At 45.1% G+C, this 72089-nt stretch overlaps 1 protein-coding gene across 3 annotated transcripts; it reads left to right on the top strand.

The window, feature by feature from the left end:
• Positions 1-16573: 16573 nt before the first annotated feature.
• On the top strand, positions 16574-51482 carry LOC147641603 (importin subunit beta-1-like). 3 transcript variants are annotated; one of them, XM_086793210.1, is made up of 3 exons: positions 16574-17204; positions 17660-20089; positions 50840-51482. In XM_086793210.1, the coding sequence occupies exons 2-3, from the start codon at positions 17661-17663 to the stop codon at positions 51036-51038; spliced, it is 2628 nt and encodes an 875-aa protein (XP_086649336.1). In that variant the 5' UTR covers positions 16574-17204; position 17660; the 3' UTR covers positions 51039-51482. The 3 variants fall into 3 exon arrangements, with proteins under 3 accessions (XP_086649336.1, XP_086649417.1, XP_086649468.1); XM_086793291.1 differs by lacking the exon at positions 16574-17204 and adding an exon at positions 17441-17521; XM_086793342.1 differs by lacking the exon at positions 16574-17204 and adding an exon at positions 17454-17514.
• Positions 51483-72089: the final 20607 nt, after the last annotated feature.

The raw sequence follows: 72089 nt of genomic DNA on the forward strand, positions 1-72089 counted from the left end.
ACCACTCATCCATCCTACTCTTACTATTCTCTTTGTAGCTACCCCACTCTATATTCTCTTCTATGTAACTAATCACTTTATATGAGGTTGGTAAAGACTCACAAGATTCTCCCATTAATAACACTTGTAAAGGTTGAACTAAACTAGCAAAATTCCTTACTAAAATATGCCAGTCTCCCAATTAGGCTTCAAAGTTTTATGTTAGGGATGGGGCTATCCATTAAAGAAAATACTTCAAAGATGAGAAACATGTTCTTCCCACAAAGTTTCTAAGTCTTCTAGCTCTTTCTTAACTTTTGGACAAAATACTACTTTCATACCAGTACACAAGATAAAATACTTTTTAAGGCCCTCGTAGCACACCTTGTATGACATGGCTATATGCCACCTATATCCTCTCTAATATCCACTACATGTGGAGAATTCAATGGTCTCCAACTCTATCTTGTTTATTAAGCCCAATGTGTGGCTGATTGGATGGCTAAATGACTAGGATCATAGTCATATTTGTACTCTAAATCATACACGTTTACACAAAGAGTTAATCCCTTCTCTTTGGCTCCTTCTTCACTAGTTTCCCCCTCATTCGTCACTCACCTCCTGGCTTAGCTCTTCTTCTTGGGTTTTCTCACTAAAGCTCTTCTTTTTATTTGGAAATAGATGCTATAGGTCTCTCTTATTAAGCTTGTCCCTATAGACTTCTTCACATTAATTGGAAGTTCAGCTACTTGTACTAGGTCTAAATCTTTGGTAACTAAAAATGACCTACAACTAATATGCTCATAAATAACTCTCCTTATGGGTTACGAACCAACCAAGTATTAGGTTATTATGCTAGAAAAGGGTAATTAAATAGTAACATGGTCTCACAGTTAACACTCAATGTAGTCCAATCACACTATATATTTTTCCTCTCTTCCTTAATTTACCTCCCAAGTTCCTATTTAGCCCCCAAATCATCAGTCATACTCAAATATACTACCATAAAAATAAACTCCAATGTCATCTCCATCACTGTAGACTCATAACCTTCAATTCCATCTATAATTAAGCCTCAAAGAATAAAGAGAATATATCTTATTAACCTTGCCGAATTCTAAGAGTGCTCAAGGTGATTCTACTCACAAAAATATCAACGTTATCTTCTTACACCACCCCTCAATTCTTTCTAGATCTTCACTTAAATGTTCCTCAAAAAATTTGTCATTTAAATTTTTTTGCAAAGGAACTATACTCAAATCAAGTCATCTAGGTATAAAATTTTATAAGCAAATTCTTAACTGAAAAAAGTTAATTTTTTCTTTTTATATTTCTAAATTCTTTACTAATTAAAAGATATTAAGTTTCTAAGAAAATTATAATAATTAATCAAAAATTAGATAAGTAGGTCTCTTATCATTTCCACATTTTGACCACTTTCAAAAAACTACCGCTAAATTTTAAAAATTAGTTAACATATTTCCCTAATTTTCTTTGATTATTCCTAATATTTGAGATACCCCTAAAAATACCTATAAAATTTTAATTTCACACAGATATCTTCCATAATAATATTTGCAAACTTTTCTATGAATAGAAAACACTTTCTCCCTTGCCTTGTAAGGAGAAATTTACTAATTAGTACATTTTCTTAAAAATAACTCTAAAAAATATAAGACTTTAAAATTTAATTTATAATTAATGAAACACCTTAAATAATTATCAAAAATTGAACTTAAGCTTCTTTTTATCTCTATTTACTCTATTTAGGCCACATTATACAAAACATTTTAAAGAAACCACTTCCTTTGTTAACCTTGATTCTATCCTAATTACGAAAAGTGTATAATTAAGCACTTAATCTTATTGAATTACGGATATTAAGCTTACATTAAGAAAATCATGATATCAAATAGCTCTAGTAATTCTCATGTAGTTAATTGACCATTTCATTCAATTTTTCATATTCCATTAAATTACATACCATATTCCATCTACATCTTTTCTACAACTTTATATTTTTCCTAGAATTTTCCTCACATATTGAAACTTGTCTTGATTTAATACCTCATCTAATTCCTTACAAAATTGCATTGGAAATTTTCTCAAACTTCATAATTTTCATTAAAAATAGATTTTCACATTTCGTTTCAACATTATCAATTCAAAAATTCATTGTGATGAAAACAAAATCAAATTCATATGTTCTTAAGACCTGGTTAATTAACTCATGATTTACTAATTATTACAACCAAAACAGGGCATTTTAATGCTCAAAAATAGGTTTTTTATTTATCAAAATTAGCAAACAGACTCCGATCAAGTTGAGGTAATTATCATAGGTTTTTGAAATCATGATACAACAGAAAAAATTATAAGATCAAGGTTTAGATGAATTTACTAATTATGAAAGCAATTTCAAGCATTTTTTTGAGTAAAAATTAGTAAAATTCTGACTTTTTTGGCTCAATCTCTCTCCTCGCTCATTTTTGCTTCTCCATGATTTCACTCCATCAGCATAAAAAATGGCAAAAGAGAATGCTAAGCAAGATTGCTATTGCATGCACCAAATTGCAAGAAATTAAGATTTTTCATTATTTTAATATTTTAATACTTAAACTTGCCTAAGTTCACTTCCCCTAAGGTTTTACACCTCTTACTCTTGCGAAGACCTTACAAACTTGCAAAGTCTCCACCAAATACCACCCACACTTGCAAATGGGCTTCCCCAAAACTAATTTCCCACCTAAAATAATTATTTTTACCTCAAAATCACATTAAAACACTGCTTTGATCCCAATTTTGTTAAAAACATAACCACTTTTTCTACTAGAAAATACTGCATTATCATATTGTAAATTCGAATATACAGTGTATGGCATTGCTTTGCAAGCTAGCACATTTCACGATCAACATCATCCTAGGTGACTGGGAGTTTTCTCTAGGACAAGAGTGTCATTATACAGGTGTTAGCCTTGCTAGATCAAGATGAGGACAGAGATTGTGTTTTCTATTCTATCCACCCAAAATGGAGATTGTTGAAATGTGACACGCTGGCACTGAATTCATCCTATGAGAGTAGTTAGTCGCTCACAAAAGCAATGGCATGTTGACCCTCTGCCTGATATTGTGGCCCATGGGTCTTGGTGCTTATGGTTATATGGTGGATGTTCTATAAAAAATCTTCATTGGTGAGTGGGAGTGGATTGATGCACCCAATTTTATGAAGAATAAGCCTGCTTTTAGCTACACTATTCGTAAACTTCTAGGCTTCTTTTACTTGGCAGATCCAGAGGAATCCTACTCTCAGGCCACACACTTGGAAAGTTATAACATCACCCCATTAATTCAAAAGATATTTTGGCTTAGACTTTGGCACTCATACAGAAGGAGCCATATCTCTTACCTCTTTTGGTTATTCTTACATGATGGCCTTCCCACTAATTAGTGGAGGGCTACTCATACAGGAGGAGTCAGATCTCCCAATTCTTTTGGTTATTCTACATGGTGGCCTTCCCAATAATTAGTGGAGGGCTATTTTTGGAGTAGACATTGCTTGCCCTAGATGCCAAGTAGCTTCTAAGATAGTGCAACATTGTATATGGGTATTTAGAGCTACTCAAAGGATTTAGGGCTCTATAGCTCAACTTATGTGTGGAGATTGAGGAGAAAGACCATTTATGTTACTTGGGGTGCTATTGCTTAGCTCACTCAATCTAGTCCATAAAATTTTTTTGAGGGAAGGGATCTAGACACTGCCATAATGATATGTAGAGGTGTGGCCCAAGGCTGCATGCTATAGGATATTCCTCATACACAATATAGACCAGCTCTGTAGAGGAATATCATGCACGCTACATGATATTCCTCATACACAGTGTAGATTACCTCTGTAGATGATTGATACTACTTTTGGGAGTGCTCATAGCCAGTCTCAGAGCTTATCAAATTTGGAGGGCCAGATGCACAAAGGCTATTATGACCACTCAGATATACAACACTCAATGCATTTGTACTATATGGGGAGATATTATTCACACTGTTATGGAGATGGGCTCATATACATGGACCATTTAGTTTTGTGAATGCAAAGTGAACTATTTTCATGAAGGAGTGGGATCAAGGGATTTTTTTCCCAACCACCATCCCACAAGGCTCTCTTGGCACCTTTGTGCCCCATATTTATTGAGATCACCCTACTTTTTGGGAGTATCCTTTTTTATAATTATAAGGAGGTTAAACTAATGCGAACACCATCAAATCTAGGCCAAATGAGAATTCCTTGGAGGGGGGAGTCAAAACAAGGTTTTAGAACACTTGGATCAAGTTAGGTTGGGAATGGGGTGTCGGTAATGCTAGGACAAAACGGCTGCCCCAATCAAGCAAGAAAAAGGAGATAGTTGAATGACTTTTTGGGTGCCCGCCTCCGTCAAGGATTAATGGGACTGGATTGAGTTGCATCTCTTAAGGAAAGCTAATGCAGTTGGTTGTGCATGTTAGAAGGAAGTTACCATTGGAGACTATAGGTATCATTCAAAGGTTGTACGTAAGGGTGGCGAAACCCAGTAAACTAATGTGGACAAGGGGTAAGGGATGTGTGGGGCAAGCAAGGGAGGAAATAGGTGCTATGGTGGGAAGGGATGATGCTTGTGTGTGTCAATACAACACTATATACAAGCACATACATATACATTCCTACATATGTATGTTTAAAGCTGTGTCCCATGAGATGCTGCTCTTAAGGGAGGAAATAGGTGCTAGGGTGGGAAGGGAGGGATTCATGCATGTGTCAATGCAACATTATATACAAGCACATACATATACACACCTATATATGTATATTGAAAGCTACATCTGTAATCCACTTCCTAAATTCTAGGGGGGGCTTGATTTTCACGTGTAAACTAGTTGTAAAATAGATTTCCTCGCTTCATAGTAGTCAGCCATTTATGTGCCTTCTAAATGCTAGGAAAACAGCAAACCACTTCCTAAATTGTAGGGGGCTTGATTTTCACGTGTAAACTAGTTGTAATAGATTTCCTCTTCTTCGCGTGAACTAGTTGTAATAGGTTTCCTCGCTTTATAGTCAGTCATTTTTGTCCCTTCTTTTTATATGGATGAAAAAACGTAATGGTTTTTTTTCCCCTTGGTAAAGATGTGGGCTAAGAAGTGTCGAGGAAGTGTTGGTTTGATGCCAATGTGAAGAACACAAGTTTCATGTGGGTGACCTAGTATTGATGTATAACATGAAGAAAGGGAAAAAAAAACTAAACTTTCATGGACTAGGACCCTACAAAGTGGCTAAATTCTCTAAGAGTGGTGCAGTGCACTAACAAACTTTAGAAGATGTCCAGATAGAGACTTTCATTAATGGTAGTAAGCTTTTCCATTACTATGGACCATTAACACAAGAATAACTCATGGCAATACATGAGGGAGAAAGTTAAGCAAAAGAAGGAGCTTCAAAGGGAAGCCTAAAAAGAGGCCAAAGAAAGATAAGAAAAACTCCCCATTCTTATTCTTCCTCAATTCCTACAAGCTGGAAACCGGATCCTCAAAATGTACTTTCGAAACCCTTGTAGACTCAAATGCAATGCCAAATCATGGGAGCAACATGAACCCTTACATCGATAGCAAGGGATGCGTACCCCCCTTTCACCTTGGAAGTTGGTGCGAGACCTAGCTCTTATACATACATAACATCTTTACTAGCCAATTAGGCTGGTAGAGATGTGGGTTAAATATAATACCAGATCCTCAAAATGTACTTCTAAAACCCTTGTAGCCTCAAATGCAGCAAGGGATGCGTACCCCCCTTTCACCTTGGAAGTTGGTGCGAGACCTAGCTCTTATACATACATAACATCTTTACTAGCCAATTAGGCTGGTAAAGATGTGGGTTAAATATAATACCAGATCCTCAAAATGTACTTCTAAAACCCTTGTAGCCTCAAATGCAACACCAAATTGTGGGACCAATGTGAACCCTTACATTGGCAGCAAGGAAAGCCTACCCCCTTTTCATCTTGGAAGTTAGTGCGAGACCTAACTCTTATACACTACACATTGTACACAACATTTGCGAATAGCTTATGCAGAACCTCTATTAAAAGAGGACTTGTTGGTGTGCAGTCCAAGTGCTAGCTTAGGTTGGATTATTAGCCTAGATACACACTACCCCTACCCACCAACTAGTTATGATATTTTTCTGATGTGGGGAAGAAGAGAGAGGCTTACAACAACCATCTTACATCCGCATGTGACCTTTACATATACATCAAAGAGATAAGATCTCATTTTTGGTCTACATGCCTTGTCCCTCCACATGCTACTTGCCATCATCCACATAAATGCTACATATGTCTTTTGCCCCACATTCATTGAACCCATACACATGGTTCTCACATACACCAAACGTTTTACATCCCTATAGCCACCACCATAGACAAAGAGGGCCAAGAGCTCTAGTCACCACCCAACCATGGAATAATGTGTATAAGTATCTACAATGCCAAGCTTGTATAGTGGCCTGCCTGCCCACACTAGCCCGACCGCCCACAGTCCTCCGACCCGAGCGCTTAACCCCTGAACCCTGGACACTCTCGCCACATGCGCTCCGGCATGTGGACTCCATGTCTAATCGAGCTTTGCCGTCACTACTACGGGCGACTTACGCATGCCGTTTACAGGCTGGATGGCATCCCCCCCCCCGGCAACAAAAACAAACTGGGGAAAGTTGCTGGTATAGTGTTCTTACTTGAGACCTTTTCTGACCTATCCTTCCAATTAACAACTGCATATTAGTACACATTACACCTCGTGTTCCGATCTTTGAACCTAAGAATTCCCCTTGGTTCATGTGGAAGTGCGGTAACTCCAAGGACTCAACTACAACTTCAAGACAAACTACGTTATCTTGGTGATACATTGTTTTCACATGCCACTGATATGAAAAACTAAGTGTACTCGAGAGCTCTCCGAAAACTCAAGTTTGTATTCTACGCTACCAACCATTTGTAGACTACGCTACTAAATATTTGCAGACTACGCTATCATGCTATGCTACCAACTTGTTGACTCTTATCCTTATATAGCTCTACGGCCATAGGAGATCTAAACTAGAGTCCATAAAACAATGTAAATGGATAAAATCTAGTCATGAACAATAAAAAACAAATTCCAAAGGAGAGAGGTACTCCTTCTCGACTAGACTATTAATATATGCATAAGCATATATTCTAGAACCCCGCGTTGGGTTTCTAGTTTGACCACCATCAATCTTCAGATGATTGACTTCACTCTTACTTAAAGTGATATTGAAGATTTTTCTTCAAGATGATTATCAAACTTTCTATCTCTACCCAACAATATATTTCGAGGGTAGACCATATAGTTTGTAGAGGTGTTTGATAAAGAGGCTAGCGAGCTTAGATGTTTTCACATCTTTCTAGTTGGAAGAAACTTTGTTAACCTATTTGCTCTTCCAAGAAGAGTTTTTGTCCGCGAAAATGGTTCAAAAAATCGTAAACAAGTATCTGTGTATAGACCATATGGTCATCTATGCCTATAACTTTCCTCAGTACTATGACAAGGAAAGCAAGACACACAGCACATATTTTCCTTAAGTACTATGGCTAAGGAATTATGCAACACGCGTGTTTCATATAGAACACCAAACCATAGTTGCCACTTGCAACTATAAAGGATGTCAATAAAACACAAATTGCTAATAAGGCATTGAATAACATCATGCCTTTAGTGTTGAGAGATGTAAGCGGTGTTGTGTGTATGTGGGAAAGCACCCTAAAGGTACAAGATATTGTGGTAAGGTAAGAATGCCACATGTAATATTGTATGGTGTGTCAGTGTTGACCAAAAGAGTGGAAAAGAAGTGCGACATGGATGATGATGTGTAAAGTGGGATAAGGCTAGAAGGCCTATATCATTGTATAGTTCATTGAGAATGCAATAAAGAACTTGTGTTGAGTGTGCAATCTCTCTCTCTCTCTCTCTCTCTCTCTCTAGTCATGGAGTTTTTAGTATGGTGTAACCCACCTTAGTCTTATTCTGCTTAATCTTGTGTCTATCACCATGATCAATCCCATATCAAGATTGTTAACATGGTATCAGAGCTTGGGTGGGCTCTTGGTCATGGTGTATATTATGTATAGTTCTTGGTTATGTGTTCATTCGATTAAGCATTATTTTTAGTTTATTATGAAAAAATTATGCACACTCATATTATCATTTATATTTGCATTTGTGAGGATTTGAGAGAGATTTGAGAGAGATTTTCATCAGAATATGGAGACTAGAAGCTACCAATTAAAGATTGCATCAAGGGAGATGCAAATGGAGCCACCATCGTCAAGATTGAAGTGAAGATTTGTATCATGGGGGATGCAAAATCAAGTTGTCATCAAGGAGAAGCTGCCAAGGAGATTTGTGAAGGTATTTTGATGATTTTGCCTCTAATTTGGTGTTTGAGCATGGAAGAATGCTCGTATTTGTGAAGGGTTGCTATTATGTGGTAGGACTTTGCTTTCCCTATGGCTCTTGCATTCAACAAAGAGAATAAGTAGGTGCAAGCTTATCCAAGCAAGGGATAAGAGGTTATGGGTTGAGGATGGAGCCCATCTTGAGCACACCAAAAGAAAGGGGTAGTACTGCAAATTTGCTCATGGAAGATGAGCCAACTAGTGTGGAAGTTATTGATGGCTTTCATGATGGCATGCACCTTTGGTTTCAAGAGAAACCGTGTTGAGAAGCACCCTTGAAGGTTGCATGTCAAGAGGAGGAACATGCGAGTTGGAGAGTGCTTCAATGGGAAGCACTATGCTGCTGCAAAATGTTGGTTGTTGTTTTTTGATGCTCATAAAAGGGTGAGCATATGGTGAATGCTTCGTAGAAGGAAGCATAAAGGAGTGTACAAAATGGGTGCATGTTAGATGCTTGGAAATCAAGCATGAAGAAGAGAGAATGCTCTTAATTTGAATAGCAAAATGAAGAAGCCATAAGATGGCTTTGAAGGCTTGTAAAGCCTTGTCCATGCAAGGACAAATGAGGATGCAACTAAGTAGATGCTCTTGAAGAGATGGTGCCATTGCATGAAAAGACAAAAGCAGCAAACACGAGTGCTGCATAATGAAGAGGTTGAAGAAAGTGCAGAGCACAGAAAAGCCGTACCTTGTGTCACAATAGATGCAAAGCAAGCTGCAGAAGTGGCAATGCGGGCTGGAATAGTAGTGTGAGCACGATAGTCTCTACTGCAGTGTAGACTAGCGGCACATCAAAGTCACTCCCAGGAGACAGTTCAAGAGCATGCGAAAAAGTTTGTGGGAGCTGTTGGGGAAGGAGATGGCAACCAACAGTGGGGTTGAGAGAAGATGTGCGCATGTAGAGCTTAAAGGAAGAAAGACCTACGAGGTAGACGGATACATTGTTTTTGAAGATGAGGATCAAGCCTCACAGCCAAGCTATAGAAAAATAGCAAGTATGGCGGACTACAAAAGCAGCAAGAAAGAGATAGGAGATCATAGTAGTAGTGAGCCCAGCTCATAACGGCAAGCAGGCAGTGTGACAGCACTGTGCAACATTGCGATATCTAGCAACAAAACTATATGCTAAAGACATAAGCCATAGTTGCAGAGCAACGAAGTTGTCAGTACTGAGCCACATGTCAACAGCAATAGTAGGAAACAAACAGCATCCTCAAAAAAGCGACAACAAGCGTTCACATCGTAGGCATGCAGAAGAGCCACGCCGAACATTTGTGGGGAGAAAAAATTGTGACTCCATGACCACAAAAAAGGAGGGATAAAGGGATAGGGTCAAAAACCTGTGTGGAGGACCATGTACACTCAACCTTTATTAAGCCCCCATTCACACACATATTTGAATAGATATGATATTGATATGTTTTTTAAAGGGTTTCATGGGCTCATTTAAAATTGTGATCACACACTTGGGTACCATACCCGACTATGGCCAAAAAGGTTTGTAAACTTATTTCCAGTGGTGTTTGATGATAGGCAATCGTGCCCGAGCCTACATGCTCAAAACGAGATGTGTATTCACCCATTGGTATGAGGGTTGCCCTGTCGGAGCTCACCGAGAAGCTCAAAATGGTTGTTGTGATGTGTACATGACAGATGCACGTGTGAGGTACATGCGCATGGGTTGGATCCCACCTGAACTTCTATGTTCAAATCGAACTCGGTGGTTCCACTGTGAGCGAGTGGGTACACACACACACACATTCATTGGATAACACTCCAATTTCACATTGAGGGGGAGTGTTGAGAGACGCGTTTCATTTGGCAATGCTACATTGGTGTTATGGGTGATGGGTGAGTTATGGAACACCTCGATTAAGAGGGGGTGTTGAGAGATGTAATCACGGTGTTGTGTGTATGTGGGAAAGCACCCTCCTACAGGTGCAAGATATTGTGGTAAGATAAGAATGCCACATGTAATATTGTATGGTGTGTGAGCGTTGGCCAAAAGAATGGAAAAGGGAGTGCCACATGGATGATGGTGTGTAAAGCGGGATAAGGCTAGAAGGCCTATATCATTGTATGGTTCATTGAGAATGCAATATAGAACTTGTGTTGAGTGTGCAATCTTGATGTCTCTCTCTCTCTCTCTCTCTCTCTCTCTCTCTCTCTCTCTCTCTCTCTCTCTCTCTCTCTCTAGTCATAGAGTTTTTAGTGTGGTATAACCCACCTTAATCTTATGCTTAATCTTGTGTCCCCCATATTAGGATTGTTAACATTTATTATATGCTAGAAGTTCTCAAATCCTGAAAAACTTCATAATGAATGTGCTCCGATATTCAAGGAATTCCTTTGCATGTTCTACAACATCAAGGATATTTCTCTCGTGGTTTAGAAACCACATGGACTTTAATTCAAAAAATTTGTGCAACTATTACAAGTTTTTAGCAAATTGTTCTATAACGTGGTAAAGTTCAATTGGTAAAGTTCAATTGAACTTATAGTTTAAGGATAGGTACACTTTCCTCTCTTTAAAAGTTCTCGTATTCTTCGAAGAACAGTTTACACATCTTGCAAACGAAGTTGATTTCGACATAGACTGCATCTATGTAATGTATAGTGTCTACGCACACTACTAGAAAATCAAGAGGCATGCACCAATGAGAGTACCACTCCCAGTCCATGAGTAGATACATGCCTATCCACATGTCTACTCCTGCAACCACTTTGGTTGCTTGGCAATACATTTCTATGTCTCTACGGCCAACCATATGTCTATGGACATGTTTATGGGCTATCTATGGTTACATCCAAAAGCTAATAGCACCATCCAAACACACCTCTATAAGTGTAGTCTCATTGGACACCTCTACTAGGTGAAACAATATCGTAAACCATTTCAATTATGAAAAATGATTTACTATAAAGCAATAAATGAGAAATTATTTATTGCTTACACAGTCTATAGATACATGTGTTACGATATGTCGATTAGGTATGCCTCCAACACACCTTACACTGATAGACAAAGAAAATCAATCTTTGTACTTTGAGATTTCTTTGACATGAATAACACAACATCCAATTTGTGTTCAATACTAATATGAAGTCTAGCGTATAACAAATCTTTGTTGCCTCCTCATTACAATGGCAATACACTACCTACTTGTGGGTGGCAATATACTACCCAATTATAATCAATGACGAACAAAGAATAACGGTCTTCATATGTACTTCATGAACATATTACAAAACACAAATATGTATAAGTTTGTTTTTCTTAGTGACATAAAGAGGAAAGACATCCACTTTACTTTGTCTATCAAAATTGAGTAACTCCGTACTTTTCAATTGAGTAACTATGTACCCATGAATATACTCTTCTCAAGTTGGAATATTTCAAGAGCCACCTCTTACAAGATGCTCGAGCCACTTAATACAAAGTACTCATCTACATTGACTTAAAACCTTTGGCACTACAGCACAAAGTTTAGGGCATTCTAGCACCAAATTATTGTTGATCCAACATATAACCAATATGTCAATCTCTAAACTCTATGGTTAGCATCTAACCATGAGTTCTACTAGGCCATGATAGTAGCCTTAGACTTCAACTTTCAGTGTTAATATAGACAACAAAGTCTCTAAATAAGTTGCTCAAAGCTTTGTGGTACCACCTCATGGTCATCTACAATGCCTGAGCATAGCGTGAAAACAATTTCACACATACTCAACCACACACTGAATGCTCTTACCAATTTGGTTTAGCAACAAATGGATAAGGTTAGGGTTTTATCTAGAATAACAAGCACCTAAGGTTTGTGACTTTCTATAAAATTTGAGCTCGTTGGAAGTCAACACCTATATCGGTTAAATGAATTTATCACTTTCTTCCAATAAATTTATCACCCCCATTTGACACAAGGTCAAGCGGGCATGAAGGGTCCACCCCTAAGCACTCTGTCTCAGTACATAACCCAAGAGATTCGTTTGATTGCTCTGGATCAGTGCACTCACTCTTCTTCTCATGGAAACCTCGACTAGCACACCTTTCTAACAAGGAAGGCGATGATTGTTGGAAAGTGCACGCATATATAACAATACCATGCCAAAGTATAAAAAACGATTAAGATAACTACTAGGCATTCCGTACTAGCATCAAAATCAAGATTTGTGTAATCAGTTCGGATTAACGCCAAATCTAGTGTGGTTTGCCTCTAATCTCTCCAAATTAGCTTCAAACCTTGAGTTTACTTCTGAACCACCACGTTCAGTTCTAAACTTAATAGACATGTTAGAATACTCCGCTAAGCTCTCCGGCGGCTTAGAATTCTTTCTACAAATACAATCATGGTTTATAAAACTATGTTGGATCCATTGACAATAAGAAACCATGATCGTTTGGAGTGAAGTACTTGTAGTAGTAACCCCATCACATACTGGTAATCATCCACTCCTTTCCCAGTGCCTTGCAAACTGGTAGGTTCTACAAGGACATGAACTCTACAAAACTAAAAAGCCTAAGTAAAATAAAAATTTACTTTCCTTTTATGAAAGTCATTCCATACTTCCATGATTTGTATTGTAGCAACCAAACATGCATTCAAAAATGAACATGAGTGTTGGATATAGGCGAGTCTATGCTCCTTGAATATTGTAAGGCATCCCCCACATATTACAACCATCCAAAAATACTAGTCTCCTTGGTCACCAATGGTTCTATAGCATTCTCAAATTAGAAACCACTCTGTCAGCACTAGTATTTGATCATGGCTATGCTACCAAAAGCTTCTCTGAACTCTATCATTGGATTTCTTCCCAAAAAAGGCTACCAAGTGAGTTTCAAAGCTGACACTATGGAACAAGTATACCAACACTTGATCACTATATGGAACAAGCATATAAACAACCAAAGAGTCAACCTTTGTGTATGAATCTTGGTGTCCCACACCACCAAGCCCACCATGGACTTCATGAACATATGACGTCCCACTCCATCAAATGAGAATGAAGTTCATTGTGACACATAAGTCAACTCTTTTCCTTTCCTTGAGGAATGGCTACAAAATCTCAAGCATATAGATGACTACGCACCCAAGTCTATGGGTGTTTGTACTATATGAACTATGCAACACCATATATGACGTGCAGTTTATCCCAAAGGTCAACATGGCTATTGCTTCAAGAGCTATATCAAGTTCCATAGCCATATACTCAAACTAAAGTATTTAAGAGAATAATCCAACAACATCCCAATGGCCCATTACATAAACTGCTGATCAAGCCAATCTATGAAGTAACAAGGGAAGGTATAAAGACTAGTCCCAAGGTAGTTTTTAGAGCAAGAACTCTCAAGGACACTTTCATCCTTTAGAATGAAAGGAGAAATAACATAATTCAAAAAGGCAGATAGAGTAGCTTCATACTTTATTACACACCGCATTGAATAATTAGACCATGAACATCCAGGTTTCGGTAAACTCCGAATTGAAAGATCACTATGGACCTCACTCTAAGATTACTACAAATCTTAGAATAATTGATCTCTAGGACCATGCACAAGTGCTTGCATCTCTATGGACCAAGCATAATACACTTCGATTGTTTAGTAGCAAACACTATAATTATTATACTTTCAAGATACTTATTTGCAGTTTAAAATATGGTACAATTCACAAGAGCACTATGACCACATGAGTAAAATAACATCATTACTATGAGCGCCACAACTTTGCTCATCTCTACACCCACCCAGATTGTACAAGTAAGCAAATGACTCATGTGCATTCTCGCACAGTCATTTCATAAATTTTATGGCAATTGCGGCCATAAATCAAAATTCTTTTTTTTTTTTGGCTATGCAAGAACCGTTCTCATAGATAATGCTATGTGTGACTACGCACACTTGGAGCCAAAAATGCAAAATTAGGCTCCCTTGTATCCTATCAAATACTCATGGTTAACACATGGGACCATGTCATTAGTTTTTCAAAAAGTTCATTAATGATTCCTTATTACATATTAGAATGCTTGTATGCATCTATGACATACTTGCAAAAAGATGAATGCACTCACATTTCTTGTGATACCAATTTTATGTCCCAATAGCCACCACCATAGTCAAAGAGGGCCAAGAGCTCTAGTCACCACCTAATCATAGAAGAATGTGTATAAGTATCCACATTGTCAGGCTTATATAGTTGCCTGCCTACCCACACTAGCCCGGCCGCCCACGGTCCTCCGACTAGGGAGCCTCACCCCTGAACCTCGGACACTCTCGCCACATGCACTCCGGTGTGTGGATTCCATGTCTGGGCAAGCTTTTCCGCCGCTAACGGGCGACTCACGCATGCCGTTACAGGCTACGTGACACAACCATACGTCATTCATTTCCCATATCTTAAGGTTGCTACCCACACATTAAACGCAATGGAAGACAAATAAATTGACACACACGACTTTGGCACTGTAATGACTTCACATTTCCAACAAATAAGGATGAGAGCAATGGTCAAAAAATAGGACCACAAGGATGACACCAACGAAGCCGAGGGCAAGCCTAACTTTAGTCAGCAAAGTAAAGAAGAGCACAAGACACATGACTCACACAAAAGGATAAGGGCAAAGGGAAAGTGGAAGAAGGTAGTAACAACCTTCTAGAGATGCAAGCAAGTACCTCTTGGCCACTAAACCCACATGATAAGAGATCCGAGATTCAGATAACCAAACCCATAGCTAAACCCAATAAGGATCCATGGCTGACAATGAATCCTCTTGACTGGGATCTGAATGATGACTGAGAAACCCTCAAAGGAGGATGTTTATGAGTTACCACTAGAAGGTGTCAGTTTATTGTGGTGCAACAACATCACAAGGTATAATAAGATAATCTATGCACTTGTTATCCCATAGATAGCCCACACATCTACTGATGAATGGACATGCCAATATTGAAGGCTTATTTGGAAGCTAGATGGAAAGAGTGGTAGGAGAACAATCCACCAGAGCACATGAGGGCTGGTTTCACACGACCCATAAAGGAGAACTTCTACACTTAGGGCACCATACAAAATTAGCCAAGGTGGCGACTTTTCTAGTTTTGCAAGCACCACCTTTATAGAGACAGTTGGAGACATGCCCCTACTTCTTCCTAGAGGATTGATCCCTAGTACATGCCCATACCCAGGATCCATAGCTTAAGGGAGTACTCAGATAACCTTTAATACAATAAATATTTAGTAAACTTGCCGAAGTTGTCATCATTGCCACAGACCAAATTGACAAAGATGGTGATGAGACTCTTTTTGGAAGAACATTAGAACTCAGAAGATTTCCACATGCAGACGAGACTTGAAAAATTTTCATAACTCCTTGCAATAGCTGACATTTCAACCCAACTCACCGACAAATCTATGGCTACTACGAGCGGGTAGCCCACCATTTGTAGACCTTCACAGTTTTTTTTTTGCCTGAATTTTTCCAGGCAGAGATGTCCCAGATTTTCTAGCCCTAAGCCACTCCTCTGTTTTGAGGCCCTTCGTAATTTTACCATAACTTGAATGGTCCCTTTGAGAATAGAAGCTGACCTAGGCAAAGGGTTGTTCCTCCTTTTCGTACACACTCTCTGTAATCCCCTCTCCCTAGCTCTACATATTTCACATTGTACATGGCCAAAGGCCTACCATTGTAACAAAGCCGGTCCATATAAGGCTTAAGTTTGTACTGAGAACATGTTTTGGGCACCTCCCGTAAGTATGGACTATTGGCCAAAGCCCAATTGCATATAAGTGACTCGTGGAAGTGTGTAACGACACTTTTGGATAATATAATCTACATTTGAGTTGCTTGTCTTAATCTCCTCTTAGTTCTTGCATGATTTTATGTTTATGTTTGTCATTAGCTATGGAGGCTTAATATCCTCTTGATTCTTGTATAATTTCATGTTTATGTTTGTCATTAGCTATGGAGGCTTGATGAGTTACTTGCTTGCATGTGTGAGTGCTTGAGTTAGTGTGTGTGTGTGTGTGTGTGCTTAAGGTAAGCTTGCTTGATTCTTATTTATGATTACCTAGATGTGCAGTGAGAGAGTGAGAGAGAGAGAGAGAGAGAGAGAGAGAGAGAGAGAGAGAGTTAGCTTCTCTCTCATGAGTGATTAGATTATGGAAGTCCAAGCATTGGGTTGATAGAACTTGAGCGCTTGACCAACCTTGAGGTTTGCATTCCCAAGTTTAATAGTATGCTTTCATGCTATAGACTGGTTGTAATCCTTGGTGAAGACAATGCTTGTTATGAAGCTACTTCTCTGAACAATTGTAGAAGGGGTGGCTCGACTGTGTGTGTCAACGTGAGTTGTGGAAGAGTTTCACGAGGAGAAGAGAAGGTTCGAGGAGATTTGGATTTGGGGGGTGTGTAATTAGCCTTAGGACAGCTTGGATTTTACGAGGGGTGCCGAGGTGGGGCATATATATAGTTTTTTTTTTCCCGATTTTGAAAATCGGCCCTTAGTCAGTTCTACTCCTTCGCAAAATTTATGGGCGCCTGTAGAGAGGGCAAAGGAAGGGGACTCACCTCAAAAGGATCATCAGGAACAATCCTTCCCCAGCCCCTCCTCTCCAATGCAGCATCGATTGTATACAAAGAAGACCTTTACTAGAAGAGAAACTTCAGGAGAACGAGGAGAAGTGTGGGCTGTTGCAGAGGGGAAAGATAATCTCAGTTGAGCTGCATCAGGTACTTGCCTTTTTGCATCTCCCCCCGGCCCTCAGCCCTCCATTTCCTCTTTCAACTCCTCCTCCCCCAAAAAACGAACATTATTTTTTCTTTTGCAATGGTTAAAGGTGTTCCTATCCCTTGTTGAAACAAAGATAAAAACAGCAAAAATGTTACACAGGTTTGTTTTTTTTAAATTTTTTTCCTAAGTTTTTTTGCACCCTTCTTTGCAACGATCCAAGGGCGCTGCAGAGCGAGGCTTTTTTATAGAAAGCCAAGAAGGAGCAGCAGTTTGGCCAAAATATTAGATATATTTTCATTCTTTGATCAAGTAATTTGTACGTGAATGGTTATGCCCAAATGATCGCTTTATAGTGTCTTTTTTTTCCAATTAATTTGTTACAATATAATGCATTTTTCGCCCAAATATTTTGTAATATTGAAGTGATTATTTCTTTCTTATTTGTTTTTGGAAGTATGGCTATGGAGGTCACTCAAATCCTCCTCAATGCCCAGTCTCCAGATGGCTTGGTGCGTAAGGTGGCTGAAGATAACTTGAAGCAGTTTCAGGAGCAGAACTTGCCTGTGTTTTTTCTGTCGCTTGCACATGAGCTTGCTAACAATGACAAGCCCCTAGAGAGTCGCACACTTGCAGGGCTTATCTTAAAGAACTTCCTCGATGCGAAAGAGGCATCACGAAAACAAGAGCTGGTTCAAGCATGGATATCCCTTGACAGTGCTTTAAAAGCTCAGATCAAAGGGGTGTTGCTAATGACACTATCCTCACCAATGCCACATGCGAGCCATACATCTGCTCAAGTTATTGCCAAGGTTGCAGCGATAGAGCTTCCAAAAGGTGAGTGGCCAGAGCTAATAGGAGCTCTGCTGGGGAACATGGGAGGGTCTCCACAAGCAGAAAAGCCTTCCTACTTGAAGCAAGCCACCTTAGAGACTCTAGGCTATGTCTGTGAAGAGATATCATCAGACGTTTTTGAACAGGAGCAAGTAAACTCCATCCTCACTGCAGTCGTCCAAGGCATGAACACTTCTGAGACTAGTAATGATGTCAGGCTGGCTGCAACCCGAGCCCTTCTTAATGCACTTGATTTTGCACACAGCAATTTTGAAAACAATATGGAGAGGGATTACATAATGAGAGTCATTTGTGAAGCTACTCTCTCCCCCGATGTCAGGGTCAGACAGGCAGCTTTTGAATGCCTTGTTTCGATATCCTCAACATACTACGACAAGCTTTCCCCTTACATGCAAGACGTGTTTTCCATCACATCCAAAGCAGTGCGCGAGGATGAAGAGCAAGTTGCTCTCCAAGCCATAGAGTTTTGGAGCTCCATCTGTGATGAAGAGATAGAGGTGCAGGAAGAGTATGGTGCTGAATTCACAGGGGATTCTGAGGTTCCATATTTCAAGTTTATCAAACAAGCTCTATCTGCACTTGTGCCCCTGCTGTTGGAGACACTAATGAAGCAAGATGAAGATCAGGATCAGGAGGAGGGAGCTTGGAATTTGTCCATGGCAGGGGGCACTTGTCTGGGTCTGATTGCAAGAACTGTAGGGGATGATGTTGTCCCACTTGTCATGCCATTTGTGCACGATAACATATCTAAACCTGAATGGAGATGCCGAGAAGCTGCCACATATGCATTTGGATCCATCTTGGAAGGCCCTTCCCCTGAGCAGCTGATTCCTTTGGTCAATCTTGCCCTCAATTTCATGCTCAATGCCATGAAAGATCAAAACAGTCATGTTAAGGATACCACAGCATGGACTTTGGGGAGAATATTTGAGTTTCTACATGGTGTTGATGTGGATGCATCAGTTATCACTCAAGCCAATTTGCCTCTCATTCTAGGAGTCTTATTAGAGAGTATCAAAGATGTTCCAAATGTTGCTGAGAAGGTTTGTGGAGCTATATACTTTCTTGCGCAGGGCTATGAGGAACCAGGGGGTTCAACTTCACCTTTGTCACCATTTTTACAGGGCATTATCCAAATGCTCCTTGCTACTACTGATAGAGAAGATGCAGGCGGTTCACGCTTGAGGGCTTCAGCCTATGAGACTTTGAATGAGATTGTGAGGTGCTCCACGGAAGACACTGCTCCCATCGTGACGCAGCTGGTCCCAGTAATCATGCAGAAGCTCAATGGCACATTAGATATGCAAATCCTATCATCTGATGACAGAGAGAAGCAAAGTGAGCTGCAGGCCCTACTTTGTGGAGTGTTGCAGGTAATCATACAGAAGCTGGGAGCATCTGAGGCAACCAAGTTTGGAATCCTTCAGTGTGCGGATCAGATGATGGGGCTTTTCCTGAGAGTCTTTGCATGCAGGAGTGCCACAGTTCATGAAGAGGCAATGCTTGCTATAGGTGCTCTTGCTTATGCAACTGGGGTAGAATTTGGGAAGTACATGCAAGAGTTTTACAAGTATGTGGAGATGGGTCTTCAAAACTATGAGGAGTATCAAGTGTGTGCTGTTACGGTTGGTGTAGTGGGAGACGTCTGCCGTGCTCTAGACGACAAGATTCTGCCCTTTTGTGATGGTATCATGGCTCAGCTGCTGAAAGACTTGGCAAGCAACAAACTACATCGATCTGTGAAACCACCGATCTTTTCATGCTTTGGGGATATTGCTCTTGCCATTGGGGAACACTTTGACAAGTACTTAAACTATGCCATGCCTATGTTACAAGGAGCAGCAGAACTTTCTATGCTGGGTGCAAATCAGGATGACGAACTGATTGAGTACTATGGTCAGCTGCAAATTGGAATATTGGAAGCGTATTCGGGAATTTTCCAGGGCTTCAAAAATACAAAGTCAGATTTGATGGTTCAGTACTCTGGTCATATCTTGCAGTTTATTGAAAGTATTTGTGCAGATACACACAGGTATGCACTTCTATTGTGTTCACTTTTGATCTGCAATCTCAGCATGCGAACTAATTTTTTGATTTGATCAAATGCACGTCTTTCTCTTGACATATATTCCCACGTTTAGCCTCTCCTAGGGTAAGTTTTACTGTGGTAGACCTGTGTCTGTGTGGGAGTGTAGAAATAGAGAGAGAGAGTAGTGGGAGACAAAACAACGCACAGCACACAAGTAAATATGGAGGTGCATCACATTCTCCCCCACTTGCATTGTAGTTGTCCTCAGCTGCATTGCATCTCGATATGTAACATGCGGAAGCTTCGGTAACTTCAATACTCAGAAATCAGCACTCTTTTTGCGACGAAATTAATGCACAAACTGAATGAAGATGTGCAGAAAAATAGAGAGAGAGAGAGAGAGAGAGAGAGAGAGAGAGAGAGAGAGAAAGATTTTATTAACGTCTTCCAAAAGACTGAACTCGGCCTATGAGACAAATCGGAGTACCTGTATGGGGTATCCTCTGTCATCCCAACAAAATGAAAAAGTACTGAACAAAAAAGCTGAATCTGGGTGTGCAGGGGATGGAGCTCTACTACTAGGAGAATGCAAAGCTATATGCATGGAGTATACAATCATGATATGCAACCTAGCTAGCTCCATCCTTTACCATACTGGGGGTATAAAATGGTATACATCAGTGAAGGGGGTGTCCACAGCTCCCTGAAGAACATGCCTGGGTGTGCTCTGAAGCGAGCCAGTCGCTCCGCACCCTCTCTGTGAAACTGAGCTCTGATCTCTGTCATCTCTCTCTGGTATAGGCGTGGTGTCCGAAAGCCAGGTGTCCTCCGTCTCCTGCGGGCTCTAAGTGTGTCTGCTCTCTGGAGAGTAATTCCCTGTCGTGTAGGGGCTGGGAGGGGGATGGATCTCTGAAAAAATGTAGTAATCTGTGTTTGTTGCCCCCCCTCTGGAGCTGTCTGAGCCTGTAATAATGTCTCTCTGTGGCGCTCTATGTCTAGAATGTATCTCCGCAGTATGCGCTGGTCTGTTGCCTCAAAGATCTGGCGTAGGGAATGTGGCTCTCTGAATAAAATGGGATATCTCTCTCTGATGGCTGTATATGCTCTGCATCTGCATACATAATGCTCCTCACTCTCCACCTCCTCTCTGCACAATGTGCATACCCTCTCCTCTCGGGGGATCTGTGCTGCTCTGCCAGTCTCAATCTCCAATCGGTGTGATGAAACTCTGAGCTGACCGATAGCCACTCGGGAGCCGTGTGGTAAAAAGCCCTCCATGTATCTAGGCCTCTCTATAAATCCATCATCAGTGATACTCATGAAGTGATCTCTGTAGTATAGCATCTTCGGTGGAAGAGGCTGTGTAGGCGATATCCATGTCTCTCGTGTATAGAGCTGCCATAGATCCTGTCTCAATACTCTGTTCCTCTCACTATGAGAGAGACGGATATGTGGTGCATCCCTGTCATACTGGAATGGTGGTAGATGATCCATGTCTATGTCAGAATACGCAGCGGAGATGATGACCAGATCTGGGAACACGAGCAAAAACGCAGGCAGAAAAAACAGCACAAGAGAAAGAGAGTTGTAGGCGTGTAACTCTGCTCTGATATACACAAGAAGATCCCAAATATGATACAAATATGGTATGGGGGCTGGGGGCCTATATATACATCCCTGGGAGGGCAGTCGGCCAGCAGATAAAGTGCGCACGACTGCTGAATAGGTCCCACGACTGCATAAATGCAGTCGGCCAGCAGATGAATGCCCACGACTGAGGAAATCCAGTCGGCCAGCAGCCCAGTAGCCCACGACTGATGAACATATAGTCGGCCAGCATTGGAGTGCTCCTGGCATCCTCTGGCAACCCTCCCAAGCCTCAGAAAAATGGGAAAAAATAGGGGAAAAATACGGGGAGTGAGGAAAAATGATAAAACACCTGATAAGGGCGGGCACACCCACAACAAAGGCCCTGGTGTATAAAACTAGACAGGAGATGACTTCTAACAGTCTAGGCCATGCTGTGAGAACCAATGTGTGACATGTGCATACCATGATCCTCTGTCTCCTGCCTCAGCCAGCTGTCTAGATGCCTCAAAAGCTCTGTATGACAATCTGTCCTGTGGCATCTCTCTGAATCTGTCTAGCAGGCATATAGTCTGAAATATGGCCTCTACCATCATAGGAGGCGCAACAAACTCTGCTCGGATAATGTCATGAGGTACTGACGGTTTGCTGCGTATCATGCGTGCCGTCATGAGGGCCTGTGGTCTCTCTATCTATGTCCACCAATAGGTAGCAAGGCCTGGCGCCCATACTGCTGCTCCATACATCAATGCCGGTGTGACTAATGTGTCAAATAGCCACCCCTTCGTCCGGGGCTCCTGAAAATGCGCCTGGTGGCACTGTCTCTCTAGCATAGCCAATGCTGCATATCCCCGTGTCAATCTAGCTCTGGCTGCTGAACCCATGGTGAAGCGTGTGGCTGCTGCAGAGAAGGTAACCCCTAGGTACATGTATGATGTCACCACCTCCACCTGGCATCTTGCGAGAGTGAATGTCAGCTGACTCCTGCCCTGTCTCGATGTATGAAAGACCATAACCTTGGTTTTCCCAAGGTTCACAGTAAGACCCCTCTGTGTGCAGAAATCATCGAGTGCATGTAGATGTTGCTATATACCACCTGGAGACTCAGACACTAATACAATATCATCAGCATAGAGCATAATATGTACTGAGATACCTGCTAAATCAACTCCATCTCCGCCTCCCCGTGTAATGAGGTCAGCCACCTCATCAATGTATAACCCAAATAGCGTGGGGGAAAGTGGGCATCCTTGCTTCACACCAATGGTGCTAGCAATAGTCTCGGACATACCTCCTGGACATTTGACTCGCCCAAAAACCTGCTCATATAATGCATAGATGCCCCATGTCATATCTGCTGGTATGCCAAGAGATTGCAGGCGCTGAAAAAGCCTCTCTCGTGGTACTGTGTCAAATGCCTTGCGGAAATCCACAAAGCAGCAATAGAGCTTTCTCTTCCTCACTCTGGCCTGATCAATCATACATCTCAAAGTGAATACATGGTCAGTGGTAGAGAAAGCTCTCCTGAAGCCTGCCTGCCCTGATGAGCGTAAACCTGCTCGCTCAGCATATAAGCTAAGCTCTTGCTCCAGCACTGCACCATAGAGTTTGGCCAGCACGTGGCCACCATAACCGTCCTGTAGTTGCTCGGATCGAGCATATCCCCTGTTTTGTGAATCGGCACAATGGTGTGCATCGTCCACTCCGCAGGCAAACCCTCTGCTAGTGCCCTGTTAAACATGTGTGCAAGAAAAGGAGCTAAAGAATCTACTGCATATATGAGATGCTCACCCTGCAGGCCCATATGGTCGGCGGCCCGTCCATGCTGTAGGCGGCGGATAGCTTCATGTACCATCGAGTGGGTAAAGAAGCTAGCTGTGGTAGGTCGAGGCTCCTGGCTGAGGTATAGGTGGCTGCTGTGGGGCATGGTATAGACCCTCTGCATATGTGTGCCATGTCTGTGGGTCTGCAATAGGTGTCAGGATCCGGGGCTCTCTGAAGTGCCGCCATGAGACAGGGCTATCTCTACTCATGAAGAAATGAAAGATCTCTAGCTCCTGTATCTCTACGAAGGCCCGCCTTTTGCGGCGAGTAAGTCTCCTCATCTCTCTCCTCGACTCCTGCTCTGTGATGGCTCCCAAGGCTCTCTGTATGCGGAGCCGTGAGTATAGGGCTCTGCACTCGTCATCATACCATCTGTTCTGGGACATAGTCCCAGGTCTCGCAGGCTCTCCTGAGTGTACACGATGTGGGAAGCTCTGTAATGCAGCCGTGTGCAGGGGTGATGCCAGCTGGGCTGTAATGGTATCCATAGATGCCAGGGGATCCATGAGTAGGAGCCCATCCTCTACTCTGCCAGTGGAGAGGACACAGTATTGGGTCCCAAATACCCTCTGTAGGGCCCCCACTACGGATGGTGTATTTGCTTTATTAGAATGATGTAAATCTGAAAGAAAATACAGAAATCCTTGACCTTTCTTGGTTGGAAATTCCCTGCCCTTGACCTGCAGGCCTTCACCCCTTTGCTTAGCACCTTCTTGGCTTGTCTAGAAATGAGATGAACTAATGGGATTGTGGGCTCTCCTATTTATACTACCCCACCTAGAGCAGTCGGCCAGCTATGAATCTGTTAGAAGTCATCTCCTGTCTTTATCAGACACCAGGGCCTCTGTTGTGGGTGTGCCTGCCGTGTATAGGTGTTTTATCATTTTTCCTCACTCCCCGTATTTTTTTCCCATTTTTTCCCATTTTTTCCATGATGTGGGTGGCTGCCACAGGCTGGCAGGAGCCTCTGATGCTGGCCGACTGCACTCATGTGTACCAGGAGCTGGCCGACTTCATCAAGAGGAGTCGTGGTATTTTTCTCTGCTGGCCGACTGGATGTGCCCAGTCGTGAGGGCCACTAGTGCTGACCGACTGCATGATGGGGCCATATAAATAGGGCCCATTGCCCCACATTGTACTCATTCAGTTATTTCTCGGGATCTTGTGTATAGAGAAGAGTTATACGCCTCTCTCTCTCCTTCTCTTGTGCTGTCTATTTTCTGCACTCTACTTGCTCTTGTGGTCTCAAGTTTGGTTATCATTTCCGCTGCGTATTTTGACATGGTATCAGAGCCCTAGGCTCTTGATAGATCTTGGGAGTTTTCTGAGCAAGAGGGGGATAGTTAACGTTGTTGATTGGTGGACTGTTTGGACTCTTCGGGAAGAGAAGTTGCAAGAGGAAGGCGAGCTAAAGTGCTGGACAGCCACTTGCAGGTTGTTTAGAGTTTTTTTTTTCCCACCACCCACCCACCCTTTTTCAGTTACATCCCCACGATGGCAGATTTGTTAGAGATGGCTGAGAAGCATGTGAAGATCCCGACACTCCCCATGTTCCCAGTGGACCGGTAGTTGGACGAGAACAACTACGGCATATGGAAGGTTATGATGGAATCTGTTCTGGAGTCTTACGATCTCGCTGATTTTGTCATTGTTGGGGTTCCACGGCCGGAAGTAGAGGAAGGGGAGTTACTGTCGATCCGAAAGGACTGGGAGGCTCATACATAGATGTGGGATCGTGTCAACGCCAGGGTCCATTCGTTTATCTTTCTCAACTGCACACCGCAGGTAATCAATCATGTAAAGCATATGACGCTGGCCAGAGGTATATGGTAGCATTTGGCCTCTCTTTACAACAGGGTATCGCCCATGAAGAGGATTTCCTTGGAAGTACAGATGCGGGTTATGAGCCCTGCAAAGTCGTTGACGATGCGGGAGCATATTAATAAGTTGTAGGCTCTTCAGCAGGAAGTTCTTCAGGCTGGGAAGGAGATATCGTCAGAGGACATAGCCATAACGTTGGTGTCGCACTTGCTCTCTCAGTACTCAGCATTTTACTCGTCTTTGATTACCAGTTGGCAGGCTCAGCACCATCACGTGGGAGGAGCTTGTGCCCATGGTCTTGGACTAGGAGGAACGATTCATGAACCCTCCTTAGGGTGGAGGTTCGGAGGCCTTAACTGGCCAAGGGTCGAAAGGCCGTAACTCGGGCAAAGGGAAGGCTTCCTCGGAGAAGTCTTCTGAGAAGAAGTCCGACGCTGACCGCGAGAAACTAAAAGCAGAGAGGACCTGTAATGATTGTGAAAGGCCACTATTGGAGGCAGTGTCCCAAGCGGAAGACCGAGAAGGGTGAAGATTCCTCAGCACCAATCATGAAAACTCCGGCTTTTGTGCACCTGGAGGTGATGAACACCGATGTTTCATTTTCTTCAGGCAGGGAGGAGATTGGAGGATTCTCCGCAACGGATACTCGGGAGTGGATTCTAGACAGTGGTGCTTCCAGGCACATGACTCCTTCCCTTTCAGATTTACAGGATCTTTGCAGGTATTCTGGTCACCTTCTTACTAGGGATACATCCACTATCCCAGTTCATAGTGAGGGCAGGTTGGAGATAGTTCCCGATGGCAGAGGGGGGAAGCATTCCTCCTAGGTGTTGTATGTTCCGTCACTTGGTTTTCATCTGTTGTCAGTGCATCAGGTTTGCAAGACTGGCGTACGGGTGGAGTTTGATGAGCATTTTGTTACTCTCCGGGACAAAGCAACAGGCCAGGTGGTTTGGGAAGGCGGAGTGGAGAATGGAGTTTACAAGCTTTCAGCACTCTCTCTCCCAGGTCCTCAGGTTTGTGATGAGAGTCAGTCTGGTAATGGCCACTTAAGTGTGGATACGCTGCAGGTACAGGCTTTCCGAGACCAGATGGTGGATAGCTTGCCAATGGATGGCAGCAATTGGCAGGAACTCTCTAGTACTGATGTTGGTAGTTCTTGTGTCGGCAGTTGATTACTTGCAGAAGGAGGTGCATACCCTAGGCTTTGTGGTTCCGGATTCAGAGGGGGTGGTTGACAGGTTTCAAAAGGCCTTGCATGGTCTTCAACAGGTTTCCAGGACTTGGTTTTTCACCGTAACAGGTGTTGATCCTTGTGAGCAGTGTGATGCCTCTTTGACTCAGAAGCAGAATGGTTCATTGATCTTGTTGATACTACACCAGATTGGACGTGAGCTTCCTGATGAGGCTGTTGAGCTCATGGTTGCAGATGACTCTTTGGGAGGCAGGATTGCGTATCCTGTGGTCTTTGCGGCATGCGAAGGATCATGGACTCTTGTACACAGGAGGGGGATTGATTGATGGAGTCCGACTCCACGGTGGGAGTGACTCAGTTTGGGGAAAAGATCCGGACACGAGGAGATCTACTTCAGGCCCATGAGCAGTTTTATGGAGCAGTAAGAGGCAGTCATCTTTTGCCTTGTCGACGACAGAGGTAGAGTACCGGGCTGCTTGTGATGCTGCTTGTGAGGTGGTGAGGTTGCATTGCAGTATTGGGCTTCCACTGGAGGAACCCATGGTCATCTACAGGCACTTTGTTTGTGAACAGATCGTTGCTGATGACATCTTGCTAGAGTTTTGTTCGACGGAGGACCTCTTCACGAAGTCGCTATCTCACGATTTGCTCAGGCGGCACCCCAGCTCCTTGTGGTTGGTTTCACAGCCAGGAGCTGAGAGGGGGTGTTAGAAGTCATCTCCTGTCTTTATCAGACACAAGGCCCTCTGTTGTGGGTGTGCCCGCCCTGTATAGGTGTTTTATCATTTTTCCTCACTCACCGTATTTTTTCTCATTTTTTCCATGATGTGGGTGGCTGCCCCACAGGCTGGCAGGAGCCTCTGATGCTGGTCGACTGCACTCGTGTACCAGGAGCTGGCCGACTTCATCAGGAGGGGTCGTGGTATTTTTCTAGACTGGCCGACTGGATGTGCCCAGTTTGTGAGGGCCACTAGTGCTGGCCGACTCCAAGATGGGGCCATATAAATAGGCCCCATTGCCCCACATTGTACTCATTCAGTTATTTCTCGGGATCTTGTGTATAGAGAAGAGTTATACGCCTCTCTCTCTCCTTCTCTTGTGCTGTCTATTTTCTGCACTCTACTTGCTCTTGTGGTCTCAAGTTTGGTTATCATTTCCGTTGCGTATTTTGACAGAATCCAGTCCGCTAGCCCTGTTTTGTCCCACGACTGAAAATCAGCATTAAATGCTGATTTTCAGTCCGCTAGCCCTGTTTTGTCCCACGACTGAAAATCAGCATTAAATGCTGGAAAAATCACATAAAATGCTGCGCATCATTCCCTAGATGGCTGGGCATCATGCGCCTGATTCTGGATGGGCTGGACATTTTTTTGCAGACAGTCAAGGGGCTGGACAGCCTGTATGGGCTGCCCCATACCTGCCCTACAGCCATACAAAGACTGTATCTCCTGAGTGTTTGCCCTTAGCCTGCCCCTAGGGCTGTCCTACAGCCCCTCCATGGCTGGTGGGTTCAGCTAGGGCCTTCTTGGCCCTCATGGGGATGGTTCCACACTATCCCCATGCCCACACAAAGACCCGGGGTAGCCCTATGGGCTGGCCCCTTGTTCTAAACGCAAACCCTAACTAACTACTCAGTGATCTGGCATCTGGTACCATACCAGATACACAGAATCACTGACATCATTCCAGAGGGAGACTCAGCGCGGATTGGCACTGTTTCATGTGCAGGACAGTGCACACCTGACCTTAGACTCCTGTGCAGGACAATGCACACTTGACCTCGGACAACCGAGATGGATCCCTGGCTGACTCGTCCCGGACTGGGCTCACATGGGACAAGTTCACCATCCTAGGTCCTGCACCTTCTGTACAGATATGTCTACGTGGCATCCAAGTGCGGGATGCATGTGACACGATAAGCATGCAACAACGGGCATGACTCGTCCGTGAACTGTTCCTCATCAATGTCATGTGCAAGACATGCACTGGCTGAACTTAGAGCTATTAATGATGAGAGCAATCAGATAAAGATAGATCACAACCAGAGAGTAGGAGCAGGTGTTGCTGTTTTGGGCAGGTGATTGAGTGCTGTTGGACATGTGGTGCTGTCGGCTAGATTATACAGGCTTATACCAGTCGGCTGCAGCAAGATGAGTAAAGGTTTGTCCAGGAGCTGGCCGACCAGCAGTCGGCCAGTTCCAGATGTCATTTTCTAGCCTGTAAAAGGCATCATTGCTCATTTTTGTGACTCGTTCAACTCCTTATGAGTTGGGTCATAGACTAGGACCATAGAGTTAGGTTTTCTACCTTTTTGAGAAGGCAGCCTATGCTCTGCAAGGACACTTGTACCTTTTTGTACTATATGATATACTTAAAGGTCAGCTCTTTCTCTCTCTCTCCTCTCTCTCTTTTGTTTGCATTTTTGCATCAGCATGTTCGAGGATGTGTTTAGGGCTGAAAGAAGAATTCCGAGGCTTCCGCATTTAACATTGGTATTAGAGCATCAGGCTCAGCCAGGCTAAACATCGATTCAGTCTTAGATGAAGGTGTTGTCAGAATGCACAGTGGAAATGAAGACAACTGCTGTAGAGAGCAATACACAGATGAAAGAGAGAGAGAAGCTAGTGTAACTCTGCTATATACACCAATAAAATCCCGGAATACACAATGAATGAGTGTGAGGGAAAGGGGCCATATAAAGGGGTCATTTTATATGGCCCTTGGCTGCTGGTTGGCCAGCCCAAAACAGGCCGACAGCAACCTGACTGCTGACGACCAGCAGAAAAGGTTAGTTGGCCAGATCAATCCTAGTCGGCCGGCACTGAAAGGGTGGTTGGGTATTAGTAGAGCAGTCGGGCAGCCAACAGACATAGTCGGCCAGCACTTGGGGGCAGCCGACAACCCATACACAGCTCCAAATAAATGGGAAAAAATACGGAGTGTGAGGAAAAATGGGAAGACACCAAATACGGGCGGGCACACCCACAACAGAGGCCCTAACATAGTGTACAGACAGGAGATGACTGCTAACACCCCTTCTCAGCTCCTGGATGTGTAACCAACCCCAGTGAGTTGGAGTGCCGCTGGAGCATTGCCTGAGGTAGAGACTTCGTGAAGAGGTCTGCCGCATTGTCCTTCGCCGTCGAACAATAAATAAGCAAGATGTCACTAGCCAAGATCTTCTCACGATCAAAGTGATATTGTATCTCTATGTGCTTGGTCTGGGCATGGAAGATGAGCAATAGTGATACAGCTCTGGTTATTGCACTGGATGACCGTGGGCTCCTTCTGTGGAAACCCAATCTCGCCAAGGAACCTCCGCAGCCACACAACCTCGCAAGCATCACCACAAGCAGCCCGATACTCTACCTTTGTTGATGACAAGGCAATAGTTGGCTGCCTCTTGTTGCTCCATGAAAAAGCTCCTGAGCCTAGAGTAAAACTGTAGCCTGATGTAGATCTCCTCGTGTCTGGATCTCCTCCCCAATTTGAGTCACTCCAACCTTGGAGTCGAACTTGTTCCTTCGTTTCACCTCCACTGGTGTAGAAGAGTCCAAGATTTTTCGTACCCTGCAGATACGCGAGATCCACAATCCTGCGTCCCAATAAGACTTCAGCGGTGTCTGCATAAATGAGCTCAACAGCCCCACAGAAAAGTTCAAGTCCAATCTGGTGTTCAGCAACTAGATTAATGAACCAACCAACTTCCGGTACAGAGAGGCATCAATTGGCTCACAAGGATCATTCACTGTAAGTTTTGTGTTCTGGTCCATCGGTGACGTGATAGGCTTGCAGTTCTCCATCCCAAAGGCCTCAAGCAACTCATCAACATACCGCTCTGCTGATAGATAAAGAACCCCCTCTGGGTCTGCTAGATCTCCAATCCCAAGAACATAGTCACATGGGACGCGAAATGGGAACAGGGAACGGGGACGGAAAAGATTGAGAATGGCCATTCCCTGTGACTATAGAGTGACATGGGACGGGAATGGGAACGGGAAGATGCTGCCATCCCCAACATTCCCAAGTCTAAACATGCCCATTCCCTGTGACTATGCCCAAGAAGAAGTGAAGTAAGCCTAAATCAGTCATCTCAAACTCCCTTGACAAGGCAGCCTTCCTCACTGCAATGTGCTCTATATGACTGCCGGCGAGAATGAGGTTATCCACATAAAGGATGATCAATGTGACCATGCCGTGTTCCCGAAAGAGATATAGGTTGGGATCTGCAACCGATCTCTGAAATCCAGTCCGTAGAAAGAAGGAATCAATCTTCTGATTCCAAGCCCTCGGAGCCTGCTTAAGACCATACAAGGCCTTTCACAACCTGTAAACCATCCCCTTTGAGCCTCGAGCCTCAAAGCTTGGAGGCTGCTCAACATACACCTCCACCTGCAGGTCACCATTAAGGAACTCAGATTTAACATCCATCTGAAATACGGGCCACCGCTGAGAAGAAGCAAGGGCAAGAACGGTCCGAATCGTGGTCATCCTCGCTGCCGGTGCAAAGGTATCCTCATAGTCGATGCCAGGTCGCTGAGCATAACCCTTAGCCACAAGTTTGGCTTTGTGTTTGTCCACCGACCCATTTGACATATACTTGGTCTTAAAGACCCACTTGACACCAATGATAGACCGTTTCGACGGCCTCGGAACCAACTCCCAAGTGTTATTCTTCTCTATGGCATCCAGTTCCACTTGCATGGCTTTCCTCCAAGTATCTTGTGCAAGGACTTCCTTGACGGGGGTTTTTCCAGTACAACTGTGAATGCTTGTCGTCGCTCTCGCTCGCTGAAGCTCCCCCCCCCCCCCCCCTGCTCGAGCTGCCTTCGCCTTTCCCCGCTTGCTTGCACCCTCCTCGCCTTCGAGCCTTCGCCTCTCCCCGCCTGCTCGCACCCCCCCTCCGTGTCCTTGTGCTTATTCGCGCCCCCTGCCCTTCCTTTCGCGCCCATCGCCGCCTGCCCCCGTCTCCTTTGCCCCCCCCGCTCCCCCCGTCTCCTTCGCCTCTCCCCGCCTGGTCGCACCCCCCCTCCGCGCCCCTGTGCTTTTCGCGCCTCCCGCCCTCCCTTTTGCGCCCATCGTTGCCTGCCCTCGTCTCCTTCGCGCCCCCGTCTCCTCCGCGTCCCGCCCCCCTGCTTGCCTCCCCCCCCCCCTTTTCCGCGCTTTCCCCGCCCCCCTTACGCCCCCCTCCCTCCCCCCCCCGCTGCCCGGTTTTTTCCGCCTCTGTCTACCGCCCCTCCCCCTCTGTCCTCCGTCCTCCTCTGTCTTCCGCCCCTCCCCCTTTGTGTTCCGCCCTTCCCCCTCTTCCCCTTCCCGCTTCGCTTTTTCATGCAGCTTGGTTCTTGCAGGACCCTCCATTTTTCGCTTCGCCCTCGACTCAGCTTCAGACTCTGATGGAGTTTCCTCCCGCCCCACCTCAGAGGGACTCTTCCGCAGCCCCCTCGCCCGTCCCTGAGGATACCCCCATCAGGCTTTCTCTTTCACCAGAAGAGGAAGCGAGCCTCGCCGCAGAGGTGGAACGCCTCCAGGCACACTCCATCTGCCGTATAGTTGGCACTCGCCCCAGTAGAGGGGAGATCTGGGATCTTCTCCAGGCCCGCCTTCTTGTAGATGTGGGCAAGATCCTGGACGTTCAGTTATTGGGCCGCGGACACTACCAGATTGAGTTCGAGACAGCCCAGAGCGTGGCCCAGGTCCTAGCCATGAGTCCCCTTGACATCAGGGGCGCTCGGGCCTTCTTCAGACGTTGGCAGCATGGTTTCGACCCAGCAGCGGCGAGCAGGGAGAGCGCCTATTCCATGTCACAGTTTGCTTTCCTGGACATCGCCACGAGTACCTTCCGCTCCTTTCTAGGATAGGATCATTGGTGGACTCGGTGCTTGAGACTGGCCCCACAGCTGCTTCAGTGGTGGCTAGAGCAGTTGGCCTGCCTTCGGTCAGAGTTTTGGTTCCTGACATCTCCTCCCTTTCGAAGGTCATTCAGTTACCTAGGATAGGGGGGGGATGGATCGATCAGAGAGTGGAGTTTTCGGGGCTCCCGAACCAGTGTTTTATATGCAGGCAGGTCGGCCACCTGGCCAAGGCCTGCCCTCGCAGGAGACCCCGACCTTCACCGCAGCAGCAGACCTCCGATGGCCCGCCCACAGATGCGGCTCGGCAGGCAGCCTCTGGGACACCTGCTCAGCCCACAGAGACCTCGGATTGGCAGCCTGGACAGGGGCGCCGTAGAGGGAGACAGCCACAGCAGCATGCCTAGAGACCGACGCAGCAGCAGACACAGCCTCAGCATCATTGGGTTCCAGTGAGGAACAGCTTTGCTCCCCTCCAGGAGGAGACCCCAGCGCAGACTGAGGATCAGGAGATGCCCCCACCCCCACCCCCCCCTCCCCCTCCCCCTCCCCCGTCCCCCCCTCCCGCCTCGCTTCCACCTTCGCCTCCTCGCGTTCCCGCTCCCGCATTTTCAGCAGCTCCTTCACCACCCCCTTCTCCCCCCTCTCCTCCCCCTCCGCTCGCCTCAGCTCCCCGGGAGGCACTGGCAGTGCCCTGGCGCTCACCTGCAGTCCGGCGGGCACTGAGCACCGACCTTGCTCGTGCACCGCAGAGGAGACCTACCATGCCGATTCGTGCTTCACGGATATCCTCTATCCACAGTCGGCTGAGTAGTCTCGACACTAGACAGCGCTCGGAGTCTTTCGACTAGTTTTTACACGCCTTTTTGGAGCGGAGGGCCCCCATGAGCCAGCACCCATCAGAGTTCATGTGGTGATACCTCCGGTCCGAGGGGAGGAAGCACTTGATTCAGCGGTGGCCTTCTCCTTCCCTCTGTGCGGCACTAGCGCGACCGGGAGTGGACTCTGGATCTCGCTCTTAGTATTTTGAAGACTCAGGCAGTTGAGTTTTCTCACCATGTGAGCGATTTGGAGATGACAGACGTGATAGGCTGACTCTGGGAGTTGGCACATTTCTTTGATACCGAGATGACAGACGTGATAGGCTGACTCTGGGATGCCTCCGAGAATCGACATTTGGTGGTTCGCATAGTGGCAGACCTAGCACGAGACCCTGGCTATGTATGCATACATGAGGTTTCTCTCTCAGAGCGGGAGGCAGTCGCTATGGGACACAGCCACTGGCGCCTGGTCCGAGACTCTTGCAGCACACCGGGTGGGCAGATTCGTAGCCGCTCGGATGGGGATTACTCTCCATCCAAGCCGCTTGCGAAGGCCCGCCATATGGCTGAGACAGCCTCCACCTCAGCAGGTCATCCATGAGGATCATCTCATGGAATGTACAGGGCCTTGGCGGCGCACACTATGTACGTTATCGTGGTTGCTTGAGGCAAGAGCTTCAGAGATGCCTGGTTGGGGGCAGTATTGATATTCTGATGATGCAAGAGCACCATTTGAGTGAGAGCAGGATTCGGAGATATGGTTCGGTGATGCCTGGTAGATGGGACACATTTTGGTCTGCAGGTTTTGGCCCCTTGGGTGGGCAGGGAGGAGTATGTATGGTCATTGCGGATGTATGGTGGCAGGCCACTGTGGATCGCGGGGTCATTGTGCCTGGTAGAGCGCAGTATGTTATTCTGAGGATGCACGGTGAGCACTTTGGTGTGCTCAATGTCTATGCGCCCAACCATGCTAGTGCCAGAGCAGAGTTTTGGACTCTTGTTACAGATGCATTGCCCGAGGCCGCACATTGGTGTGTCGGGGGAGACTTCAACATGCTTGAGGACCCGGCCGATAGGGTGGGAGGCAGTCATGTTACAGTGCACGGCACGGAGCTTGCAGCTTGGGAGCGATTCTGTATGACACTGCGGATCACTGATGCATGGCAGCATGAGGCTTTCTCCCGTTCTCAGGACAGTCTTAGTTTTTCTCGGTCGGATCGCCAGCAGGGAGGGACTAATCTATCACGGATTGATTGCTTCTATGTGGGCGACAGGTTCGGGGAGCGTGGTGGCTCCGTTGGCATTCTCGCTGGCACCTCTTTTTCAGACCATGCGCCAGTTATTTTGACACTTGAGGAGAGGACACGGGAGACCAGCTTGCCGTTGAGGATTCGAGAGAGGATACTTACAGATCCCAGTCTTTTTGAGGACATTGAGAGGATATGGCATGATAGCCAGAGCTCTGACCTGGATGCTGAGAGGCTATATCATACAAAGGGGGGGGGGGGGGGGGGAATCCAAACACGTGGCCTGTAGTGCCAGCGGGGGGTACCCACGTGTAGAGTATAGAAGGGGCCGCTGCGCCAAGTGGTGTGGAAGGCCTGGCGCCGCAAGATCGCTCGATCCGAGTCGCCCCGGATGCGGTCATACTGTCCTCGCAGGGTGTGAATCAACTCCTGCCAGATACTCCGAACAGTCTCTGTTGGTGGCTCCAGTCTCCCCTCAAAGGCCCTGAAACAACGGGCTCTCCAGGTGAACCATATGGTGAGGCTGTCGAGGAGCTCCCATCGTAAATCCCTCTCCTGTGTCCAGCCGGCGGATGAGAAATCTGGTGAAGGAACAAGGCGAGGTTGATGTGAAGGTAGAAGCGAGGTGGGACGGGGGAGGGGGGGTGGGGGTGAAGGGGGGGGTGCTGGCATCTCCTGATCCTCAGTCTGCGTTGGGGTCTCCTCCTGGAGGGGAGCAAAGCTGTTCCTCACTGGAACCCAGCGATGCTGAGGCTGTGACTGCTGCAGCGTCGGTCTCTGGGCATGCTGCTGTTGCTGTCTCCCTCTACGGCGCCCTTGTCCAGGCTGCCAATCTGAGGTCTCTGTGGGCTGAGCAGGTGTCTTGGAGGTTGCCTGCCGAGCTGCATCTGTGGGCGGGCCATCGGGGGTCTGCTGCTGCGGTGAAGGTCGGGGTCTCCTGCGAGGGCAGGCCTTGGCCAGGTAGCCGACCTGCCTGCATATAAAACACTGGTTCGGGAGCCCCGAAAACTCCACTCTCTGATCGATCCATCCCCCCTCTATCCTAGGTAGCTGAATGACCTTCGGAAGGGAGGAGCTGTCGGGAACCAAAACTCTGATCGAAGGCAGGCCAGCTGCTCCAGCCACCACCGAAGCTGCTGTGGGGCCAATCTCAAGCACCGAGCCCACCAATGATCCTATCCTAGAAAGGAGCGGGAGGTACTTGCGACGAAGTCCAGGAAAGCAAACTGTAACATGGAATAGGCGCTCTCCGTGCTTGGCCGCTGCTGGGTCGAAACCATGCTGCCAAGGTCTGAAGAAGGCCCGAGCGCCCTTGATGTCAAGGGGACTCATGGCTAGGACCTGGGCCACGCTCTGGGCTGTCTCGAACTCAATCTGGTAGTGTCCGCGGTCCAGTAACTGAACGTCCAGGATCTTGCCCACATCTGCAAGAAGGCGGGCCTGGAGAAGATCCCGGATCTCCCCTCTGCTGGGGCGAGTGCCAACTATACGGCAGATGGTGGAATGTGGCTGGAGGCGTTTCACCTCTGCGGGGCGAGGCTCGCTTCGTCTTCTGGCAAAGAGAAAGCCTGATGGGTGTATCCTCAAGAGCGGGCGAGGGGGCTGCGGAAGAGTCCCTCTGAGGTGGGGCGGGAGGAACCTCCATCAGAGTCTGAAGCTGAGTCGAGGGTTAAGCGATAAACGGGAGGTCCTGCAAGAGCCAAGCTGCACGAAAAAGCGGAGCGGGGAGGGGAAGAGAGGGAAGGGCGGAAAAACAAAGGGGGGGGGGAGGAAGACAGAGAGGAAGGGGCGGAAAAAACCAGAAGGGGATGGGCGGAAGGCAAAGGCGAGAAAAAAAAGGGGGGGGCAGCGGGGAACGAAAGGGGGGGCGGGGAAAACGCGAAAGGGGGGGGGGTAGGGCGGGGGCAGGCAGGGGGGGCGGGACGCGAAGGAGGGGGGGGTGGGGTGCGCAAAGGAGACGGGTCGGCAGGCAGGGGGCAACGGGCACGAAAGGGAGGGCAGGGGGCGCGAGAGACACAGGGGCGTGGAGGGGGGGGTTGCGAGTAGGCGGAGAGAGGCTAAGTCACGAGGGCGGGTAGGGGGTGCAAGGAGGCGGCAGCTTGAGCAGGGTGAGGGGCGAGGCTTCAGCGAGCACGGTAGTCTTAGCGAGCACGGTTTTTCTTTCCTCGGTGAGGATTTGGTCGTTATGCTTCTCGATTTTGAGAAGGCATACGATAGAGTCGATTGGGGTTTTCTAGAGGGCACTATGCTTCGCCTGGGTTTTGAGCCAGACTGGATTCGAGGAGTGGCGGCTCTATATTCCACAGCTCGTAGCCAGGTGTTGATGGCAGGAGGACGGGGGCCGAGTTTTGAGTTGACCAGATCTGTCCGTCAGGGATGCCCTCTCGCCCCGTTCCTTTTTCTTTTCTTTGCAGAGGCTATGAGCATGTATCTGACAGCAGAGGAGGTTGGTTTGAGAGGACTCCGGCTTCCAGTCCGGCGTGAGGACCTGCTCTATTCTGAGTTTGCTGATGACACGGGATTGTTTCTGCATGGCCAGGAGGCCAATCTACAGAGGGCAGAGCAGTCGCTACAGGTTTTTGGTGTGGCTTCGGGAGCATTGATCAATTGGTGCAAGACAGTGGCTTTTTGGATCAGTAGCGCTCCCGCTCCGGCATGGAGCCCAGACCCGGGTTTTAGATGGATTCCTCCTGGCACAGCAGTGCGGTATCTGGGATGCCAGATTGGACTTGATTTGTCACCTGAGCAGCAGATCGCCCCGCTTCTTCTGAGCATTCGGAAGAAGCTTTTATATTGGAGTACAGCTCGGCTATCCTTGGCTGGGAGGGTGGTGGTGACAAATCAGGTGCTTTTAGCGACTATGTGGTACATCACGTCTTGCTGGATCTTCTCGAGCTCTTGCATCAGCCAGGTACAGAGGCTGATTAGGAACTTTCTTTGGTCTGGGCGGGATGGTCAGTCGGCGCGGGCTAAGGTTGCTTGGGTAGTTATTACTCTTCCGTTGGCCCAGGGGAGCTTGGGCATTATAGATCCAACTGATCAGAGTAGAGCCTTGTTGGGGAAGCTTATTGTTCGGTGGCTGCTTCTAGGTGCTGAGCCTTGGAAGGAGCTTCTTTTTCAGCGGCTGCAAGCTAGAGCTCGCCCAACAGGGGGCACTTGGGCACCAGAGATACAGTGGATCTTCATAGAGATGAGGAGGACAGGCCTCAGTAGAGGATGGGAGGACAGATTTGCCTTGAGCATCCTGCGAGCTTGGGAGCTGCTGAGACCGGGGCTTTCTCAGAGAGCTACCACTTGTGATGAGGAGCGGGCCAGACAACCGCTCATCTGGAGCCCCGCGGTACGCACAGAGCATGGTCATATGCTGGGTTCTCGACCTCGTCTAGCCTGGGGACCATTGGCGGCGGCAGGCCCAGCACGCAGTTTTGGAGATTGGCAGGCCTTTTGCAATCTCCCGGAGGAGATCCAGGCGGAGAGGCTGAGTCACTTCAGAGGGGGGTTGATTATGAGGGATGACATTCAAGAGGCACTCACTGAGGAGTGGTTCACGCCTTTCGAGCCAGCGGCCCCACGGTGGATGGGAGCCTTTACACAGTTGGAGATCCTGATTACTGTCAGAGCTTGCATTGAGGATGGTAGATGCCTCTACTATGAGATACAGGATGAGGGCAGACTTCAGAGAGTCAAGGCGGAGTCGCCTTTGGTTGCAGAGTGCATCTGTTAGAGGATACGGGTAGTGGCTGCCGCTTCTCGAAAGTGGCATATTGATCCAGACCCTGCATATGTGGACTCTGATTGGCGCATATGGGCATATGCTGCGCGCCCCTTGGCCCGGCACCAGTGGGACCCTGGCGCGAGTACAAGTGGCATGATCCTTATGCGTCCCCCGAGGCTACAGAGATCACCTTTTTCCAGTACACTGTTTGGTTGGGGAGGCATATTTTGACTGCGAGGAGGATGGTCTCTCCAGCTGCATCGGAGCATTGGCGGCTACAGGGACTCTCACAGGAGTTTGTGGAGGATTTTTGGACCAGGCTCTGGGCTAGCCGACAGGCACGCAGGATCTCGACTTTCTAGTGGCTGGTTGCCCACAGGGGCTCTGCAGTTGGCACCTGGCTTGTCTACAGTGGCCTTCCGCCGGCCTGCGTCCGATGCGGCCACCCATTGGAGACACAGAGACATTGCCTATGGGACTGTCCACAGGCGCAACAGATTTGGCTGAGGATGCTGCGCATTTTGGCCCCCCTCTCTCCAGAGGGCATGTATACGTGGGGAGCCGCTGCTTGGTCGACTTCATCAGGGCCAGCTGTGGGATACGAGACGGAGCAGGACAGCCAGGCCATCAGATTCATTAGGGGCCAGCCTCGCCTTGTTCCTTCACCGGATGTCTCGACAGTCGGCTGGACACAGGAGAGGGATTTACGATGGGAGCTCCTCAGCAGCCTTACCATATGGTTCACCTGGAGAGCCCGTTGTTTCAGGGCCTTTGAGGGGAGACTGGAGCCACCAGCAGAGACTGTTCGGGCTATCTGGCAGGAGTTGATCCACACCTTACGAGGACAGTATGACCGCATCCGGGGCGATCGCCCCGGATCGAGCGATCTTGCGGCGCCAGGCCTTCCACACCACTTGGCGCAGCGGCCCTTTCTATACTCTACATGCGGGTACCCCCCGCTGGCACTACAGGCCACCTGTTTGGATTTTCCCCCCTCCTATTGTATGATATAGCCTCTCAGTTATTTGTACTTTTTTGCACCTAGGGAGAGTCTCCCTAGCTGCCTTGATTGGATCTCTGCTCTGCCTTCTTATGAGCAGGAGAGGGTTTTGTAGCCCAGTGGGCGTTTTTTTATAGCTAATGAAAGGATCTTTTCTCAGAAAAAAAAGGGCTTCCTTGATGGAAGTGGGCTCTTTGTCCCGCATGATACGAGACATCAAAGCATAGTTTACCTGTAAAAGCTCTGCTGAATGACTTCTATTACGAACTCTATGCGATCTTCGAGGTCCGTCCTCTGTGGTCCATTCGGAGGGAAGCTCCGTAACACCCGACTCCTGAAGGGTGTCTACCAACCACCTGGGTACTCGAAAAAAACGTGGAGCCTCCTGTTGCTACGGGGACTCATCTCCAGTTGCGAGCTCAATCTCCTCAACTGATTGAGGCTGTCCAGCTGGAACAATCGACTGGGAATCATCATCAGAATCATTTGGGTCTCCAAGAAGTGGCAGCTCATCAACAGTGGAAACCGGAAAATGTTCATCAAAAACCACATCCCTGTTGTTGACGACAACCTTGTTCCTCTCTAGATCATGCGACCTGTATCCCTTGGGAAGAGAGTTATATCCCACAAAGACAAGCTTTTGGGACTTTGAGTTGAGCTTCCCCCTCTGCTTCTTTGGAATGTGAACATATGCATCACTCCCAAACACACGGAAATGGGAGACATCAGGTTTCCTGCCAAAATACGCCTTAAAGGGAGTCATGTTCGGTACTGAAGTCGTCGGAGAACGGTTGAGGATATGGAAATCTGTTGTCACGTGCATCCCACACTTGGATGCCATGTAGACATATTTGTACAGAAGGTGCAGGACCTGGGGTGGAAAACTGGTCCCATATGAGCCTAGTCCGGGACGAGTCAACCAGGGTTCCACTCCAGTCGTCCGAGGTTTGGTGTGCATTGTCCTACACATGCGTCCGAGGTCAGGTGTGCATTGTCCTGCACATGAAACAGTGCTAGTCCGCGCTGTGAGTCTCCCTTTGGAATGATGTCAGTTGCTCTGTATGTTTGGTCTGTGATTAGATGTCAGGTGACTGTGTAGAAGTAGGATTTGCAGGCAGGAATGGGGCCAGCCCATAGGGCTGCCCCAAGAACAGTTTTATGGGCACGGGGAAGGCTATGGGCCACCCCAAGGGGCCAGGCAGGTCCCAGGACTTGCCCACCAGCCCAAGGAAGGGCTGGGCAGGCTGTCGGCCAGCCTAAGGGGCCTGGCCAGGCAGCCGACAAGGCCTTTGGGCCAGCCCAGCCAGGTGGCCAGGTCAAAGGGCTGCCCAGCAGCCAGTCGGCCAGTTCCCAGGGGCTGCCCAGCAGCCTGCGCAAGCCTGGACAGCAGCCCTCCAGTAGTGGCCAGACAGCCAAGTGTGAACCCATATAAAAAACCAGCATTTAATGCTGAATAAACAAGTCGTGGAGGGAAAATTAGCTGGCCGACTGCATACTATCGAGGGTATAAATACCCAAGACATAAATCAGTTCATTTATCTCATAATTCACCAAGTGTTGAAGCTGAACAAAGGGCTAGGACAGGCAAGGACAAGCTAACGCAGAAGGGGTGAAGGATTGAAGGTCAAGGGCAGAGATCTATCTCAGCCAAGAAGGTTTAGGTTCAGTCTTTTATTTCAGTTTTGCATCATTCTAATAAAAGCAAATACACCATTCGTGGTGGGGGCCCTACAGAGGGTATTCGGGACCCAATACTGTGTCCTCTTCTCCCTCCCTCTCTCTCTCTCTCTCTCTCTCTATTTTTCTGCACATCAATAGTCAGTTTTGTACGTTAAGTTCATCGCGACAAGTGTGCTGTTTTTCTGAGCATTGAAGTTACTGATCTCCCTCGAAACTTCTACATGTTACAGTGGTATTAGAGCCTACTTCAAGTGCAAAGATTCAGCAAGAAACCAAATTTTTTTTCTCGCTCGTGTGGTTGGTCCGGTGGACTACCTCTTTTGGAGTGACTCCTGTCCCTCGAAGGACGGTTGGTTTTCAGCCTCCGAAAGTCTCCCGCACACAGTGGATGGTTAGATTGCGCTCCGGAAAGGAAGTGTGTTTTCTTGCTATGGCGAGCTTCGACGACGAGAGAGACCAAGAACCTTGGGACCAAAGTGCACCAAGCAGCCCAGCTAGGGCATCAGGCATGAGTGTTTACAGAGATGTTCCAACAGATGATGCGAGCAATCGCAGACCAGACTACCAAGTTGGAAGAGCAGAAAGCGCAGATCTTGGCTCTGGAAGAGCGCACCCGTTCTCCAGCGCCACGTTTTCCATCTCTTCCTCCCTCTCCTTCCGTATCCTAGATTCCGGATCCTCTACACAGGGACCCTCTCGCAGGGTCACGACCACAGTCGAGTTCGATGCTTGAGTTGCAGATGTGTGCATTGGAGATCCGACAATGCGAAGACGAAGCCATGCGACGCGTGGAACATGAGCGTTACCTTGTAGCTTTGGACGCCAGATTGACACCAGCGGCTTCCTCCAATCATTTTCCTGAGAAAATGAACTTCAATAAGTATAATGGTAAACTCGATCCCACAACTCTTTATTCATGGTTGCATTAGTTTGAAGCTTACTTTGCCGCAGTTAGAAAGAATGATACTGACATAGTGATTTTAGCTGGTTGGTATTTGGAAGGTGAAGCCATTCCTAGAACTACAGCGTCCTTGCCTGCTGCCAACATCTGGCAAGCCAACCACCATTTGGTCCCGGAAAGCTTGCCGCAGCGCATCCACATTCAAGTGGCCAAACCGAAAGTGCCATAAATCACTAATCTGAGAACTTGTCAAAGAGGAGAGTGCGGAGAGTTTGTATATACCATTCTCCACGTCGCCTTCTCAAACAACCTGGCCAGTCTCGCGGTCCCGTAGAGCAATAAATGCTTCTCAAACTCCACCCAGAAGCCAGTCTTGTACACCTTATGCATTGACAAATTTATGAAAACCAAGTGCGGGGACGTAAAGAACACAAGAGGAATGCTTCTGTCATGTGCACAATGTGTATCTACTGTGTGCTACACGCACACAAGACTAGCTTCGAGGTTTGGGGAATCTTGGAGCTAGGCTGGTTGATTGGCGAGTTGAGTTAGGGATAGACTAACGGGCGGGCACCCAAGTACGGATGGGCGGGCGCCCAAGTGTGGACGCCCGATGACCGGCCAAGAGCCTATAAAAGGGTGGCCAAGGTTAGTCATTAGTCATATAGAGTCTCGCATGTTTTGTGAGAGCTCTATGGTCTGGAGCCTAGATCTAGTGCAGACGTGCACCTGCTTCATGCAGCCGAGGCCGGTAGTAGTCTCAAGGCCCGCGAGGGTAGCTTCGTGGCGGTATGGGACGTCGCGAGGTAGAGATTGGTCGGTACGTCCATCTAGTTAGCTCAGCTCGTGGCTCGGTGGGGACAGCCAAGTCTGTGGGCTTGCCCACGGCTGTCGTGGTTGGGAGGTGGGTCAGGCTTGCACCCCCTTCTTGTTTGTTTGTTTGTTTGCAGGTTTCGAGTTTCGTACCAGGAGTGTTCTACGAGGAGATCCTATGGGGATTTGACAGTGGTATCAGAGCGTGCCTCCTGAACGAGCAAGTCGGTAGGTAGAGAAGATGAGGTCGAAGAAAGGTATGTGTTCAAGAAGCTTGCTGTTTTGTTATGCATGTTGCTGTTTTTTCTGATAGTATGTTGCTTTTTTTCATCAAAGAAACCCGTGATGAGGGAGTAGGTGGTTTAGCAGGGTTGTTTTGCTTTGCAAGAGGAAGGCTGGAGGTGTTTGTGGAGTCGCATGAACGGTTGTGAGAGAGAGAAAAAAAAGCATGTTCGCTTTTGTTTGAACGAGAGAGAGAGAGAGAGAGAGAGAGAGAGAGAGAGAGAGAGAGATATTAACGTCTACGAGAGGCCAAAGTCGGCCTATGAGACAAAAAGAAAGAAAGAAAGAAAGATATATTAACGTCTATGAGAGGCCAAAGTCGGCCTATGAGAGAGAGCACGAGAAGCGATTGTTGGCGGTGTTGGTCGCGGGCTGCCGGTTGTTGTAGGTGCAGGCGTGTAGGCAGCCAGGCCTACGCAGGCGGCCAGGCCTACGTAGGCGGCCATGCTGGCAGGCGCCCAGGCCTACGTAGGCAGGCGCCCAGGCCTACGCAGGCGGCCATGCTGGCAGGCGCCCAGGCCTACGCAGGTGGCCAGGCTGGCAGGCGCCCAGGCCTACGCAGGCAAGCGCAGGCCACCTGAGCGAAGGCAGCGCGGACAGAAACGCAGGTGACGACACTCAGTCAGGCGAGGGCAATATACAGGTCGGCGGCGCTAAATCCAGGAGGGGTGAAAAAAAAAAACCAGTAAAAGCATTGACACGTCAAATTCATTGCTTTCGTTTTTTTTAATAGATTAACCTTTTTTTTAAAAGGGTTTAAAGGCTCCTTAAGATTTAAAGGTGTTTTTAAAAAGAAAACAGAATATACATACATACATACATACATACATATATATATATATATATATATATATATATATATATATATATATATAAACACAAAAGCAAAAGCTCAAGTTGCTTTTGGGGAAGATTATATAAACCCCTTAAGTGGGCTTCTTGCCACACATCTCTCAAGTTTTCAAGCTCTCAAGCTCTCAAGTTCTCTAGCACTTTTTTGTGCAAGATCGAATTTTCTCTTCCCTTGTCCTCTTCAAGATGTCGATCCAAGAATCAGAGTTGGAGTCCCTTGTCGAACGCGAAGGCTTGCCGGCTACGGAAGATACCGATGCCGATCTTTTTGACGATTATGTGTCCAAATCTGATTTCCAAGAGTTCAAAGTAGCTCTCGAAGCTTCTTCTTCGGAACGTCAGGCACAAATCACTGCGCAGATGCAAGCTTTGCAAAACTCCATCTCTCTTTTGACCACTACCCTATCTACTCTTTCGGGTATGGATACCTTGGCCTCTGCTTTAGGCCCCAACATTACTCCGGAACAGTTCGGGGGCGAGCAAAAGCAGCGTACCAAGGAGATCGTGGACACTTGGCTACATAAGTGGCAAGTCCATTTTCAGTTTCATCCATATGATGATGGAAAAAAGATCCAGTTAGCAGCAGGTTTCCTCTCAGGCAAAGCTTTGCTTTGGTGGAAGGAACTCAACCCTAAGCCAACCACTTGGGCACAATTTGAAGATGTCTTCAAGAAGGAATTTCTCAAGAAAGAGGATGATTATGATGTTGTTGCCCGGTTTATAGCTTTGACTATGACCTCGCAGCACCTCACTTATGAGGTCTACCTCCAGAAGTTTAGGGACTTGCAGATGAAAGCTACAAAGATGGATCCCACTACTCTTTTGGGGTTCTTCGTAGCTGGTTTACCAGACTCATCCGTTTACAGGTTAAAAATAACAAATGCAAAACTTTGGACGAGGCCATTCATTCAGCTCGTATCTATGATGATACAATGGTCTCTTCCAAGCGTAAACCCGTTACCGAGCAGGGGAACAAGCACAAAAGAAAGTTCTCTGCACCAATGGCTAACACGACTGAAGGAAAGTCTTCGGACCAACCTTCAAAGAATTCAAGTTCGACACCAGCGAAGAAGAAACGACTCCTTAAGGCTTTGAAGCACAAGAAGGAGGGATGTTGTTTCATCTGCGAAGAAAAAGGACACATGCGTAACGAGTGCCCGAAGCAAAAGGGTGCAAAGACCAACGCAGGACCCAAGCCAAAGGCAGCTAATCAGTTGTCTTTGATAGGTACGTCAGTACTGTACTTTCTCGCCCTAGTACATGTTCTAATTGTCTGTTCAACTCTAAAGTTTTTGGCTTGCATGATCTTCTCCGAGTTTATGGAGAAGTGAATAGCCATAGAATCCACATTCTTCTAGACCCTGGCAGCTCACATAATTTTGTGAACTACAAACTTGTGCAGAAATTGAGTCTTGATATGACACCCAACGATCATACCTATGAGGTACGCCTACCTGCGGGAAGGCAAGTATGGGATCGAAAGGTGGAGATGCTACCAATCCGGATTCAGGACTAAAAGATACTCTAGAATGCTATATTATGTACCTAGAACATGTAGACTTGTTATTAGGGATTGAGTGGTTTAAGACTCTTCAAGTCCAGATAGATTAGTCTAGTTATATTTTTTCTTTTCAGCATAGGAACGCCTAGTATAGTATTTTAGGTGATTATATACATCCTTCTCAGGGACCTCTTGTAAATACAGTTGATTTTGGAAATATAATGGATTCTTCTTTGTATATTGCTTTCCATTGTGTATTGATTTCACTTTCTTCATTTCTCATTCCTTCCATGGATGTCAATGAATTAAGTGTATTTGAAAGCAAAGAATTACAGAAGATACTTGACTCGTTTCAAGATGTATTTCCTAAGGAATTGCCATCAGGTTTACCACTTGAAAGGGCAGTAGATCATCGTATTGACTTGATCCCTGGTGCTCATCCTGTCAGTATTCCACCTTACAAGATGAGCCAAGCTGAGGAAGATGAGTTGGCTAAACAACTCGAAGATTATTTGAGGATGGGTCAGATCCGTCTAAGTAAATCACCTTGGGATGCACCTGTGTTGCTTAGAAGAAAGAAGGACAACACCTGGAGAATGTGTATAGATTACAAGAGATCGAACAAGTTGACAATTAAGAACCGTTATCCTCTCCCTAGATGAGATGACCTGATTGACCGGTTAGCAGGAGTGAAATATTTCACGAAGATAGATTTACGTACTGGCTATCACCAGATACGTATTCGTGAAAGGCATGTCGAAAGAACCGCCTTTCGGACTAGGTATGGCCATTACGAGTTTCTCGTATTACCTTTTGGGTTAACTAATTCTCTAGCCACTTTCCACCAAATGATGAACGATCTTTTTCGTGAACATTTGGGGAAATTTGTGGTGGTGTTCTTGGATGATATTTTGATATATAGTCGTAGTCTTGAGGATCATGTTAGAAACCTCAGGATTGTCTTATCTATTTTAATACAGAATCGACTATATGCTAACTTAAGTATTTTATGTGACAGACATCATTTACTTGGGACACAAGATCACTAGAGATGGATTGAGCATTGACTATGACCGAGTTCAGAAGGTTTTGGATTGGCCTATACCAAGAACAGTGAAACAACTTCGTTCTTTTCTCGGTTTTGTTGTTTTTCTTCGGAAATCTGTGTGGGGGTACTCTCAGCTCACACTACCGATGATCGACTTGTTGAAAGGTCGTGGACGTAAGTCAAATCAGCCTATCACTTGGAATAACGATTTAGATATGGCCTTCAGACTTTTTAAAGATAAAGTCAAGGAAGCACCTATCTTGGCATTACCCGATCCTAGTCGGCCTTATGCTCTTGAAACTGATGCCAGTGACTATGCCATCGGGGCTGCTTTATTTTCAAGATGGTAGACCTGTTGCTTTTGAAAGTAAAAAGCTAGATGACACTCAATCTCGTTGGCCAACCCTTGAGAAGGAGCTTTATGCTGTGATTCACGCTCTCAAGGTTTGGAGACATTATTTATATGGCTCCAAGTTTGTGGTATTGACTGATCGTCAGTCAATCAAGTATGTGTGTGATGCGGATGATTTGAGAGGAAGAAAAGCTCGTTGGGTTGAGTTAATGCAAGATTTTGATTTTGAGATTCGTTATCGGAAAGGGTCCATGAATAGTGTTGCAGATGCGCTTAATCGAATTAGAGAGGTGAATACTTTGTCGTTCACCGAGATTTCTATTGACTTCTTTCAGTCATTGAGAGGGCTTTGTAGGACTGATAGTTATTTTGGTCCATTTTGGTAGAAGATTCAGGACGGGAGCTCATTGATTGATCAAGACTTGATGACTGAACAGCCTACCATTCAGGCTGCAGGAGGCCAGTGGATGATTCGGAATGGTTTACTATCCGTAATGACAAAATTTGTGTACCACAGATCCCGGACATTAGGTCCAAGATTCTTAAGGAGTGTCACGACGCCCCTTCTGCTGGACATCCTGGGGTACAGAGGACACTATCGTTAGTGAAAGACACTTTTTATTGGCCAAAGATGAAAGGGTATGTAGAAGATCATAGTGTCAAGTTTGTCAAGCTAATAAAGCTGAACGCTTTAGACAAGCTGGGTTGTTGCATCCTTTGCAAATCCCAAGTAATAAATGGGAAAGTATTTCTATGGATTTTATTACCGGATTGCCAAGAACACATCAAGGCCACGATTCTATTTGGGTTGTGGTAGATCGTTTGACAGAAATGGCTAGATTTTTACTACATGTGCTCACCCTCCATCACATACAGACTTAGGAATTGTATCTTCCTTGCCTCTACTGTTGAACAGCAAGAAAGGAACCCGTGTGTGACAAGTATTGTGCCATATGGATGGGAGCCTGATTGCTGCCACCTGTGTATGACGAGGATTGCGTCTTATCCATGGGACTGTCACTCCATGGTAGGATTGATATTTGTGCTGAGCTTTGTCTATGGGATTGTCACTCCATAGGAAGGCTCGTGCCAAGATTTGTGTTTTGTCTATGGGGTTGTCACTCCATAGGAAGACTAGGACTTCACATTTCTGTTGCGCTAGTTTTGTGCCCGACAAGAAATTCTTGTACAAGTTTCATGAAAGGGAGATTTCGTCCATTACATGTGTACATGTATTCATGTTTGCATGCATAAACTTGTTTTCGCATGACTTATTTTCGTGTGTTTGCCTGCTATGATGTGCTAGTACACTGGACGGGGACGCCCCTAGTGTACCGTGGGTGTGCTGTTTGCTGACGAGTTGGTGTGGCGTGTGAACAGGTGGTAAGTATTGCCTTTTTGGCCTTTATTAAATGTAAAATCTATAAAGTAGTGTAAACCTTAATATTTATAAGGTTGGGTGTTCACACATATTTAAAATAATGACTAGACACCTCTCAATGTGGGTGCCCAAATGTGTGTGTGTGTGTGTGTGTGGAGTGCGTGTGTGAGAGCATATCTTGATGCAGAGTTCTACACTCACTATTGGGCATTGATGACGTTAGTGGGGATGTCATAGTATCTAGTCCATACTATGCATAATGGAGTTGATAGTTATATAGTCTTGTGGGTTGACTACCATGAGTATATAACATGCACGTTCCTAAAAAGTGAATTTGGACATGTTTCTGGATTCATCTAGGTATATAATTCAGTCGTATTAGCGGACATGCAGATTTCACATTGTGAAGTTTTCATTCGAGTTGCGGCTAGTTGATATTGTGCTTATTCTCTCTATCTTTAGTGGTGCATTTGTCCTATCAACTACTTATTTGCTGCACTAATTCTTTCTATTTGCTACTTCCCTTAGTGCTAGGCTTCATTATGGCTGAGTTTGCCCTGCATCTCCGGAGGTTTGACAGAAACTCAGACGAAGAGCTTTGTGTGAATATATGCTCTTATGTGTGTGTGTGTGTGTGTGGAGTGCGTGTGTGAGAGCATATCTTGATACAGAGTTCTACACCCACTATTAGGCACTGATGACGTTAGTGGGGAGGTCGTATCTAGTCCATACTATGCATAATGGAGTTGATAGTTATATAGTCTTATCGGTTGACTACCATGAGTATATAACATGCATGTTCCTAAAAGGTGAATTTGGGTATGTTTCTGGTTTCATCTAGGTATATATATATAAATCCTTAATTAAGGCCTAATAACATTTAAGATTAAGGATTGCATGGGAAGAATTCTCTCCAACAAGTGAATGGTGAAGGGGGTGGTGGATGGAAAGGGAGGCGACTACTGTATTGAGAGGTGGGAATGGTTTTCTCACACCCGCCTGGTTGCTGCCTCTGTACCCGTCCTTACACCCGCCTCCAACCCTGTTGCCGCATGTAGAAGCATTTCTCCCAGGTGTTGTATGTTCCGTCACTTGGTTTTCATCTGTTGTCAGTGCATCAGGTTTGTAAGATTGGCGAGTTTGATGAGCATTTTGTTGCTCTTCGGGACAAAGCAACAGGCGAGGTGGAGTGGAGAATGGAGTTTACAAGCTTTCAGCACTCTCTCTCCCAGGTTCTCAGGTTTGTGATGAGTGGCAGTCTGGTAATGGCCACTTAAGTGTGGATACGCTGTAGGTGCAAGCTTTCCGGGACCAGATGGTGGATAGCTTGCTTGTTGATGGCAGCAGCAGTTGGCAGGAACTTTCTAGTACTGATGGTGGTGGTTCTTGTGTTCGTCAGTCAAAGGAAACTAAATAGGTAACTTATGCTCTGATGTCTCGTAGTATTCGGGACAAAGAAACTCCTGTAGATGAGGATGTTCTTTCCACGGGGACCTTTCGGAAAGCCAGTCAGGTGGCAGTTGATTACTTGCAGAAGGAGGTGGTTTCTCCAGGCTTTGTGGTTCCGGATTCAGAGGGGGTGGTTGACAGGTTTCAGAAGGCCTTGCGTGGTCTTCAGTAGGTTTCCAGGACTTGGTTTTGCACTGTAACAGGTGTTGATCCTTGTGAGCAGTGTGATGCCTCTTTGACTCAGAAGCAGAATGGTTCATTGATTTGGTTGATGGACACCAGATTGGACGGGAGCTTCTTGATGAGGCAGTTGAGCTCATGGTTGCGGATGACTCTTTGGAAGGCAGGATTGCGTTTCCTGTGGTTTCTGCGGCATGCGAAGGATCATGGACTCTTGTACACAGGAGGGAGATTGATTGATGGAGTCCGACTCCACGGTTGGAGTGACTCAGTTTGGGGAGGAGATCTACTTTAGGCCCAGGAGCAGTTTTATGGAGCAGTAAGAGGCTGTCATCTTTTGCCTTGTGAACGACAGAGGCAGAGTACCAGGCTGCTTGTGATGCTGCTTGTGAGGTGTGATGTTGCAGAGGTTGCATTGCAGTATTGGGCTTCCATTGGAGGAACCCATGGTCATCCAGAGGCACTTTGTTCGTGAACAGATCGTTGCTGATGACATCTTGCTAGAGTTCTGTTCGACGGAGGACAGTACGGTGGACCTCTTCACGAAGTCGCTATCTCAGGATTTGCTCAGGCGGCACCCCAGCTCCCTGTGGTTGGTTTCACAGCCAGGAGCTGAGAGGGGGTGTTAGAAGTCATCTCCTGTCTATATATATACACCAGGGCCTCTGTTGTGGGTGTGCCCGCCCTTTGTAGGTGTCTTATCATTTTTCCTCACTCCCCATATTTTTCCCTATTTTTCTGTGGCATGGGAGGCAGTCTTGTAGTGGCAGGAGGACCTTGAACTTGGCCGACTGCATCTATGGAGACGCTGGAGGTGGCCGACTGCTCTGCACAGGTCGTGGACCTCCTTGATGCTGGCCGACCCCCCCTGCTGCTGGCCGACTGTGCATTTCAGCAGTCGTGGGGTTTTGTGGGCCTGTCGGCTGCCCTACAGCAGGCCGACTGCTGTTGGGGGGCCATATAAAATGGCCCCCAGCCCCCTTGTCACACTTGTATCATTTCCGGGATTCTTTTGTGTATATAGAACAGAGTTACACACCTCTACCTCTCTATCTCTTGTGCTATTATTTTCTGCATTGCGTTTTGCTCGTCTTCCCAGATCTGGTCATCATCTCCGCTGCGTATTCTGACATATTGTTCATGTGGGAGTAGGGTTCTCTGTCCATAATGAAAGGTTTGAAATGTTGTTTGCGAGGTGGGTGAGCAGCCAGCCATAAAATCAAAACTTTCTGACTGTATGTGGTTGTTTTGACAGGGAGGGTGCAGTGAGCAAGGCTGCTGTGGGCGTTCTGGGTGACTTAGCTGATACACTGGGCTCCAATGCTGCACCTTTGTTCCAGAACTCTTCTTTTTACAAGAAGTTTCTGCAGGAGTGTCAGGCAACCGATGATCAGCAGGCGAAAGAGACGGCAGATTGGGCTCTAGCAATCATCAACCGCATTCTTTTAGTATAGTCATGAGGAGCTTGCCTGCAAGAGTTTTCAATCCATGTCTTCCACGTAAGATTGCCCGGATTTGTGTTAGTCTGTCTTGTTTTGTGCAGAATAAAACTGTAGGCATTATATGGATTTGCCATGTTTTACACTATCGTTATTATAGTGATGGTGTGGCGGGAGTAGTATGGGTGGACTACCAAATTTTGTCAGTGTTTGGCTTTTTGGGGTGGCCACTGAAGGTTGTGGCTTCCCCAATTTAAGGTCAAGAGTCCAGGTTTCAAGGGCAAGTCCATTTTTTTGATGTGTTAAAGCATTCTGCTATGGGCAGTATGACGGGTTCTGTGCAAAGAGCAGGTGTTAGTAGTATTGAATGTTATTGTTCTGGTAAGTCTGTATCAGAGTGCAAATACGGGCTCGTTTGCTGTCCTCAATTTTAATTCTTGATATAACTCCATTCTTGTTTATTTGGTTTTTTGTTTGTTTAGAAGACATTCGTGCTGCCCTGATATATTACGTTCCATGTCTCTTACCTTTTCTGTGTTGCCACTTGCTCTGCCTTGCTAGCCTTGGGACTTTGTGAAGGTAAAAGCTCTGTGGCTGGCTTTTCGTAGTGCCACTAGCACTGGTACTCATGACACTCTTTTTTGCTCACAGAGTGCAATCAAGCATACTTCCAGTTTATAATTAGGTAGATGGTGGGAACCATAGCAATGCATCACTTCTATATATGTCCATCCAGTCCCTCGCCTTGTGTATGGGTATAGCCAAAGATTGGTCTTGTGAATGGGTTTATTGGTGGTCAATAATTTGGGAAAATCATGGCATACGATTCATTGCACTTCTAAATCTTTTCTCTAAGCCTTGCATGCAAGGTTCAACCTGAGGACACACTTCTTGTTTCCATTTGCTTATGATGTTCGTCATCCTGAATATGGTGTTTTTGTTATATCATCAATTGTGATGTGACATACATGCTCTCTGTGTGTTAAAGGAACTTTGCATCATCCTCATGCATTCTTTATTTTTACAAATACCTTCGAATTGCTAGATTTTGACGTCCTTTGAAGTTGCTCTTCACATTGCTAAGGCTTGTTCAAGTAGAGTAGATGCAATTCCACCATCATGGAGCCTCCTTATTAATGGCACACGATTTTCTTCAGTTCTGGCAATGAACTGTTTTAGACAAAGCAATGGGTATAATGATGTTGAATTTGAAAAGCATGCAGCTACTCAGAAACTCTCTTATCTTCTCTTGAACTTACAAGAATACGTGCACGGAAATATGGAATGTCAACTCAATCAACACTCGACCAACCAACTAAAAACTTCTTGGCCCTTCATTGATCGTCAAGGGCCCAAGAAGTTGGGTATCCTCAGATAGCACTCGGGTACTGTCCAAAAACACACCTAGCTCTTAAAAAGTGTTGTGGAAGCCAATTATGCTTAATCAATAGAAGAGAGCTCTTGTAAGATGCGGAAGCTTGATGGGTAGAGTCGTTAACTTTAATGGATAGAATTCATCAAATTTTCACAATGAAATAACGCACAAGAAAGATAGACGAGTGCAGAAACAGAGGAAGAGGGAGATTCGGACACCCAACCAATTATGCTTAATCAATAGAAGAGAGCTCTTGTAAGATGCGAAAGCCTGATGGGTAGAATCAGTAACTTTAATGGATAGAATTCATCAAATTTTCACAGTGAAATAACGCACAAGAAAGAGAGATGAGTGCGGAAGCAGAGGAAGAGGGAGATTCGGACACCCTCTGTACTATGAGTGGTGTATTTGCTTTATTAGAATGATGCAAATTTGTAAAAGAATTCTAGTTCTTGACCTTTCATCTTCACCTTGGTTGTCTTGGTCCTTGGAAGAGGGAGATTCGGACACCCTCTGTACTATGAGTGGTGTATTTGCTTTATTAGAATGATGCAAATTTGTAAAAGAATTCTAGTTCTTGACCTTTCATCTTCACCTTGGTTGTCTTGGTCCTTGGAATACTTCAATCCCTTTGTGAATGCTAAGATACTTGAATGAAAATCATGCGCATGCTTTTAAAAATAGGTCCTAATGATGTTGGTCGATAACTTGCTTTTAAACCAGTGCTTTCAAACAATGCTACTTGCTGCCTCTGTTCTGTTGTGTTTAGGGCATGCGATGGCTTGTCGAAGTTGCTCAACCTTCTTGGTTGTTCGTTGACAGCTTGGCCAAGGTCCGGGGGTTGGCCAACTTGGCCTATAATCCCTATAGGTTGCATTGCTTTCCAGGCCTTCGAAGCCTGCTGGCCAATCGATAGCAAGCCCTAGCCTTTGTGGCTAGTGAGCAAAGGCCATGGGCCATCTTGGCCCCCTTGGGTGGCCTAAGGCCTACCCCATGTCCATGTTCAAGGTATACAATCCCTTTTTTGGGGTCGCCCTAAGGGTTGCCCCCCTTCTACATGCTTCTAGATAGATGCCTAGCATCTAGCATCTGGTTGCAAACCAAACACTCAGGACACATGACATCATTCAAGAGGGGGACTTGTAGCACAGACTAGCACTGCTTCATGTGCAAGACAATGCACACTTGACAAGGAACATGTATGATACTTGTACACTTGACCTTGGACGCTTAGAGTGGAACCTTGGTTGACTCGTCTTGGATTAGGGCTCACATGGGACTAGTTTTTCACTCCAGGTCTTGCACCTATTGTACGGATATGTCCACCTGTTATCCAAGTGCGGGATGCACATGACATCTCCTTTTGCTTAACTTGATGGAAGTTGCATATCGTCTAGATAGTTCGTCAATAAATCCGAATAGTCTTTGAAGAATTATTTATGAAGACAAATTGCTTCGTAAGTCCGTCCGTCTGGAAACTTCGTGAGGAATTGTCTTTGCCTTCAGCTAGAGCCGTGCTTGAAGTGGTGCAAAAGGATCTTCTCGAGAAACATCACTTTAGCTTCATCCACTATGTCTAGTTTCACTTCGTCTTTAATCTTTGAAGGGATTGGACGTGCATATGGTTTCAACCAACTTGACATGGAACACATCGTAGGTAGCTTCAACTTCATTGACACGTCTCTGGATAGGAAAAGGTCCGAAGCTTTTGAAAGATAACTTTGGGCATCACTTGCCCACTTATTTCAGTCGTTGCTTCATAATCCAAAGATAAACCCAATCTTCTTCCAAGAAGTTCACATCCCTTTGACTTTTATTGGCGTGTCGAGTGTAGGTCCCCTGTGCTTTAGCCAACTTGTCTTTGACTCATTCTAAAATCTCTTGGTAAGACTGCCAATCTGTTCACTTCAGGTACTAAAGATGAGGTTTTGGTCAATAGCGACTCGAATGATCTTTCAAATGCTGCTTCATAAGGAGTCTTGCGAACAGCTGAAGAAAATGTATCATTCAAAACAGCTTGAACTAAAGGCAAATACGATTCCAACTTACCTTGCTGATCGTGGACATAACACTTCAGCACATCGAAGGCTAACTGGTTGTAGATTTTTGTCTGGCCTTTTGTCTATGGATGAAATGTATGGAAAAGTTAAGTTTAGTACTAAAATTTTTAAACAATGCTCTCCAAAAATGACTATTAGACTTGGTATCTCGGTTTAACACTATGGTCCTAGAAATCCCACCAATCAGGTACCAATGCCGAATGAATAAATGGGCAACATCTTCGGCAGACACAATGTTCTTGCATGGAATAAGGATAACAAATTTGCTAAATCTATCAACAATAGTTAAGCATTGAGTATTACGCTTACCTAGACTAGGAGGCATATGTGACAAACGGACATAAAAAAGGTGTAGCTGTGCGTTTGTAGCAATGTTAACCATCTGTCCTCGGAATTGGTAGTTAGGCATAGTTGGGAGGCACTAATACTAAATGGAGTAGTGTTGATAGGAGTCGTAGTGTGACTTTTGGTATTGGTTCATGACGGAAGGCTTTATAGGATGTCTAAAAGACTATCTCAACTAGAATGCTTGGGTAGCCTTACCCTTTTGATTGCTTGTACTTGTACGAGCATGAACATCAAGCTTATGATTATATTCGACGTGAGGAATCAATGGACATCGACAGAGATCTCAGAGTACATCGCAAGGTAGATAATTCCAAATTCATTATTATATTTGAATCTAAGTTATATGTCATTCATCAAGTCATAGGATTTTCGTGCTTGTTTATGTGAGTGAAGTTTTAAAAAAAAAACATACATAAAGTATGGCGGGGAGTTGGCATAGTCTTCCCTGAAATTTAATAAACATAGGAGAACGTACCCTTCTCTCATTTCCTAAATAGCACTTTCGATATCAAAAGTGTACCATTTGAAACACCTTTAGTGTTGAAGGTGGCCATTAGTCTTATGTATTGATTCATGATGCAAAACTCATTTTCAAATGTAGTAATGAATTTGTAATTTTCTAATTTACAAAGTACTTTTGAATCCCCATCAAACATAAGAACATGCTTTAAGCTCATTGATTGTGGATGTCAGTCTAGCATTGCTTCCAATTATGTTTTTCAAATTCATGTTCATTCGAGCATTTCAAATATGTTCTACACTACACGAAGAATGATACCCAAGCACTCACAAAAACCACGGTAAAATAATTAAAAAAATAATTAAAATAATTAAAAAGAAAATAATCTTGTTTTGCAAGCTTTAGAGCATGGAGTGCACCTGGTTTAGATAATGATGTGTGTGTGTGTGTGAGAGAGAGAGAGAGAGAGAGAGAGAGAGAGAGTACCTGCGTGCGTTTATGCACCAAGACATCTTGTGCATGAGGTAGTTGGGAATTCTCAAGCATATACAAGCTTGCAAAAGAGCTAGCTTCTTCTGGATGACTAGCTGCCTGCATGATTCTGCAAGCTCTACAGGATGGTCACCTCATTCTCCACATTCTCCTTCCACGCCAAGGTATCTCAAAGCACCGTCTTCACCGCCAATTGGCGTCCTGAGGTGGGGTCCATGGCCAGGTGCAGCGTGCCGCATCCACCCTTCCCCAGTAGCCTCACCATCCTCCATCTGCCAAAAACCACAAAGGAGGAGTTCACCATCGCGTTCAAAGGCTGAAGACACCCTTCGAGCCAGTTTTATATGCATTTTATGTCGAGTAAAAAGAAACCGCATGCAGTCGCTTTATCAATAGATTCTATGAGCAGAACTATATGGAGGTGCGCCACCGGAACCACAAGAAGCTCTGGATCGACACAATGTACGCTTTGGCGATCGGAAAGCGTCACCAACTGTTGTACTCCGGATCTCGAGACAAGACGATAAAGCTCTTGAGGTTGTTTGACCTCAAGTGCGTGGAGTCCATTGACGGCCACCCGTGAGCACCCTCGTTGTGAGCGAGGAGGGATTCCTATACACAGGCTGCGCTAATGCTGCCTATCTATAGAAACTGGATGCTGTTGCACCTCTGTGTAGCAATTTTCTCAAATCGTTATCATGCAATCATCAACTAACTTGCAATTTTGCAAATTGATTTGATGTAAAATTGTTAGTGTGTATCTAAATCATTGTAATGGATGTGTGTGAATCGTTGGGTGTGTCATTGCAATAAATTACTGTCCAACGTTAAGGCCTTTAAGCACTCCATTACCTCTTGCACAAGGAAGCTCCCTTGCCATTGTTTCTAAGTACCAACTCTTGCTCCACCTTCTACCTGCGTTTTACACCTCTGCAGTTAGCCTACTATGGTGATGGAGCCCTAAGTAGAGAGCTCACGAGAGCATGAATCGCCTATCGGAATGGCGTCCGCGATATTGGTCTGGTCAAGAGTTTAAGACCATCGATGAGCAATCTAGAGGTTTGGCGTCGCTATGGCCTTACCATTTTTTCTTCTTTAGTTGAAGAATTTGTTAAAGTATTAAAACATTGTTGTTGCTGCTAGAGAATGGAAAGGAAGACAACTGCTCTAGAGAGCAATACACAGATGAAAGAGAGAAAAGCTAGTGTAACTCTACTATATACACCAATAAATCCTGGAAATATACAATGAATGAGTGTGAGGGAGGGTAAGGGGCCATTTTATATGGCCCCTGGCTGCTGGTCAGCTAGCCCCAAAGGCAGTCGACTGCTGCCTTGGTGCCCACGACATGTAGAAATACCCACAGTCGGCCAGCAGTATGGTACAGTCGGGCAGCACATAATCAGTCGGCCAGACACTTGGGGGCAAAACGACAGCCCACACAGCTCCAAAAAATGGGAAAAAATACGGAGAGTGAGAAAAAATGGGAAGACACCAAATACGGGCGAGCACACATACAACAGAGGCCCTGACATAGTGTATAGGCAGGAGATGACTGCTAACACCCCCTCTCAGCTCGTGGATGTGGAACCAACCTAGTGAGCTAGAGTGTCGCCAGAGCATAGCCTGAGGTAGAGACTTTGTGAAGAGGTTTGCTGCATTGTCCTCCGTCAAACAATAAAGAAGCAAGATGTCACCAGCCAAGATCTTCTCACGAACAAAGTGATATTGTATCTCTATGTGCCTTGTTCGGGCATGGAAGACTGGGTTTCGAGTAATAGTGATACAGCTCTGGTTATCGCACTTGGATGACCGTAGGCTCCTTCTGTGGAAACCCAATCTCGCCACAAGCAACCTCCGCAGCCACACAACCTCGCAAGAGTAGCACCACAAGCAGCCCGGTACTCTGCCTTTGTGGACGACAAGGCAATAGTTGCCTTCCTCTTGCTGCTCCATGAAACAACTACTGAGCCGAGGGTAAAACTGTAGCCTGATGTAGATCTCCTCGTGTCTGGATATCCTCCCCAATCTGAGTCACTCCAACCTTGGAGTCGAACTCGTTCCTTCGTTTCACCTCCAGTGGTGTAGAAGAGTCCAAGATCCTTCGTACCCCCTGCAGATACCGCGATCCTGCGTCCCAATGAGACTTCAACGGCGTCTGCATAAACGAACTCAATAGCACCATAGAAAAGCTCAAGCCCGATCTGGTGTTCAGGAACCAGATCAATGAACCAAGCAGCTTCCCGTACAGAGAGGCATCAACTGGCTCACAAGGATCATTAACTGTAAGCTTCGTGTTCGGGTCCATCTGTGACGTGATAGGCTTGCAGTTCTCCATCCCAAAGGCCTCAAGCAACTCACTGCTGCTGCTGCCGGAGAGACAAAGAACCCCCTCTTGGGCTGCTAGATCTGCAATCCCAAGAAGAAGTGGAACCAACCTAGTGAGCTGGAGTGTCGCCAGAGCATAGCCTGAGGTAGAGACTTTGTGAAGAGGTTTGCTGCATTGTCCTCCGTCAAACAATAAAGAAGCAAGATGTCACCAGCCAAGATCTTCTCACGAACAAAGTGATATTGTATCTCTATGTGCCTTGTTCGGGCATGGAAGACTGGGTTTCGAGTAATAGTGATACAGCTCTGGTTATCGCACCTGGATGACCGTAGGCTCCTTCTGTGGAAACCCAATCTCGCCACAAGCAACCTCCGCAGCCACACAACCTCGCAAGAGCAGCACCACAAGCAGCCCGGTACTCTGCCTTTGTGGACGACAAGGCAATAGTTGCCTTCCTCTTGCTGTTCCATGAAACAACTACTGAGCCGAGGGTAAAACTGTAGCCTGATGTAGATCTCCTCGTGTCTGGATATCCTCCCCAATCTCAGTTCGACTCCAACCTTGGAGTCGAACTCGTTCCTTCGTTTCACCTCCAGTGGTGTCCAAGATCCTTCGTACCCCCTGCAGATACCGCGATCCTGCGTCCCAATGAGACTTCAACGGCGTCTGCATAAACAAACTCAATAGCACCATAGAAAAGCTCAAGCCCGATCTGGTGTTCAAGAACCAGATCAATGAACCAAGCAGCTTCCCGTACAGAGAGGCATCAACTGGCTCACAAGGATCATTAACTGTAAGCTTCGTGTTCGGGTCCATCTGTGACATGATAGGCTTGCAGTTCTCCATCCCAAAGGCCTCAAGCAACCTACTGCTGCCTGAGAGACAAAGAACCCCCTCTTGGGCTGCTAGATCTGCAATCCCAAGAAGAAGTGGAGTAAGCCTAAATAGGTCATCTCAAACTCCTTTAACAAGGGAGCCTTCGTCACTGCAATGTGCTCCATATGATCGCCGGTGAGAATGAGGTCATCCACATAAAGGATGATCAACGTGACCATGCCGGTTTCCGAAAGAGATAGAGGTTGTGATCTGCAACCGATCTCTGAAATCCAATCCGAAAAGAAGGAATCAGCCTTTTGATTCCAAGCCCTGGAGCCTGCTTAAGACCATACAAGGCCTTCCGTAACCTGTAAACCATCCCCTTTGATTCTGGAACCTCAAAGTTTGGAGGCTTCTCAACACACACCTCCTCTTGCAGGTTACCATCAAGGAACGCAGATTTAACATACATCTGAAATATGGGCCACCATTGAGAAGAACTAAGGGTAAGAACGGTCTAAATCGTGGTCATCCTCGCTGTCGGTGCAAAGGTATCCTCATAGTCGATGCCACGCCGCTGAGTATAACCCTTAGCCACCACAAGTTTAGCTTTGTGTTTGTCCACTGACCCATTTGACGTATACTTGGTCTTAAAGACCCACTTGACACCAATGACAGGCCGTTGTGATGGCCTTGGAACCAACTCCCAAGTGTTGTTCTTCTCAATGTCATCCAGTTCCACTTGTATGGCTTTCCTCCAAGTATCTTGTGCAAGGGCTTCCTTGACGGAAGTGAACTCTTTGTCCCGCATGATATGAGAAATGAAAGCATAGTTTACGTGTAAAAGCTCCACTGAATGGCTTTTATCACGAACTCTATGCGATCTTCGAGGTCCGTCCTCTGTGGTCCATTCGGAGGGAAGGCTCGTAACACTTGACTCCCGAAGGGTGTCTACCAACCACCTGAGTACTCGAACAGAACGTGGAGCCTCTTGCTGCTGCAGGCTCAACCTCCTCAACTGACTGAGGCTGTCCAGTTGGAACAATGGACTGGGAATGATCATCAGAATCATCTGGGTCTCCAAGAAGTGGCGGCTCATCAATAGTGGAAACCGGAACATGCTTGTCAAAAACCACATCCCTGCAAGCCAGACTCTTTCTCCACCATCACATGCCACTCCTTGAATCGAGAAAAAGCTTAGTCCTTCTATGAGAGAAAATAAACTCATGTGAATCTGCTACAATCATCAACAAGCAGCATAAAGTATAAAGAACCTCCCAAGGATGCTGTCTACATAGGGCCACAGAAGTCAGTGTACCAACTCCAAAGGTTTCGAAGCTGTGGAAGGGAATTTCTATGCCATGCTTTTACAGGTACCATGCGTGAAGAAATGCTTCTTGGATAAGAGTGGATAGGGCACAATCGATGCCAAATAGACTGGGACTCGTGAACCACTACCTTGCAGGCACAACCAGCTTTTCGGGATGATAGAAGAGGAACCCATGTCCTGTATAACCTCAACACCAACTACCCATGGCATGCACAACCTCAACACAAAATAACCATTCTCCAATCAAAGAAGTGCTAGAACCTATTGAGCTTCCAATGGCAATCCATACTCCAACCATGCCACTCAAAAAGAGGCCTACCCTTTACTTGGCCATAGGGGTAAGTAACCAAGTTCCATCAAAAGCCATGCCTAAGTAGAATCAACCTTCTTCATCGAGTTGCCTCCCGCCCTGATACAAGTGGCCTCTCCAAGAACTAACCCTACTAACACCCATGTCACTAACATTTCTAACCTTGAAAATAGGTGTCCAAACCTGCCAGTCCCTAGCAACACTAATGTTTCCATGATGAGGTGCCAAATGGTAGGTACCTACTAAAGAAATAATTTGGGCACAAGGTTACTATGAAGCTCAAGATAAAATCTTGATATACCAAAGAGAAAGGTCTAACATACGCCAATGATAGCCACACCATTAAAAGGACCGCATTTCAAGGTAGTAAAACCCAACCCTAAACTGAAAACATAGTTCATTCAGGAAACAATTGTTAAAATCCCAAGGATACTATGGAAGTCAAAAATAACTTTGGCTACCCAAAGCAATTTAGTCAAAACCATCCAATCAAAGAAGGAAACCTCGACGAAGGAGCACTACCCAAAGCTCATGGGTACTTGATGCTCACTCAAGGGTATTATGAAGAGGAGAAGAGAATTTGGGTACTTAAAGTCACATTTTCATTACCCCCAACCTCTTCAACCCACCATAACCAAAAGTACCAAGGTAAGATGGCAATGACAACCCAAAGCTATCAACGCTAGTTGAAAACCATGCACAACCCTAGGAAAGGGTAAGGAAAAGATTGAAAAATTCATGGAGCCCCATGACCATTGCCAAACACACCATGAATAGGATATTCCTTCCACATCAAACTCAGAAGCCCATTATGTAATTTAAATACAGGAACAACCAATTCCCCTACCATAGCTGGCTTCAGTCTCAAGCCTAGCTGGAACTAGATGGGCCAAAAACAGGTACCTAACCCTTGCCAAACGAAAAGGATTCCCATAAAAAATCCAACAAAAAATGTTAAAGAAAGCAGTAAAAAGAGTTGAGGAAAGCAGGGGAGATGGAGCAAAGAAGGAAGTAGAGAAAAGAAGAAAGTAAGAGTGATAATGATTTGTGAAGGAGAGTCCCCAAGGAATCCAATACCAATTGTATAACTAGTCCTCAAATCACTAGCTTTCTAGGTACATCTCGGGATGGGGGGGCCATGGTCCATGGTATGGCCCATTGTTGGGATCGCTAATGATTACAATAACACTAATTAAGGCACCCACTTAGGCATGACCCAACCATATTCATTAAGGGCTCAGTTGTATGCAAAATCTCTAAAAAAGTTGCGTGTATAAGAGACACATGCACGTTTACTTCTATACATGCATGTTCCTATCTGTGCACGTGCATTTCTACATACCAATGTGCATATGCATGTTCCCATCTATGCATGCAAGTTCACACGTTTCATCTACACATGCACATTCAGTGTTACGAATGCACGTATGCCACTTTGCATACACATTCCCAAGAATGGCATGTGAACGTATGTACTAACCTGCATGCATAAATTCCCAAGTAAAAGCTATATAAACAAGGAACCCCCCTCTCATTTTCCACTATTCATGGTCCATCTAGCCACACTTTTGTAAATTTTATCCAAAAATCCTCCTAGCCTCATGGCTCTCTACATTGCCATCATTGGCAACATCAACAACAAGGGCATCAAAAATCTCATTAGCTACAATGTTGCTCACAACCACCAAGAAGAGGAAGGCCACAAACTCTTGGAGTATCAGGTGGTAGTCTTCTCCGACTGGAGAGTGGAGTTTCTTTGGGAAGTTGGAAGGCACGTGGTCTACAATACGATCTAGTCCGATGGAGCATAAGATCAGCTATCTCACTCAAGAATGCAACTAAGTAGTAAAGAGGCTAGAGGCCATGGCACACATGGATAGAGTTGGACTTAGTAGGCTGGTAGTTCTTCTAACTTGGGGGCAAAACCTTAGCACATGCTTCACATTTATTTCTTCTTATGACATGTATAGCCAGAGATTCCATTGTAGTTAACCTAACATTGGCTCTGACACTCGATGTTGTCCATGATGCATTACACCTGCCTATTGTTAAAATTACAGCAATGTGATGAGCTATGGTGGATCAAATGCTAGAATAAACATCATTAACAAAGAGATTAGATGATAATTAAGACGTGATTAGTGAGCAATTAACTAATAGCTTAATGTAGGCATGGATAATCAAAAACCAGTAAATTCTCATTAGGCCAATGCTCAATTTATAGAGTTTACATCCAAGCATCTAATCTCACTGATTTCTCCTTGATTCACTCCACCTCTTTTGCGTGATTCTCTCCACCTCTCCTAGAATATCTCCACACCTCCTAAATCTCCTCATGCTACCCTTTATTCTCTCTGAGTAGATACTTCTCACCTTTTCACAGGTTCTCTCACATTTATAGATTCTCTTTTACAGCCTCTTACTAAGGGCTTGTTCCCGCACATACCCTATTCACTTGTATATTTCAACACCTCCACTCAAGTGAATAATCCTAGCACACCTGGACCCTATTCCAAGTTTCCCTCTTACTTGATAGTCCGCGACCAGTGCCTCAAGTCCCTAAACTCATAGTCCTTGACACTCTCTCTCTCTATGTGTCCAAGGCTACTACAAGTACCCGTGACCTTGACTAAAAGTGCTCACACATACATCTACCACATGGCCTACATCATCGGTGGCTCAGAGAGGTGGTTTTACTCTATTGGGGTAGGTTACATTGGGTTGTGGGGTTTCTCTCTCAAAAAAGATGATCCGACTCCACTTCCTTTTAGGAGCCTCCATGAAGTTTGCTGATGTTGTTCCTTCTCCACTGGGTTTGCTGTAGCAATCTCTTGCCATGTGTCCGGGCTTTCCACAGTTGTGGCAAGTGAAGGTCCTTCCTCCTACCTCGTCCTCCTCAGGTGAAGAATGCTTTTTCTTCTCCTGCTGTTGAGTCCAGCCATTTCTTCTCTTTGCCTCTGGTCTCTTGTTCTAGTAGAGATCCTTCTATCTCGTGTAGTTTCAATTTAGGTACATTCTTTAGTGTTGCTACAATGTTTTCATATTCACCTTTGTCCACACTCTTCAGAAGCATTGCTAGTGCCTCATCATCTTCTACCTTTTTGCCAATAGCTGCCAGTTGTTGCTTAATGCTTTTATATCTGTTCAAGTGTGTGATTAAAGGTTCACTTTCCTTCATATCCAATTTGTAGAATTGCATTAACAGATTTATCTTTGAATTTTTAGCTTGTGTGCAAAATAATTTATTGAGTTCATCCCATGCATCTTTTGCCCTGTGATGTGATGAATGATTTCGTCATTTAAACTGAGTGCGATAAGTCCTAATGCTTTCTCATTCCTGCTCTTCCACTCAATTTCTCCTCTCACCTTTGGGCATTCATCTCTTCCCTCAACTAGCCCCCATAGATTTTTCCTCACTCATGAGCAAATACATGGTTTTTGTCTGCCATGTGTAAAATTGCTCCCCATTAAATTTGGCTATCTCTTGTGCCGTACTCATGATGACAGTGAAGGGGGTCTTACCTCTTAATCCGATTTCAAGATTCAAGGGCAGTGTCTACCCTTTTACAACTCAATCTGGTGTTTAGGAACAGATTTATTGGCATAAAATCACCAAAAATTACATTAAATCAAGGGTAACCAATTTGTACGGAATGGTTGGAGTATCAAACCGTCTCCGAATTGCAATATGAAGTTATAGGGATCTGTATCAGATACCTAATGGTTAATTTGAACCCTCAATTGCACCAAAATATAGTGATTAGTGTTGATTAATCATTGATTAGCAAATTAATCCTCTATTTTGTGTGCAAAAAACAGACTATGCGGAGAGTCCAGATCTGAGGCCTTAGAGTTCAAATGAGCTCAAATCCTTTCAAGGCCATCAATAGCAATTAGTCTAGTAGAGGATTAAGCCAAGAAACACAAGATTTGATCAAACATTGAATGCTTAATCTCTGTTTTACCAAAGTCACCTGCAGATTTGATGAAGAGCTTGGATCTTACTGTAGACTTGATCGAATCAAATTGTGTCTTCACCAGTTTGTAGAGCACACCCTTGAAAACCCCTAGGGCCAAGAGGAATTAGAGCAATTTGATCTGGAGCAGCAAAAATATCAAATTTTCTTCAAAAAAATGTGCCTGTAGAATCGTAAATTTCGTGAGCTGTAGAGGGCGGTTTGCTGCGCCGATTTGCTTGGCTGAGGCTGGCTATGCATGCCTAGAAGGACTTGCCCTAATGTTGCTCCTGGAGGGAGATCAAGCCCCTCCACTGGCTGGGGGTGCAGAGGGCTACTTGAAAATAACTAAAAAAGTGATTATTTCTTAATCATCTACTAATCCTAATTAGTTAGATAATGGGCTCATAAATTTGATGGATTCTAGGCTAGGCTCTGATACCATGTTAAAATTACAGTAATGTGATGAGCTATGGTTGATTAAATGCTAGAATCAGCATCATTAACAAAGAGATTAGATGATAATTAAGATGTGATTAGTGAGCAATAAACTAATAGCTTAATGTAGGCATGGATAATAAAAAACTAGCAAATTCTCATTAGGCCAATGCCTCAATTTATAGAGTTTACATCCAAGCATCCAATCCCACTGATTTCTCCTTGATTCACTCCACATTAGGAAAAATGTGGACTCATTTTTGGGCTCTCTAAAAAATGCCAAGTCATCATTCTATTACAAAAAAGGGGATCGTGGATAACTCTATCCATAGTACCTCAAAACTATATCACGTAACATATCATTGGAAAGATCTTGATGAGAGGATTCTAAAGCACCAACCTCTGACAAATTTGGAGTTTTTATGCTCAAGTTATGGTCTCCCCACCAAAAAGTAACCTTAAAAGTTCCGTATAACGGAAGCCTCACTCTCATTGGTCCTTATGGAATATTCCCTAGAATCTCAAAGAGCTTAAAAGGCCCAAAAGTGAGTCCAAATTTTCCCTAATGCCTCTTTTGCTTGATTCTCTCCACCTCTCCCAGAATATCTCCACACCTCCTAGATCTCCTCATGCTACCCTTTATTCTCTCCCAGTAGATACTTCTCACCTTTTCACAGGTTCTCTCACATTTACAGATTCTCTTTTATAGCCTCTTGCTAAGGGCTTGTTCCCGCACACACCCTATTCACTTGCATATTTCAACACTATAGCCGTTGAATCTTATCCTCCAGAAACTTAGCAGCACACCCAAGGGATGGTCAAAGACTATTAGAGGCCCAATCAACAAGGATGGTCATCAACAAAAATGGTGTGAAGTGAGAAGATATCTCTTGGCCTGACTTGATTACCCTAGCTAGAGTTCTCACCATGCTAACCAACCTCAAGTGGACCGATAGATACAATAGGTGCAACCTCTCCCTACTTTCCCATCTCAACCAGGGATTACTGGTGAACTGAGCTAACCACTTTCACCACCACGAACTCCATAGCATTTGCACCAACCCTACTCGCAAGTCTGCACCAAGGTCCTCTACTATGCTCCAGGTTGGGAAGACCTCCCCAAACCATATAGCTATCAGACAAGACTCTTTCACAGCAGCACGCCCTACTAGCTCCCTCCCTCATAGATTCCCCTCAACCCAAGAAATAAAAGATGGATCAAGAAATAGCTGCCATCGATTTCTTTGCAAAAATTTTGGAGAAAAACTTGATGGACACACCCACACATTAGGTGGCAGCTGGGGTAGCTGAGGCCCATGAAAAGCACGTCTAGTTAGGAGGCCCCTCCACCATATTATTTAGCTGAAGAAGTACTTGAAGGTGTCTAGCATGCATTTCATTGTCACGGCAACAGATTCTCAAGCTCGCATGAAGCCGCACATAAAATTATTGAGACGTAGGTGGATTTAGGATGGCCATCTCATCTCCACCAAAAGCTTCTCTAGGGCCATCTTCAACTCACAGGGCCGCTTTTCTGATTTCCATGCAGCCTTTACTTCCATGATCCATAGCCTTGTTGGCCACATGATAAAATTTATGGCAAGATAGAAAGAGAAAGTGGACACGACCTAGCAAGCACTACTCCTTCCTCATGCCAACATTGCCCAGCTCAAAACTTAAAAGAATGCAACGATTGCACTTAATGACCAGCTACAAGTGTAAGTGCTCAAGGCTAACTCCAGAATTATTTACCTACAATGAGAACTAGATGTGATGCACACGAAAGTCAAGGGAGCCAGAGCACAGACTCAAGAGGAGCTCACACATAAGGCTACTGTTGCACTGCAAAGGGCTGAGATAGTGGCATAAAACAAGTAAAATCTCATGGATGAAGTTCACGACAAGATGTCTAGGTAGCAGGGTAAGGACTTTAGGAGGGCCATCGAAGTAAAAGATAAGACTATTCCTCAGCTCAATAGATTACAAAGATGAAAGCCAGGCCACAACAAGAGTAGGTCACACCCACTAACACGAAGAAGAAGGTTGACATTCTGATGCATGTAGCCACCAACCTTTCAAACCTTGCCATCCCTCCCCAATCATTCTCTGGCATAATTAAGCTGGCATACTCGAGTGGCATACTCGAGCTGGAGCACTAGAGCCTTTAGCTTGATTTTCTTCAACACATCTACATTGACGAAGACATCCCCACCTCCACCTTTTCTACCATCCTCTCCAAGGTGCCATGGGCTTTTCAACCCACCATAGTCATGAGAGCCATAATTTTCTTCATGAGGTTTATATGATTTTTTTAATATCATTTTCTTTATAATTACCATTACCCATGGTATCGTTAAATTTTTTTACAAATTCTATAGATCATCTAAGTTTTTGGCTCTTTGGAGCAAACTTCCTTCTTATACTCCCTTTTTAGGTCTCTAATGGAGCCTCTTACTTTTTGAAAATTGTCTATTCCCTTAATTTTTAAGATAATTTCTCTATAGCAACCTATATATTGAGTGAGATTTAAATTCTTTTGTTCTTCATAGAACAATTATCCCACTCCTCCCAATTCCAATCTTCTTCATTTTTAGGAAGATATTCCTTTAAGAATAATTCCTTGAATGAATCCCAAGAATCGGGTACTTGCCTAGCTTTCGCTAAACTCATCCACCACTTTTAAGCTTTGCCTTCTTGTAAGAATAGGCTAGCTTCAATCGGGCAGTTATGATCAAGCACATTTCTTAAAAGATGCAAATCTTGCTATTTTTGTAGAAAAATATAAACCGCATCTTTATTTCTCTCCTTCTCTTCTCCACTAAAATTGGGTGCCTTTAAATCTTTGAATACCATACCTTGGTCTCTAGTTTTGGGACACTCTTCAACTATGGTTTCATTCAATCCTTTTTCTAGAGTTTTTTTCCCTTCCCTCATCAATGTTATTTTTAGATATTTATTTTACTCCCAATCCTTCCCCTCTGAAGGAGCTAAGAAGACCCATAATTTTCTCAAGTTTATTCTCTATATTAGAGATTTTTTCTTTCATTTTCTCCATTTCTATATCCTCATACTCATTAAGATCTAAATCTTGCATATCTATTTTATTTGTTTTTCTAATATCCTCTTCCATGTGGAAAGAGGACATTGCGTTTTTCCCCTTCTCCCCATTTTCATTCTTCCCACCTTGACAAGCCATTTACTCTAACAATAAGAAAAATGGAAAGTTTCTTACAACGCAAAAAAAATGGAACACAATGACCTTACTTAGTTGGGTAAATATGAATTGTCTCTAATGATGTGAAGAACAATTCCATTGATTCCTCCTTGTTGATATTTGCTTCAATGATTCTTCAAGGACCTTGTCATGTACTCCACTTGCTTCATGTAGAATCTCCAAAGTATTCCTAATTTATTAGGCAAGAGGTATGCTCAATCTATTAGGCAAGAGGTATGCCCAATCTATTAAGTAATATGTATTTATATGGAGAAGAGATTAAGGAGTAGAACACAATGACCTTACTTAGTTGGGTAAATATGAATTATCTCTAATGATGTGAAGAACAATTCCATTGATTCCTCCTTGTTGATATTTGCTTCAATGATTCTTCAAGGACCTTGTCATGTACTCCACTTGCTTCATGTAGAATCTCCAAAGTATTCCCAATCTATTAGGCAAGAGGTATGCTCAATCTATTAGGCAAGAGGTATGCCCAATCTATTAAGCAATATGTATTTGTATGGAGAAGATTTGAGAAGTATAAGGATTAGTTTATGGAAATGAATAGAGAAGAGATTAAGGAGTAGAGATTAGAGTTAGCAATGAGTAGCTCAATGGAAACATGGAAAAGAAAGAACTTAGCTTTGATACCAATGTAATGCTCCTTGTATTATAAACTTAAGGACTTGTATTACTAAAACTTTGATTCTCCACCAAATCATATCCCAAAGGGACCCTAAACACATGGTTATATAGGCATAAGTGATGTATGACCTCCCAAGTTCAGCCCCTTGACCTTTCATCGGCTAGGTATGGCTTTTTCACTCTCCAGTGCCTCCTCAACTCCCCCTAGAAGGGGGCGCCTACTTCTGTGGACTTTGGGCTTTCCTTGTGTACCATCTACATCCCTGTTACTTTTACCTTAATGCCTATCAACCATTGCTTTAGGTATTTCCAATTTAAAATCCCCTAAACCTTATTTATATGCAAACCTTTTACATATAAATAATATTTTCTAGTCTTACCTTATAGTGTTTCCTGTCAGTCTCATAACACCCAAGTGCGTGCTTTAAAAAGTGCGGTGGCTTTGGGCACGTAGCAAGAAACTATGTCGGCAGGTACGTGCTAAATCCAATAGTGAAGCTAAGGAGAAAGGAGAAAGGAGAAACAGGTGGAGTTAATATGGATAAGGGAAAGGAGACATGCATGGATAATGCTAAAGAAGATAAAGGAAAAGGAATCTCATTCAATGAAGGGATTCCTCAGCAGGTGAGGGGGTGTGGAAAAAAGTTAAAGGGGAAACTAGCCTGAGACAGGCTGAAGATGAGGCAAGGAAAACCTCTAACAAAGAGCTAGTTAGGGATAATCAAAGAAATAAACCTCCAGGTAGCCTAAGTCCTCTGTTTGTAATAATGATGGTGGGGAAAAGAAAGAGAGAAGATTGCGCTCAATAATGGAGTACCACATGCACTCATGATGGAATACCACATGCACTCAAGGGAGTACCACCATAGCCAAAGAATCATGAAGCTCCAAGGAGTATGATTTCATTGATAAAAGTATGTTATGCCACTAGTTACAATATTCACTTATATACTTGCCCCCATTTCACACTCATTAATGTTGGGCCTCTATACTTGTCTGGCCATACCTATGCCCGTGGGCTCTCTTTGAATCTAACTCCAAGCCCCCTTCATTACAAACCATCCCCACCCAAAGGTTTCTTCCTCGAAACCATGTATGGAGCAATGTATGGGCTGTTGGGAATCTTCTTGACTTCCCTTAGTATGTTGGTAAAAGTATGTTATGCCACTAGTTACAATATTCACTTATATACTTGCCCCCCATTTCACACTCATTAATGTTGGGCCTCTATACTTGCCCGGCCATACCTATGCCCATGGGCTCTCTTTGAATCTAATTCCAATCCCCCTTCATTACAAACCATCCCCACCCAAAGGTTTCTTCCTCGAAACCATGTATGGAGCAATGTATGGGCTGGTGGGAATCTTCTTGACTTCCCTCATGAATGCAGAAGTACATTTGTTGCATCTCCAAAAGTGCCTCACCCAAAAGAAATCCACATAGAGCTGTCCACTTATTTGATGTACATATGGACTGCTCGCTATGATATCCATAAGCCCACGGAGTCTTGTTGAGTGTTTATTGATGAGTGGTGAAGTACACCAATAACCATGGTTGTCCATACAATAAATTTACAGCAATGGCATCCTTCATATCATCATCCCATTCCATGCATATAGCTGTCCAAAGACACCATACGGCTGTAATTATTCCATGAAGACTCATAAGGCAATAGGTGACCCACACCAAGTACCCATCAATAAGGTTGACTTCCAAAGATGCCCGATTCAAAAGGAATCCCTTCCGCTTCCAATGGCAATGCATAGTATCCACCCAGGTCAAATGGAAATCCATCCATTTCAATTGGCAATGCATGTTGTCCACCCGGATCATATGGAAATCCCTCCGCTTCAAGTGGCAATGCATTTCGTCCACCCAGATCATATGGAAATGAATCCACATTAAGCATCTTTCCATGTATACCGGGATCAAATGGGTATGAAACATCATGGTTGGAAGTGTCATCACCAACCAATGATCCACCATCAAAGTCTACCCATGAATCACTTCCATGAACCAAAGCATTATCATCATCATTACCCAAAGCATTTTCCTCATAAATGTCATCATAAGGATCACCATCAACCACACTATTTCTTTCATCCACACCATCATTTTGTGAATCCACATCATATGCCACATCTTCATGGTCGGTAACCACAAATCCGTCATGTAATGTAACACCATGAAGATCTTCATAAGAGTTGTCTCCTTCATCAAAGAAGAGTCTCGTTGCATTCATCTTTATCCATATAATTCTTTGTTGAGATATCGAGCTCGTCTAGTGAGGCGGTGGACACTAATGACCCGCCTAGGGGATAGGCCCCATACTTACACCACTAGCATGGTTGGTGAGATCATGGGTGATATGCGGCCAGTGGGATGACAGGCTGTGTGACAGCCATTCTAGAGACTGGCATAGTTATAGCGCCAGCTCATTTAGTTGGGTTCACACTATAGAGAACCCGTGTATGTATTGGTTGAGTACCTTTCATATTATGTGTACTCTTATCTTGTATATGGTGTGTTGAGTGTTGAGTGAAGAAGAAGAAGATATTCAGCCTCTCACCTTGTGTGTTTTCTATTAGGGTTTTGTGAGTGTGTGTTGCTTGCAAGAGCTCAAGCTCTCTTCCCCCCTGCATCTTTTCATGGTATCAGAGCCTGGTGCTAAGGGCTGAGCTGCAAGCAAGAGAACCACAGGAAGCGGTACGAGGGTAAGAGCTTCAACTACTCTTCCCTATGTGTGTTGGTGACTACATCCTTGTGTCGGGAGCTCTACGGGAGGCACCGGCAAACGATCTTTGATTGAGGAGCTTTCTTCGCGGGAGTAAAGCTATAGGGCAACTATAATGTCCTATTGGACAAAATTTTTTGGGCCGAAAACGCGTTACGGGCGTGTCTAGACCTCCGTTTTTCAAAAAGCAAGCGATTTCGAGCACTGCGGGTAAGTCATCGATTCTCTACAGAACTTTGTTTTAAGAACTTCAGGAAGACAGATTGACTGTGCAGACACTATGAGTGCTGCAAAAAGGTCACAGTTGCCATTGGGTGTATGTATGCATATTGAAGTCACTGGTTGTGACATTTGAGAGTACTACAGTACCACAGCAGAAAATATAGCAGTTTTGTGCAAGACAAACCAGAGTGCTGTTTCTGGTAAAATTGTGTGTTTGGCAAGATATCAAATGATGGGATAACCTAGATTGTGGCTGAGAAGCTTGATAAGAATAACTTCTATGCTTGGAGGTTCAGGTTGACGAATTTCCTAATGGGAAAGGGCTATTGGGACT

This window comes from Cibotium barometz, chromosome 1, assembly GCF_041138505.1.
Source record: "Cibotium barometz isolate CiBa-2024 chromosome 1, ASM4113850v1, whole genome shotgun sequence".
Taxonomy (NCBI): domain Eukaryota; kingdom Viridiplantae; phylum Streptophyta; class Polypodiopsida; order Cyatheales; family Cibotiaceae; genus Cibotium; species Cibotium barometz.

What these genes read in the sequence shown, in the direction of transcription:
- LOC147641603 (XM_086793210.1), top strand. Translation starts at nt 17,661, where the DNA reads ATGGCTATGGAGGTCACTCAAATCCTCCTCAATGCCCAGTCTCCAGAT. An exon ending in ATTTGTGCAGATACACACAG is followed by an intron (nt 20,090 to 50,839) that starts GTATGCACTTCT and finishes TTGTTTTGACAG; the next exon opens with GGAGGGTGCAGTGAGCAAGG.